Here is a 61,326-nt window from a genome sequence, read left to right as displayed (position 1 = left end):
ATTCGCCATTGGTTTATGTGTTCAAAGTTTCATTCCTGAAGCAGAAAGAAAGCAGTAAGTAAAAGTTTATCATATAACAAGTTATATTCATTGGTTGAACAGAAGAAGCAGAAGTCACTGCAGGTCTTAATTATCTACCCAGATTATGACACAAAGCAGGTTTGTGTACTTGCCCCTCTGTACTACCTTCTTGGTTACAATAACATATATGACCAATGCTTTCAAAAAAAAACTGGCTTAACGTGTGATATGTTACAAATCTTACCTAATTCGCTGATCCCAAGGTCTGCAATTTTGACATAACCTCCACCATACAGCAATTTATACTTCTCTTGGTTTTTAGAATCTCTGCCAAAATCAAATTGAAGTGCATATAAGAGATTGCGTTCAACAAAAATATGTATAATATAAAAGGTCTGAAATAAATATAAGACTTTTAATTATTACGTACCGATGGGCGAATTGTGCTCATGTGTAAGAACTGGCAGTCCGATAGAACCATACAAGCGGAGTAGAATCTGTAAAAGATTAAATAAATTATACATATAATCAGTTTTTTTAAATCAATTTCATAAATGCAAGCGTATCAATATATAGCTATGCGCAAATATGTTATTCTGAGCCCTAATATTTTAGTGGAACATGACATTTTGTTGTCTTCCAACTTCCCACAGAGCATTAAAAAACCTTGGATGCGAGCAACCTTTAATGGCATGAACCAGTAAATGGAGTTTGGGTTGTGACTTAGTGGCGAAGCCAATGTTCTTCCTATTGAGCTACCCCATAATAATAGTATGAGATATAAAAAGTGGCTAAGAATTGACATAAGGGTTTTTCCACCTTGGGTGAGCTCCCTAAAAGATAAGTAGTACTTACCGAACTCTCTCAAGTGGCATTCCAGGTTGAGCCGTGGAATTGCTGCTAAGTTTCCTTGCTTCCGGCATACTCCATAACCAGACACAAATGATTTCTTCAGCCTGAAGGAGCAGAGTAAAACTGGTAGGAACTGACATTTCTCTCGTCGATTCAAAGCCGGAGGATGCGCTGCTCTTGGGCAACCCATGGGGAAATTAAAACCGTAAAAGTTCAATTACATTGAAAAAGTCACAATTGAATTATGGCAGAAGAAAGTGACGTTGAGTTTGTTCAATGTTAACTTCATAAAGGCTAAATGATGTTCTGATTAAAATAAATTGTCAGTGATAGACATGTTAACAATTCTGAGGTCGTGCAAGGCCGGTCTTCTTATAAATGTCCAAATGCTCAAATTCTACAAATTGTAACCCCTTTGTAAATATTTATACATCTCTGAGACCCCCTCATTAGTTAGCGAAGCTGATGAATGTGCCATATGGTCTTGTAAAGCCACATTATTTTTAATATATACAGTGTTTTCTTTTACTGGAAAATCATATTTTTATAGCCTTCATAAAATCCAACTATTTGACCCATAACTTACCAATGAAATACACCTTCCTATGTTGATACTCATGCATTGCTAGTGTTTTTAATTGCCACAGGCTTTCCAGAGAGTTCTGTGTGTCCCTTGTAGCACCTCACATGAAAGAGCTCATGAGATACAAATACCAATACATATTTTGGTGCTACCGTTCTATTGGAGGTGTTTGTGATGGAAGAAAGAAAACAAACATTGAAAAGTTGGAAATTAAGCATATAAGGCCACATCTTGAAACCAGGGTCACCTTTCTTATTTTTAGCCTCTTTTACTTACATTTCATAATTACAGTATCTTAGAAACAACTGACCAGAATGAATCAGTGCAAATTCAGTGTGCTGGTCACTAAACTGGTTGCTATAACCTATTTATTTGTTTTTAGTTTAGGAGCTGCTCAAGCGTATAAAAGTCCTTTGGTGGTGTCACCAATAGTGGATGACAATCCTTTTATGTTCAGCAGTGGTTATTAGGGCACAAGTAAGTTCAAATAGAGGAACCCATTTACACTTCAAACGGTTGCCTGTTATAATTCCTTAGCCAAATGATTTTTGTATTTTCTCCTCAAGATCACCCAGAATAGATTTTGGGATTACATAAAGAGACAGAATAGCCTTACCGTTTCCAAAATGCACCCTTCGCCGATATATGACTTGGAGGCTGAAAATTCTGTAATAATGGTATTGCTTTTTGCACCAGGCCTAAAACTAAAAAACATTTATTTAATTAAACTTATTTCTTGCACATTCTTGTTATGGGCACAAACTTTCAACCAAAACTTAAACAAAATGTTGTACTTGGACACATATATATATATATATATAATATATATGCCACTATGGGTAAAGATGTCATGCAAATCTGCCATCCCCATATAAACCACTGATTAAAACAACAAACATATTTCAGAATAATTACCTTCTTTCACTGATTTTGGTCTAGAGTTTGTCAAGCTCATCAACGATCCGACAATAGTGAGTTCCTCCGCTAGAGAAGTAAATAAAATTACCATTATTCAGGTTCAAATATAGACGTATTGAGAAAAGCCTTTTTATTTTGCCATAAAACTACCTTCATCCGGTAGGAAAATCAAAAGAATGACTCTGCGTTTCTTTATAGGTACTGATAAAAAAAGAAAGGTGGTTAAGCTTACTTTGGCAAAAGCGACCATTGGGAACTGTGGGACAATATGGCTGTAGGGCCTTCTGTTTTGTGAGTGGGAATGAGTTAGTGAATTCTAAAGCGTGTTGGTCTGTGAGCTAAACTCATATCAATAAACCCCATTAATTGAGAACCATTAAAAAAGTACATCTTCAAAAAGCTTTTGAACTAGTGAACATGACCTATATTTCCATTTAAACTCCAGTACTAGGGTACTCTTGATGGGTTACTTTAGGTGGCTGGTGGTCTTGAGAGGTTAATTCCTAATTATATAACTGTTTGCTCCCCATATAATTCTACATAATTGCCCCTGTTCTGTGATTGCATTAAAACACTAGGATTAAATGCAGGACCATTGACTATAACCGATATCAAATCTAGCTGGGTGTTTGAACAGCGTTTGAAAGTTAACACCAGCAATTAGTAAAATTATATGTAAAGAAAAAAGCACCTCTACGGATCCGAACTTCTATTTCTTATTTCTAGTTCCTCCTTTGCTATTGTCTTTTGCAGTTTGTATTTTTGATCCTGATTGGCTACCTCAGGGCTTTTCCCATAATATCCTTCTGCTGCATCTGCTTCCAGGTGATGAAATATGAAGAATGGCCTTTTGGCTCTCCAGTGTCCTATAGAGATTCCAACGTAAAAAGGATGCTGTTGGAAAAACATTTTCAGAAAAAATTGAACAGCAGAAAAATCTTTGCTATCTTACTAAAGTAACTTTAAAGGATACCCATCCAAAAAATTACATTATTATTGCATTGAGGCAAAATGTTATTCCTAATAGGATTTCCAGTACACACTAAGAATGCCAAATGTATTCTAATTTTTTGCCTTGATCTGTTGCAAAAAGTCAAGAATAACATCAAAAAATTTAAAATGTATCTTTTTCTACAAAACCAGAAATTGGCAACTAAAATCTCTTCCAAAAGTTTCTATATAGTTAAAATAAAGAGATGTATAATTCTATATTTGAGCTATTGATAATTTAATTGGTTTTTCTTTAAATCAATTTTTTTAGAGTTATAGCAATCAAATCTTTTCGAATTTAAGGTGTTTTTTTTATTCATAGTTCCAGCAGTCAGGAAAATGGTTTATTAAAAAAAACTTCTTGAGGGTTTGGCGCCCACAATTGGAGTTGGGGAAAAAGTTATTTAAAATATTTACAACTGAAAGCCATTTCTTGTGACGCCTTTCCTATGCTCTTGTCAGACAACTCGCCCTAACTGGGTCTGTGCTATTTGTACAAAGACAAGAGAAGTATTGGAGATGCCTAAGGGGCTTATCATTTTCAGTGGCGATTTATACATCCCATTAAAAATAATAATCCTGAATAAAACAACCTTTCCACTTGGTTTTCTGAAACCAAAACTCACCCTTGGTCTTCTCAACAGCAGGAAACTTATCTCTTGGACTTTGCTTTGCTGGAGCTGAAGAGAAGATAAGAAATGGGAGGTTTTAAATACAACTATATTGAATAGAAGAGTTATGAGATGTTATTTAATTGCAGAAATGTACATTTTCGCAGGCCCATTCTTTATCAAAGTCCAAATTTATCTCAATATTATTTTGAACAAAAACTCTGACAAAAATCGTATGGGATTTTTTCTCGTATTTATCATACACTTTCGTGAATTTTTTTTTGTGGGCCGGAAAAAAATAATTAATTTCCCAAAAATTGTTTTGTTTTTAATATGTTATTGGATCGCCAGTTTTAGTAATAACCCCCCTTAGTGTATGATTTATTTCAATATTAATATACAGAAACAATCCAGCAAGAATTACTTCATATGAATGATATGCCTATACTGCCACCTGGCAAGGCATCTGAACTTCTTCCTCTGGAGATGTTTCTATTTCCATCTTTCCATTTCTTCGTCTTCTCCTATTTCAAACCTCTGTGGCGTTGCTTTCTTTTCCCAAAACTCAACTTTAGTTCTCAGCAGGAACCTTTCTCGGACTTTTGGCTTCGCTGGAGCTGATGAAAAAGATAAGAAAATGGAGGTTTTAAAAAATACAACTATATTAAATAGAAGAGAATTTCATATGTTATTTAAATTTTGCAGAAATGATAAGTTTTAACAGGGGGTATTTACCAAGGTCCAAATTTATTCTCAGTATCTCTAATATCGTAGCTTGGAGCAACATTGAATTCCCGAATTGGACCTTATTTATAAGAAAAAAAGGGCCCAAAAAAAATTAGAGTTGGCCAAAAAACTATGAGTTTTTCAAGTTTTTTTGCTGCGAAATACCCCGAAATTATCAGGGCAGATACTGGGACCTTCCCCATGACTTATATAGGGACCTCAAGAGCTTTTAGATGTTGGGGTTTCGATCTGAGCTTTTAGACCATCAGACTTATAAATCTCGAATAATTTCGTTAGTGTTATTTTTGCTCTTGAAAAGTGATAATTATTCGAGGTTCGCGATATTTTGTTGCTTGATAAAATAAGTCACTTTTAGGGGCAGATTTATCAAGGGGTCGAAGGATGAATTTTGAGGGAATTTTTAAGTAAAAAATTTGAAGTAATTTTTGGATACATCGACCATCGAATAGGGACAGTACGACTTCAAGGTTCAAATTGAGGTAAAATAGTTTGAAGTATTCGCCCATTCGATTAATTTCTGTCCTTTTCAAAAAACTGTGACTTCAATACTTCGCAAATTAACCTGTTCGAAGTGCTATGTTAAGCTTATGGGGGACCCTTCTTAGAGCAGTTTTTTCTAAGTTTTTGAAGTCAAAGAAATATGCTTCGATCGATCTCTGAAATCCTTTGAAATTGTTTTTGAACGATTTACTTTTGACCGCAAATGACAATTCAATGAAAAAAAATCTTCGAATTTTGATAATTCGAAGTCAAAGCAATTCAATTTCGATGGTCGAATTTTTGAAGTTATTTTTAACTTCGAAAATCGACCCTTGATAAATCTGCACGCTTAGTGTATGATTTTTGTACGATATTAATATACCGAAAACCAAATCAACAAGAATTCTCAATTTGTGAATAAAACTGCAACCTGGAACATCGAAGCTTTCGTCCTCTATTTTCTCCATTATTTTTCATTATCTTTCAGGGTCTCATTTTCCACCTCTGCAATGGTTGCTTTCTTTCTTCTCTCTCTCTCACTAATAGCTAGCTTCTTCTGCTTTGTGATAAAACTCAACCTGTGGGAGATAAGAATTCAAAGGAAATGATGAAGCAAGTATCTCAGGATTGAACTTGATGGATTTTATCATCTGTTTATGTTACAATATTACTATGGTATTTTAGGCACAATGGGACCTTTTTTTGGCTTGTTTTTTGTTTTCCTAAAATGCAGTTTCAACAGCAACAGTTCACTCACTATATATATATATATAAAGTGCCATCATGAGCTTCAATTTGTGTGAATTTTCCAAACTTTCACGAAGGGAGGACATTTCTTTACCCTTGCGTTGTAATTTCTCTGTTAGGTTCTTCTTGTTTCTTCTTTTTCTAGAAATTGTTGGTTCTTTAGTCCTCATGTGCTATCCAATCTGTGTTTGCTGTATAGCAAATCGCTGAGCTTCCTTCTACAGATCCTTTTGTTTTGAATTTTTACATTTTTCTTCATTAAGCTCATTTTGCAAATTCCTCTTCATCATTTCCTTACTTGCTTCCTCCTTGGCTTCTTTTTTCTGAATTTTTCCACTTTTCCAGAAGAAGCAAATTTCTTAAATTTGTGTTTAATATTTGTTTTTTCAGATTCTTCTTTCACTTCTTGTCTAGAATGTTGATCTTTCAGACCTTTTCATTCGCTTTCAGTCTCTCTTTCTGCTGTGTTGGCATTGTTCAGCTTTTGTCAAGAGATTACTTCTTTTAGAATTGTTTAATTGTTCCTGTTCCATCATTTCTTTTGTTCTTCTGCCTTGTGGTAATTGTTCGCTTCATTGCAGCTTTTCTCTAAGAGCTTTTCTAGCTTTGATATTCTGTGCAAGCTAGATTCCTGCAGAAATGAAATACAACACACTTAAGCACTCAAGTAAAACAAATTCTTATGAGTCTTGACAAGGCCTGGATTTGTGGAAAGGCCCACGAGGCCAGCCTAGGGCAGCAGGATTTAGGGGGGCGGCATGCTGCCCAACCACACCCACATTGGTTCAAAAACACTGGGGATGCCACCGGAGATTACAATCATTTTTTTTAATTTTCCATGCGCCAATCCCCATTGCTCTTGTCCCCCTGGAGGCGACAGGGGTGACGAAAGGGAGTGGGCCTAGGGGGTGCCCACTATGTAAAATCCGGCCCTGAGTCTTGACTGAATAGTCAGCTTTTGCTATAGAATAATAATAACAATAATATAAGACTATCCAAAATAAAAGGTCATTTTATTGTCAATGGTGTTATTTTTAGGTTATTGTTGCTCAGAGCCTTTGTAAACTGTTTGATTTAATCTTTCTTTCATGCATATATAAGGAAAAACATAGTTTCTTATAAATGTTACATTTTTGTCCCAAATGTTATGTTTTTAATAGAGCATGGCCCAGATATATTCATTTAAATTTAACTAATTTTTTATTTAGAAAAAAAACTATTTTGTTAAGTTCCCACAAATGTCACTCACTCAACATAAAATAACACTACTTTGTTCAGGTTTGAAATGGTTATATTTCTGGATAGGTGGTTACTGAGAGGGCAATATGCTTCATTTATATACTGATGAAAAAACTTACATTCTTCTGTGGGCAGTCAGAAGTTTTTTTTCAAACAAGTGCTTTTGATACCACCTGTTCTGTGGTCATTGCTTCAATGACCAGTCCTGGGACAAGATGGTGCAGTCACAGCGTACGTTGGATTGCGCGGCCATACAAGGATATATAAAAAAATTAATTGTTTGAAAGAAAATGTACATTTCCTGCCAGTGCAAATAAATAGGGCAAATCTTCAAATTTCAGTGTGAAACGCAGGACCTTCATTGCAAACTACTCATGGACCCCTTGACACTTTCATTCTGATTCTTTAGTTGATGAAGTAATGTACTCTGAGTGTCAAGGCTATTTTTCTATGCTCAAAAATAATCCCTTTAGCATGGTGTATTTTAAATGAACTATATTATACAAACAGTTACAATGAAAGCTGTTCTCATGAAGGTAAGGTACTGATACTTGAAGTCCAACATGACTGGAATAAGTTCCTAGTGAAGTTGTATAGAGCGAGAAACAGCAGGGGCCAAAAACAGAGCCTTGAGGACTCCAACAAAGTGGGAAGTAGTAAGAAGAGAGGTAGAGAAGGAAACTTTTTAAAGGAACGGTCAGACAGTTAAGATGTAAACCATGATATACAGATTAGCTGTTTTTTAGGAATTTTTGGTTTATTTTTTAGAAGCATTTCAGTGTTCCTTTAAACAACCAATTATTAGGTTTTTCTATTACCTATTATGAACAACAGGTCAAAATCTTATTACTCTGTAAAACGTACCCATTTTATTGTTGGTATTTTTCAGGGCCCCTACTATCATATGCAAAGTGAAAGCACTGCCTGATTGCTAGGGTACACTTGAGCTCTAGCAAGTAGGATTCAATTCTAAACTGGAAGAACTACTTAAACAAAATGCTGAATAAAAAAAATGTTTCATTTGCTCCTAATATTCAATATAACTCATCATTATAAACTTCATTTCAAAGGTGAAATAACCATAAAATCCAAAAACATGGAGCTTTCATAACAATGCTGATACTAATGCCCACCAGGCAGGTTTTAATACTTTAATAGCTAGATTAGATAATAGATTAATATAGATGGATAAATAGATTTAGATAATTAGATAGATAGATAGATAGATAGATAGATAGGCCACCATTAACAATAATATATATATATATATTTATATAGTGAATAAAGTACCCCCTCTTCCTAAAATATTGAAGGATATTATAAAGTTACCGAGCATGTTTCATGACCATATAAAAAACATGAGGCCGAAGCATGAGTGTTTTTTATACATGGTCATGGAACTCTGAGGTCATTTCTAATATCCTCATATTTTATTTATTATTTGATACACAAATTTCAGTGAGTCATGTAACAGAAATGACAAATCAGAACTCACCGTTTTATAAGGATATAATTTACAAGATATTCATAGCTTGTGTATTTGTATATAATATATTACCACAAAAGCCATTAATATCTTGTAAATTATATCCTTATAAAACGGTGAGTTCTGATGTCTCAGTTATAAACGGTTGAGCAGTGATGTCATTTCTGCCCACATGACTCATTGAAACATGTGTATTATCTGTCCATGACCTGTATTAAAAACAACTCAGCCTTCGGCCTCGTGTTTTATTGCGTCATGAAACTCCCTCGGTACTTTATAATATTCCTCATATTTTACAAGAGGGATACTTTATTCACTATATATATATATATATATATATATCGTTCCTGATGAATGTTGTGAATAAAACACATTTGATTTTTTCCACCAAAAATGGAAGGAGGGCGGGTCCCATTTACTGAATTATTTATGAAGTGCTTGGACCACGCACCACCCATCTATACTTTTAAATCCGAGAAAGAGGGCGCTCACCCTGGACTGACCATTATATATATATATATATATATATATAATATTAATATAATATATATATATATATATTATAATATATAGATAAACAATGAGGGCGATTTAGAACAGAGCCATGTGTTGTCTGAATATTAAAAATTAAAAAGTTTTAGCCTTACCTCATTGCGTCTAAGATGGTGTTGAACGTTTTTTGAAATTTGAATACATTGTTGTTCTTAATTCCTAAATTAGAAAATAAGTAGGTTTGGAAGCAATCATTTCTTAAAAAAACAAGTAAAACCCATCAAATTGTTTGGTTGGATAAAAAATTTAGAATCATTTCTATATGCCTTGGAAAAATATTTGGTGTGAAGGTGAATTTTACTCCATTGTTTCATCCCCCATGTTAATGCTCTGTTTCTCTAATACTGATACAACTCAATAAAAATTTTATATAAAACCGTAACTAAAGTAAATCAAATATCTCAAGTTTTATTCTATATAATATAAAAATAATAGATAGAGAGGAGGTTGCCGTATTTTACAGTTAATAAAACGGGGTTACATTGGTTTACATTTAATTTTGCTTATTAGTATTCAAACAGTCACAGGTGTGAACTCATTGGTGGCTAACCAGCAAATGCACTGACAGAAAGTAAAGTCTGAGCCTAGATAAACTAACTAGATTTTAAATAAATTTTTTCAGTTTAAAAATAAAAAAGAAATTCTATGTAACCAGTAAAAGAATAAATTCAATTGTACTTACAAATTAATCAATTGGAGTAGATCTTTGTAAACAAATTAAAAAAAAAAACTGGGGAATTTCCCATTTTAAAAAACCAAAAACAGTTACCCCAGGTTTTTTTTGGGTGGGGGCCCAAAACTTGGGGGATTTTGGGGCCAAGGCTTACCAGCAACTAGGTACAGAATTGGTCAGTGATGCTTGAAAGCCACTTGTTAACAAACAATGATGACATCACAAGGCCTTGTTTGCAAGGTAACATTTTACTTTGGAGAAACAATGATGACATCACAATGCCCTGTTCCAAGGTAAAATTTACTTGGAGTAAACAATGATGACATCACCAATGCCCTTGTTGCAAAGTAACAATTACTTGGAGTAAACAATCATGAACATCACCAATGCCCTGTTGCCAAGGTAACATTTACTTGGAGTAAAACAATGATGACATCACAATGCCTTGTTGCCAAGGTAACATTTACTTGGGAGTAAACAATGATGACATCATAATGCCCTGTTGCCAAGCGTAACGTTTACTTGCGATTAAAGAATCGCATGGGACATAACAAAGCCCCTGTTGCCACTAACAATGAGGATATTATTGGGATGTATAATTTACTGACAGATAAGGTAAATATATGGGATGAGCCTAGTTTAGTGACATATGAGATTATTGTGGGATGTATACTTTACTGAAATAGGAGGTATTATGGATGTATATTTGCCATTATCAGATTATTATGGTATGTATATTTACTGATTATATGAGATATTATGGGATGTATATATACTGATATATTAGATTATTATGTGATGTATAATTTTACTAATATATGAGGATATTATGGATGTATATTTACTGAACATATGAGATTATTATTTGATTACTGTATATTTAACTGAAATAGGAAGGTTATATTGGGTGTATATTTACTGAAATAATGGAGGATTATTAATGGTGATGTATTATTACTGACATATGCGGTATTATTATTGGGACTGTATATTACTAACATATTGAGGATATTAGGATGTTATATTTAAAAAACCTGGGGGAACAATTTTTGGGGGGGAAGATTATTATGGATGTATATTTACTGAAAATGAGATTATTATGGTATGTATATTTACTGACCATATGAGATTATTATTTATGGATGTAGATTTACTGAAATATGAGATTATTATGGATGTTTATTTACTGACCAAGAGCGATATTTATGGGATGGCATATTTACTGAATATGAGGTTATCATTAGTTGGGATGTTATTTACTGACATATGAGGTTATTATGGGGATTGATATTTACTGACAATATGGAGGTTATTATTATGGATTGATATTTACCTGACATATTGGAGGTTATTATTATGGGATGTATATTTTACGGACATAATGAGGATATTTATGGGGATGATATTTACTGACATATGAGGTTTATTATGGGATCTATAATTTACTAACATATGAGATTATTATTATAGGATCTATATTTACTTGACATATTGAGTATTATTATTATGGGATGTATATTTACTGACATATTGAGGATTATTAGGGGATGTATATTTACTGACATATGATGGATATCTTATGGATATATATTCACTGACATATGCAGATTATTTATTCTCTTATCCCAATGATTATCTTACAATTCCTTCTTGTCCGCCATGGGCCATCTCAGCATGAATAACTAATCATCAACCTGGTTTGGTATTTTTTAAATAAAAATGCATTATGAGCTTGTCTAATGGGAATTAAGAATCATTCGTTTTAATATTCTGGTACCATTTTTGAAACAATCAAGTTTGTTTCAATGTCCCCCTTCAGCAATATGTCTGTATTCTTCCTGCAGATTTTTAGCAATTTTTCAATGTAAGTGTCATACTGCAATTGAAATTTTTTCCTTTGTAAGAAAATTGTGAGCTTCAACTACCTTTTGATTCATAGTAGAAACCCGAATACACAAGTTTTAATTAAGCACAAAAAAGCTGATGCACTCAAAACATAAAAAGCTTCAAACGGAAGTGTATTTTCCACATTCTACTTAAAATTTGAGTTTTTCTAAATATTAAACATGTTTACATCTATTAAAACTTAAGAGTCATGTGTGTTGTTTTAGATTTGATGATTTGAGTAAATTTAGTTTTCCAGTTTTTAAAATTTCCCTTGTTTTCCCCCATGTTGTTATTTAACAAGCTTGGACTTGACGATGAGCCAAATAAATACAGCTTAGTTGTGAATTAAAGAATAAAAAAAGAACAAAGAATAGGAATACAGTGTATTATTGGGACACCATTCTAAGTTGTAAATTTTCAGCAATCATAATTTCACACTTTCAATAAAAAAATTGAATTGCTCAAAAAAGTTTTGCTCCTATCAGTTTATTTTCAGTCAAGTCAGTCAAGGCATTTTCAGTTATTCAAGGCATTTAGGGCACATGGACTGATGTATTTAACTTTACTATCAAAATCAGGAATCAGAAGAATTGTATAGTTATTTCATTATTTAGAAAGAGTATAGAATTGTTTAATGATACATAAACTTTTAAAGTTCATATTATTCTTATTAGAGTTCATATTACATTACAAAACCTATTGTCCTGCAAAATTCCCAAAATGAGAACATATTTTTCACAAATTAATACAAATGCGTCTATGTATTGCAGTGTTGAAAATTTGGTTCAATTTACTCATAGTTAGTATAAAATTACTTCTGCTTATAGATAGAATGCTGAATAGTTAAACTGATTGTTAGCCTAAATTAGCACTGGACTGCTGAAGTGATATGCTGTCTATTATAAACAGTTGAAAATGGCTTTACTTTGCATATAGCTGTTGTATTTGGGTTAGATCTCTAGTGGGCGCGCACTGGAGGTAGTGTGGAATAGAAGTGACATAAGTTGTAGTAATCTGCAATTTAGATTTCACATGTATAAGCGCTCACAGTTTTAAGTTTTGTTTTAGACTTAGGAAATTATTTTGGGGCTTGATTCACAAAGGATCGATATCAAGGGGTTAATTATTACCCAGGGGCATATTTACATAAAGGACCAAAGTGGCCAAATGCTGGTGACAATTGCTAGAGTTTACTACCCACGGACATTGTAATTTACTTAATGGGCAACAGGCAACCAATTGCTAGCAATAGAGATAGGCGCCATCGCTCATTCGCACTCTAATTCACTAGGTAACAATTCACTCTGGCGAACGGGACATTAGCTCCACAAATTCACTAAATGCGGAACTACTGAACGTTTACGTCTTTTCCAGACTTGCCTTTGCCAGTCAGACCAGGTGAAGCTGAACTGCATATTCTGTGAGTGGAAAAAGCATTGAAAATTCAAAAATGCTGGTGTCTTTTTTTCTTTTTCAGAGTGCAAAGTCCCTTGACATGGTTTTTTATGGGTGACCGGTTTCCCCCATACATTTTCTAAACATATGGAACATTAACTATACATGGCAAGTTGAAAAAGTCGCCAGTGTTTGGTTGCCACCGATGAAACCCCTGCATTTTTATCGTTGTCTAAGCAAATTTTTTGACGTGAAGCTGCAGTTCACTGGCGACTTTTTTTTTTTTTGGCCGGTTAGTTAATTCTGCCTCCCAAGAATCCGGGAAATGCTAAGAGAATGATAGGTGTGTAAAATCAATTACAACTCACCCTCCCAAAATGCTGTGGCCTTAAAAACAGAACCACAATTAGGATTTTAGCGCAAATAGTTCTTCTGAATCCCGGAACGATCGAAGGATTATCCCTTCGGGACTCGACTCGATTACAAATCCTTCGACGAAACGATTAAAATCCTTCGAATCGAACCCGATTACCGGAAGGATTTTAATCCAACGATCAAAGGAATATCCTTCGACAAAAAAAACTTAGGAAAGCATATGGGACCTTTCCCCACAGGCTAAACATTGGCGTTCGGTAGGTTTTAGGATTGGCGAACTAAGGGGTTCAAAGTTTTTTTCTTATTTAGGAGACAGACTTGACTATCGAATGTCAAAATAATTGAATGATTTTTAGTTCGAATCCTTCGATTCGAAGTCGAAGTCGTAGTCGAAGGTCGAAGTAGCCCCATTCCTATGTTCGAAGTAGCCCCAAAAAACACTAACGAAAATTCAAAAGTTTTTTTACTTCGAAACCTTCACTCGAAGTTAAGTGAATGTGGGGCCCCATTATATTAGACCAATATGCGCCAATTAACTCTGTACTATTCCACCCACTGTTCATCGGGCTGGCTAGAGCTCATTGATTTGTTGAGATGCAGACCTTTAATCTGGCCACGGGAATTAACCACTGTGTTTTCATCATGGTGTATATAAACCCCCCAAAGTACAAAATCTAAAGAGGCACACTGTGAGCTGTAGGAGCTATTAGTGATCTGGCAAAAACACACCTGGAGGGAGTTGATTGTTACCGGAGACTTCAACCATGTAAAATCTCAAGGTGGCTCTTCCCAAAATCTACCAACATGCTAGATTTTTGCTACGAGAGGGGAAAACACACAGGAGGTTCTAGTTTTTTTTTTTGTAAATTCTCTGTTATTGTTTTTAAACAAAAGGGAAGGAAGGTAGGGGTACAGAAAGAAAGAGGGGGGGAGGAAATGCAAGACATATATGATTATGTCACATACCAAATCATCGAGCAAGCCAAAAGACAACGAGTCATATTCTGATACAGTAAATTTCATATACATAAAGTTGTCTTATGAAAACAGAATAAAGGCCATGGTCATTCCTAAACATTAATGTTGAGAGTTCGCAAACCCTAAGCCGTTGAAAACCAGCGGTCTGCGGCATGTTCTAATGGAGTTTTTAGCAACCGAAAGTGTATAAAACTGGTACATGCAAGGATACAGAGGGAAAGGGAAAGTAGAGCTAAACTCGAATTTGACTAGTAGGGTTGGAGATCTAGTATCCAGGTGACCCCCAAACTTTTCCAATATTTAGAGCTATTTTCTGTATAATATATGTAGTTCCTCTTAACTTCCTAATCTCCTCAACCTTCTAGTGACCCATTCTTTTAAAAAGTGGGGCGGAGTTGACATCCTGCCATTTCACTGTGGTATGAGGCTTTTCGCCGCTTTGAAGAAGGTGCAATGTTAAAGGGCTGAAGAGGGGTTTTATCCACCTGATTTCTCTGGTAGGATTCAGGGAGGATCAGCAGCCGGTTTTCCAGTAAAATTTTCGCCTGCTTATTTCTATTAACCGGTTTCTAATACAGCCTTCCAGAACCTTTTTCAAAAAGAGGACAAGAAAGCCAAATGTGCAGATGTGCGACCCTACTTCGGAGTCCCATCTCCAGCACAAATCTGAGCTTGATGGAAACATTTTTTTAAGGCGTACTGGTGTATAGTGCCACCTAGTTTATCAATTTGTTACAGAGCTTCTGGTAGCCAGTGGAGGGCTTCTTTGATTAGTGATGGTACGGTTTTTTGAAATTTGAGTCCAATTTTTGTTCTGAGAGTTTCATCTGGGAATTCTTTTTCCCAGCAGCGTGGAAGACTTTTGGGTGTTTCTAGGAAGTTGTATTAAGTAGAAGCTTATAAGTTAAGGAGAGCAATTCTATGTTTATCCAAAACTAGCGTAAGTACCTTTTCCCATAAGTAAACTGTCTAGTCCAGTCCCCCGAGAGTAGAGGTTTCATGAATCCATACAATTGATTTATAGTTCAAAAGATCCCTAGGGTGTTTTTTTTAAGATCCCAGCACTTTGTATATCAGCCAGCGAAATTAATTTATTCCTTTTTGATGAAAGTCAACTCAACCTTGTTTCCCTGCCGGTCTTTATGACCACCACCTGCTAAAAGCGCCTTTTTCCATCCCCAGGAATGAACATTAGGGTGTTTTGTAGAGGGCCCACCAGATAGGGAGATTTAGCCTAAGCAGTATTTTTCTCCTATTCCTGTGCCACGTTTAAGAGGTGGGGGGGGGGGGCCTGGAAAAGGAATTTTTTTTTTTTTGTTTTTCCAAAAAAAAAATGGGATGAAATTGGGCGATGGTTCTCTAGCTGACGTCCCTATTCAGCTAGCCAAAGCGAGATTTTACTAGGGGATTAGGGGTCGTAGATTGTCCAGAGTGCACCAGGCCTTCTTATTTCATATCCTTGCGTCCAAGAATATATGCGAGTCTAGATGTGTTGCTAGGTAATAAAGATAAGGGTCTGGTAAATTCAAGGCCCACCCTTTAACTTTGGGTAAAAAGATAATAGGTTGGTTATTTTTAGCCTTGGGTCTTCCTTTCCACACAAATTTTATGATCAATGATTGTGAGTGAGGTGAAGAAGGAACTTAGGGAGTATATAGGGAGTACCTGGAAAATAGATAGAGAAGTTTAGGGAGAAAACATTTTTACAGCCTGTATCCTTTCCCAGCATTGAAAGTTGAAGCTTACCCCAATTATCTAGCCAAGGTTTTGAGAAGATTCTCAAGTAGAGGTAAATAGTTATCTTCATATGCTTTTGCCTAAATCGGCGTCGAATATTTCACTCGAGGTATTTAATAGAAGGATTGGCCCCACTTAAAAAGGAAAAACCTGTCCTTTTAGTCCCTTTGATTAAGGAGTAAGGGATGTAGCGAACGTCCGGAAAAAAAGTTCGGCGAACATATTCGCGAACCTGTTGCGCAAAAAATGCGAGCGGGTTCGCCGGAACGGGTTCGCGAACCCATAGACTTTCAATGGGAGGGCGAACTTTAACAATCTAGAAACAGACATTTCTGGCCAAGAAAAATGATTTTAAAGTTGTTTTAAAGGTGCAACGACCTGGACAGTGGCCATGCCAGAGGTTGGATCAAGGGCCAAAAATGTATTCTGGAAAAATCTGCCTGTGCTGTTGCTTGAAGAGATAGTGTTTAGGGGGAGAGTGTTTAGTGATTTCAGGGACAGATGATAGTAAGTTTGCTGGCTAGTAATCTGCTTGACTACTGCTCTGTATTGGAGGGACAGAAGTCTTGCAGGGATTTGAGAGACATTTAGCTTAGTAGCTTTGCTGGCATAATCTACTGTTCTCTTTTTAAACAACTGCCATACGTTGACCTTGTAGGGCATGTTTGCCCAGTTTTTTTTTGGACGCAGCCACTGAAGCGCACCAGTTGCCAGAAAAAATATGCCATATAAATGCTGAAAATAGTAATTTTTCGCCATTAACGTTGACCTTGTAGAACATTGTTTCCCAGTTTTTTTGGACGCAGGCACTGTGAAGCACAGTTGCCCAGAAAAAATATGCCATATAAATGCGGAAAATAGTCATTTTTTTAGCCATTACGTGACCTTCGTGTCCTTGGTAGGCATTGTTTGCCCAGTTTTTTTTGGTCGCAGCCACTGAAGCACAGATTTGCCAGAAAAAAATATGCCATATAAATGCTTGAAAATAGTCATGTTTTTTTTGCCATATACGGTTGAGTCAACGTTATGGCCAAAAAAATGACTATTTCAGCATTTATATTGGCCATATTTTTTCTGGCCTCTGTTGCTTCAGTGCTGCCGGCCAAAAAAACTGGGCAAAAACAATGCCTACAAGCGTCAAAACGTCGTTGGACCTTGGTAGCCAATTGTTTTGCCCAGTTTTTTAGGCCGCCCAGCCCTGAAGCAACAAGAGGCCAGAAAAAATATGCCATATAAATGCTGAAAATAGTCATTTTTTTTGCGTCGCAGCCACATGAAGCCACAGTTGACAGAAAAATTATGCCATATAAATGCAGAAAATATAAATTTTTTTGGTTTTGCCATGCCAATGAAGCACCAGAGGCCAGAAAAATTATGCCATATAAACTGCAGAAAATATGCATTTTTTTGGTTTGCAGCCACTGAAGCACAAGAGGCCAGAAAAATTATGCCATATAAATGCAGAAAATATGCATTTTTTTGGACCAAGCCACTGAAGCACCAGTTGCCCAGAAAAAATATGCCATATTAAATTGCTGAAAATAGTTCATTTTTTGCCATACGTTGACCTTGTTAGCGTTTGCCCAGTTGTTTTTTGCAGCCACTGAAGCACCAGAGGCCAGAAAAAATTAAACCAGTATGGGTTCACCCTAGTTTGTAACGGTGGCGCGAGGGAGGAGTGAGGACGCTAAAGCGACAGCGGTGTGTGGATCATGAGGCTTGGAAGAGAAGCGACAGCCTGCCTGCATAGAAAGTCAGAACAAGTTCTTCGGCGTGCAGGTAACCCTTCCGAGATTCCACCCCTCATTCATTCTTCAATTAAAGTCAGTAATCGACACTTTTTGTGACCTAGGCGAGTTCTCTTTCTCATGTTACAATCCCTCCTGCTTGCACTGAAGGTTCCTTTCTGAGATCACCACTTGAGGCTGGCAAGACAAGAGGTTTCATTGGCAAATTGTGACAGCTCTGGCCACAGATCAGCCGTGCGCACCCAGGGGTTCATCCCCTCAGGATGTCGATATCTAGCCAGTTAATTGCCAGGTAGTCCGCTACCTGACCCGGTCGAGGCGTTCTTTGAGGGGTGGGCATCCAGAGCGGGTTGTGCGCGCTGCCTTGGGACAGAAAAAACATTTGCATGTCTGATGTTACCAACTGGCCAAAGGGCTTTGTCCTTGCAGGTGTGCTCGTGCAGGACTTACTTGGCACCTCTGCCTGGGAAGGGTGATGGAGTTCCTGAAGTGACATCACCCTTAAAAGCATTTACAACGAGTTTTGCAGGGCCTGGTTTGTAAATGCCGCATCTTTCCGGACTTGATGGTATGGTTGGTAACATTTCTGAACACATTTATGCTTGTTTACCGAGGGTCTAGTAGCGTGCGACCCAGTACAGGTCCGGAAAAGACTTGCTAGGCATTTTACAAACCAGCCTGCAAAACATGTTGTACAATGCTTTTAAGGGTGATGTCACTTCAGGAACTCATCAACATTCCAGGGGCAGAGGTGCCAGTAATCCTGCCACGAGCACACCTGCAAGGACAAAGCCCTTTGGCCAGTCTGTAACATCAGACATGCAAATGTTTTTCTGTCCAAGGCAGCGCCACAACCCCTCTGGATCCACCCTCAAAGAACGCCTCGACCGGCAGGTAGCGGACTACCTGGCATTAACTGCAGATATCGACACTCTGAGGAGCGATGAACCCCTGGGTGCGCAGGCTTGATCTGTGGCCAGAGCTGTCACAATTTGCCATGAACCTCTTGTCTTGCCCAGCCTCAAGTGTGATCTCAGAAAGGACCTTCAGTGCAGCAGGAGGGATTGTAACTGAGAAGAGAACTCGCCTAGGTCACAAAAGTGTCGATTACCTGACCTTTATTAAAATGAATGAGGGGTGGATCTCGGAGGGTTACTGCACGCCGGAAGACTTGTTCTGACTTCTATGCAGCTGTCCTTCTCTTCAAGCCTCATGACTCCACACACAGCTGTCCTTTAGCGTCCTCCTCCTCCCTCCGCCACCGTTACAAACTAGGGTGCAAACCCTACTGGTTTAATTTTTTCTGGCCTCTGTGCTTCAGTGGCTGCAAAAAAAAAACTGGGCAAACAATGTCTACAAGGTCAACGTATGGCAAAAAATGACTATTTTCAGCATTTATATGGCATATTTTTTCTGGCAACTGTGCTTCAGTGGCTGCGTCCAAAAAAATGCATATTTTCTGCATTTATATGGCATAATTTTTCTGGCCTCTGTGCTTCAGTGGCTGCAACCAAAAAAATGCATATTTTCTGCATTTATATGGCATAATTTTTCTGGCCTCTGTGCTTCAGTGGCTGCAACCAAAAAAATTTATATTTTCTGCATTTATATGGCATAATTTTTCTGTCAACTGTGCTTCAGTGGCTGCGACCAAAAAAATGACTATTTTCAGCATTTATATGGCATATTTTTTCTGGCCTCTGTGCTTCAGTGGCTGCGGCCAAAAAAACTGGGCAAACAATGCCTACAAGGTCAACGACGTTGACCTTGTAGGCATTGTTTGCCCAGTTTTTTTGGCCGCAGCCACTGAAGCACAGAGGCCAGAAAAAATATGCCATATAAATGCTGAAAATAGTCATTTTTTGCCATACGTTGACTCAACGTATATGGCAAAAAATGACTATTTTCAGCATTTATATGGCATATTTTTTCTGGCAACTGTGCTTCAGTGGCTGCGACCAAAAAAAACTGGGCAAACAATGCCTACAAGGTCAACGTATGGCAAAAAATGACTATTTTCAGCATTTATATGGCATATTTTTTCTGGCAACTGTGCTTCAGTGGCTGCGTCCAAAAAAACTGGGCAAACAATGTCTACAAGGTCAACGTATGGCGAAAAATTACTATTTTCAGCATTTATATGGCATATTTTTTCTGGCAACTGTGCTTCAGTGGCTGCGTCCAAAAAAACTGGGCAAACAATGCCTACAAGGTCAACGTATGGCAGTTGTTTAAAGAGAACAGTAGATTACTAGCCAGCAAAGCTACCTAAGCTAAAATGTCCCTCAAATCCCTGCAGACTTCTGTCCCTCCAATACAGAGCAGTATCAAGCAGATTACTAGCCAGCAAACTTACTATCATCTGTCCCTGAAATCACTAACAGCTCTCCCCCTACACTATCTCTTCCAAGCACACACAGGCAGATTTTTCAGATACATTTTTGCCCTTGATCCCCCTCTGGCATGCCACTGTCCAGGTCGTTGCACCCTTTAAACAACTTTAAAATCATTTTTCTGGCCAGAAATGTCTTTTCTAGATGTTAAAGTTCGCCTTCCCATTGAAGTCTATGGGGTTCGCGAACCGTTCGCGAACCGCTCGCATTTTTGCGCAAGTTCGCGAATATGTTCGCGAACTTTTTTTCCGACGTTCGCTACATCCCTACTCCCTTAATCAAAGGACTAAAGGACAGTTTTCCTTTTAAGTGGGCCAATCCTTCTATTAAATACCTCGGAGTGAATATTCGAGCCGATTTAGGCAAAGCATATGAAGATAACTATTTACCTCTACTGAGATCTCTCAAAACCTTGCTAGATAATTGGGGTAAGCTTCAACTTTCAATGCTGGGAAGGATACAGGCTGTAAAAATGATTTTCCTCCCTAAACTTCTCTATCTATTCCAGGTACTCCCTATATACCTCCCTAGTTCCTTCTTCACCTCACTCAAATCATTGATCATAAAATTTGTGTGGAAAGGGAAGAACCCAAGGCTAAAATACAACCTACTTATCTTACCCAAAGATAAAGGTGGCCTGAATTTACCAGACCCTTATCTTTATTACCTAGCAACACATCTAACTCGCATATATTCTTGGACCAAGGATATGAATAAGAAGGCCTGGTGCACTCTGGAACAATCTACGACCCCTATCCCCCTAGTAAATCTCCTTTGGCTAGCTGATAGGGACGTCACTAGAGACATCCCCAATCATCCATTGATCTCAGCCACTCTTAAAACGTGGCACAGGAATAGAGAAAAATACTGCTTAGCTAAATCTCCCTATCTGTTGGCCCCTCTACAAAACAACCCTATGTTCATTCCTGGGATGGAAAAAGGCGCTTTTAGCAGGTGGGGTCATAAAGACGGCAGGGAAACAAGGTTGAGTGACTTCATCAAAAGGAATAAATTAATTCCGCTGGCTGATATACAAAAGTGCTGGGGATCTCACCCTAGGGATCTTTGGAACTATAATCAATTGTATGGATTCATGAAACCTCTACTCTCGGGGGACTGGACTAGACAGTTTACTTCATGGGAAAAGGTACTTACAGCTAGTTTGGATAAACCTAGAATGCTCTCCTTAACTTATAAGCTTCTACTTAATACACTTCCTAGAACCACCCAAGTCTTCCACGCTGGCTGGGAAAAAGAATTCCAGATGAAACTCTCAGAACAAAATTGGACTCAAATTTTCAAAACCGTACATAACTAATCAAGAGCCTCCACTGCTACCGAAGCTCTGTACAAATTGATAACTAGGTGGCACTATACACCAGTACGCCTTAAAAAAATGTTTCCATCAAGCTCAGATTTGTGCTGGAGATGGACTCCGAAGTAGGGTCGCACTCTCACATTTGGCTTTCTTGTCCTCTTTTGAAAAGGTTCTGGAAGGCTGTATTAGAAACGGTTAATAGAATAACAGGAGAAAAAATTTTACTGGAAAACCGGCTGCTGATCCTCCTGAATCTACCAGAGAATCAGGTGGATAAACCTCTCAGCCCTTTAACATTGCACCTTCTTCAAGCGGCGAAAGCCCTCATACCAGTGAAATGGAAGGATGTCACTCCCCCCACTTTTAAAGAATGGGTCACTAGAGTTGAGGAGATTAGGAAGTTAGAGGAACTAACATATATTATACAGAATAATAGCTCTAAATATTGGAAAGTTTGGTCACCCTGGATACTAGATCTCAACCTACTAGTCAAATCGAGTTAGCTCTACTTTCCCTTTCCTCTGTATCCTTGCATGTACAGTTTGATACCCTTTCGGTTGCTAAACTCCATTAGACGATGCCCCAGACCCTGGTTCACGGCTTAGGGTTTGCGAACTCTCACATTAATGTTTAGGAATGACCATGCCTTTATTCCTGTTTCATAGACAACTTATGTATATGAAATTACTGTATCAGATATGACTCGTTGTCTTTGCTTGCTCGATGATTCTGTATGTGACATAATCATATATGCTTGCATTTCCCTCCCCCCCTCTTCTTTCTGTACCCCTACCTTCCTTCCCTTTGTTTGAAAAACAATAAACAGAGAATTTACAAAAAAAAAACTAGATCCTGTGTGTTTTCCCCTCTCGTAGCAAAATCTACATGTTGGTAGAATTTTGGAAGAGCCACCTTGAGATTTACATGGTTGAAGTCTCCGGTAACAATAAACAATCCCTCCAGGTGTGTTTTGCAGATCACTAATAGCTCCGTACAGCTCACAGTGTGCCTCTTTAGCATTTGTACTTGGGGGGTTATATACACCAATGATGAACACAGTGGTTAATTCCCGTGGCAGATTAAAAGGTCTGCATCTCACAATCATGAGCTCTACCAGCGATGAGCAGTGGGTGGAAACTAGTACAGAGTTATTGGCCATATTGGTCTAATATATGGGGCCAATTCACTAACTTCGAGTGAAGGTTTCGAAGTAAAAAAACTTTGAATTTCGAAGTGTTTTTTGGGCTACTTCGACCATCGAATGGGCTACTTCGACCTTCGACTACGACTTCGACTTCGAATCGAAGGATTCGAACTAAAAATCATTCAATTATTTGACCATTCGATAGTCAAAGTACTGTCTCTATAAGAAAAAACTTTGACCCCCTAGTTCGCCATCTAAAACCTACCGAACGCAATGTTAGCCTGTGGGGAAGGTCCCCATATGCTTTCCTAAGTTTTTTTGATCGAAGGATATTCCTTTGATCGTTGGATTAAAATCCTTCGAATCGTTCGATTCGAAGGATTTAATCGTTCGATCGAAGGATTTAATCGGTCGATCGAAGGAATAATCCTTCGATCGTTCGATCAAACTATTTGCGCTAAAATCCTATGTGTTCTGTTTTAAGGCCAAGCATTTGGAGGGTGAGTTGTAATTGATTTTACACACCATATCATTCTCTTAGCATTTCCCGGATTCTTGGGAGCAGATTAACTAACCGGCCAAAAAAAAAAAAGTCGCCAGTGACCACTTCACGTCAAAATTTGCTTAGACAACGATAAAATGCAGGGTTTCATCGTGGGCACCAAACACTGGCGACTTTTCACTTGCCCACTGTATAGTTAATGTTCCATATGTTAGAAAATGTATGGGGGAAACCGGTCACCCATAAAAAAAATGTCAAGGACTTTGCACTCTGAAAAAAGAAAAAGACACCAGCATTTTTGAATTTCAATGCTTTTTCCACTCACAGAATATGCAGTTCACTTCACCTGGTCTGACTGGCAAAGGCAAGTCTGGCAAAAGACGTAACGTTCAGTAAAGTCCGCATTTTAGTGAATTTGTGGAGCAATGTCCGTTCGCCAGAGTGAATTGTTACCTAGTGATAGAGTGCGAATGAGCGATGGCGCCTATCTCTATTGCTAGCAAATTGGTGCCTGTGCCCATTAGTAAATTACCAATGTCCCTGTGGGTAGTAACTCTAGCAAATTGTCACCAGCATTTGCCACTTTGTCCTTTAGTAAATATGCCCCCTGGTATAATTAACCCTTGATATTCGATCCTTTGTGAATCAGCCCCAAAATATTTCCTAAGTCTAAAACAAAACTTAAAACTGTGAGCCTATACATGTGAAATCTAAATTGCAGATTACTACAACTTATGTCATTATATTCCACACTATAAGTGGGCTAGAGATCTAACCCAAATACAACAGCTATATGAAAGTAAGCCATTTTCACTGTTTAATAATAGACAGCATATCACTTCACAGTCCAGTGCTAATTAGCTAACAATCAGTTTAACTATTCAGCAATTCTATCTATAACAGAAGTAATTTTATACTACACTATGAGTAAATTGGAACCAAATTTCAACACCTGCAATACATAAACCATTTGTATTATTTGATGAAAAAATATGTTCTCATTTTGGAAATTGCAGACCAATAGGTTTGTAATGTAATTATGAACTCATAATAAGAATAATATGAACTTTAAAGTTTATGTAATCATTAACAATTCTATACTCTTTCTAAAATAATGAAATAACTATACAATTCTTCTGATTCTGATTTTGATAGTAAAGTTAAATACATCAGTCCATGTGCCCTATGCCTTGATAACTGAAAATGCCTTGACTGACTGACTGAAAATAACTGATAGGAGCATAACTTTTTTGAGCATATTCAATTTTTTTATTGAAAGTGTGAAATTTATGATTGCTGAAAATTTTACACTTAAATGGTGTCACCAATAATACACTGTATTCTATTCTGTTCTTTTTATTCTTTTATTCACACTAAGCTGTATTTATTTGGCTCATCGTCAAGTCAAGCTTGTTAAAAAACATGGGGAAACAAGGGAATTTTAAAAACTGGAAAACTAAATTTACTCAAAATCATCAAATCTAAAACACACATGACTCTTAAGTTTTAATAAGATGTAAAATGTTTAAATTATTTAGAAAAACTCAAATTTTAAGATAGAATGTGGAAATACACCTTCCGTTTGAGCTTTTATGTTTGAGTCATCAGCTTTTTTGTGCTTAATAAAACTTGTGTATTCGGGGTTTCTAGACTATGAATCAAAAGTAGTTGAGCTCACAATTTTCTTACCAGGAAAAATTTCAATTGCAGTAGACACTTACATTGAAAAATTGCTAAATCTGCAGGAAGATACAGACATATTGCTGAGAGGGGGACATTGAAAACAAACTTGATTGTTTCAAAAATGGTACAGAATATTAAACGAATGATTCTTAATTCCATTAGACAAAGCTCATAATGAATTTTTATTTTAAAAATACCAAACAGGTTGATGATTAGTTATTCATGCTGAATGCCCATGGCGACAAGGAAGGAATTGTAAGATAATCATTGGGGATAAGAGAATAATAATCTCATATGTCAGTGAATATATATCCCATAATATCCTCATATGTCAGTAAATATACATCCCCTAATATCCTCATATGTCAGTAAATATACATCCCATAATAATAATCTCATATGTCAGTAAATATAGATCCCATAATAATAATCTCATATGTTAGTAAATATAGATCCCATAATAACCTCATATGTCAGTAAATATACATCCCATAATATCCTCATATGTCAGTAAATATACATCCCATAATAATAACCTCATATGTCAGTAAATATCAATCCCATAATAATAACCTCATATGTCAGTAAATATCAATCCCATAATAACCTCATATGTCAGTAAATATACATCCCATAATGATAACCTCATATGTCAGTAAATATGCATCCCATAATATCCTCATATGTCAGTAAATAAACATCCCATAATAATCTCATATTTCAGTAAATATACATCCCATAATAATAATCTCATATGTCAGTAAATATACATACCATAATAATCTCATATTTCAGTAAATATACATCCCATAATAATCTCATGTCAGTAAATATACATCCCATAATATCCTCATATGTTAGTAAATATACATCCCATAATAATAACCGCATATGTCAGTAAATATACATCCCATAATAATCTCATATTTCAGTAAATATACATCCCATAATAACCTCCTATTTCAGTAAATATACAGTACATCAAATAATAATCTCATATGTCAGTAAATATACATCCCATAATATCCTCATATATTAGTAAATATACATCACATAATAATCTAATATATCAGTATATATACATCCCATAATATCCTCATATATCAGTAAATATACATACCATAATAATCTGATATGGCAAATATACATCCCATAATAACCTCCTATTTCAGTAAATATACATCCCACAATAATCTCATATGTCACTAAACATGCATCCCATAATAACCTTATCTGTCAGTAAATATACATCCCATAATATCCTCATATGTTAGTGGCAACAGGGCTTTGTTATGTCATCATTCTTTAATCCAAGTAAACGTTACCTTGGCAACAGGGCATTATGATGTCATCATTGTTTACTCCAAGTAAATGTTACCTTGGCAACAAGGCATTGTGATGTCATCATTGTTTACTCCAAGTAAATGTTACCTTGGCAACAGGGCATTGTGATGTCATGATTGTTTACTCCAAGTAAATGTTACCTTGGCAACAGGGCATTGTGATGTCATCATTGTTTACTCCAAGTAAATTTTACCTTGGCAACAGGGCATTGTGATGTCATCATTGTTTACTCCAAGTAAATGTTACCTTGGCAACAAGGCATTGTGATGTCATCATTGTTTAGTTAACAAGTAGGCTTTCAACATCACTGACAATTCTGTACTAGTTGCTGGTTAGCTGCCAATCAGTGCACACTGGTACTGTTTGGTACTGATCAGTAATTTGTTTACAAAGATCTACTCCAATTGGATTATTTGTAAGTACAATTGAATTATTCTTTAATGGTACATAGAATTTATTTTTTATTTTTAAAACTGAAAAAATTTATTTAAAATCTAGTAGTTTATCTAGGCTCAGGACTTTACTTTCATGTCAGTGCATTTGCTGGTTAGCCACCAATGAGTTCACACTGTGACTGTTTGATACTAATAAGCAAATTCATGTAAACCCAATGTAACCCAGTTTTATTAACTGTAAATACGCAACCTCTCTCTATCTATTATTTTATATTATATAGAATAAAACTTGAGATATTTGATTTACTTAGTTACTGGTTTTATATTACAATTTTTATTGAGTTGTATCAGTATTAGAGAAACAGAGCATTAACATGGGGGGAATGAAACAAATGAGTAAAATTCACCTTTCAACCAAATTTTTTCCAAGGCAATATAGAAAATTGATTCTAAAATTTTTTATCAACAAAACAATTTGATGGTTTACTTGTTTTTTTAAGAAATGATTGCTTCAACTACTTATTTTCTAATTTAGGAATAAGAACAACAATGTATTCAAAATTTCAAAAAACGTTCAACACCATCTTTAGAACGAACAATGAGGTAAGGCTAAAACTTTTATTTTTAATATTCAGACAACACATGGCTCTGTTCTATCCTATTGTTTATCTATATATATATATATATATATATATATATATATATATATATATATATATATATATATATATATAATGTCAGTCCAGTGAGCGCACTCTTTCCGGATTTAAAGTATAGATGGTGGTGCGTTGGTCAAGACTTCATAATACATTTCAGTAAATGGACCCGCACTCCTTCATTTTGGTGGAAAAAATCAATGTGTTTTATTCACAAATTCATCAGGAGATATATATATATATATATATATATATAGTGAATAAAGTACCCCCTCTTGTAACAAATGAGGATATTATAAGTTACCGAGGAGTTTCATGACCATATAAAAACACGAGGCCGAAGGCTGAGTGTTTTTATACAGGTCATGGACAGAATACACATGTTTCAATGAGTCATGTGACAGAAATGACATCACTGCTCACCGTTTATAACTGATGACATCAGAACTCACCGTTTATAAGGATATAATTTACAAGATATTAATGGCTTTTGTGTAATATATATATAAAATACACAAAAGCTATGAATATCTTGTAAATTATATCCTTATAAACGGTGAGTTCTGATGTCATTTCTGTTACATGACTCACTGAAATTTGTGTATCATAATAAATAAAATATGAGGATATTAGAAATGACCTCAGAGTTCCATGACCTGTATAAAAACACTCATCCTTCGGCCTCATGTTTTTATATGGTCATGAAACTCCTCGGTAACTTATAATATCCTTATATTTTAGAAGAGGGGGTACTTTATTCACTATATATATATTATTGTTTAATGGTGGCCTATCTATCTATCTATCTATCTATCTATCTATCTATCTATCTATTTATCCATCTATATTAATCTATTATCTATCTAGCTATTAAAGTATTAAAACCTGCCTGGTGGGCATTAGTATCAGCATTGTTATGAAAGCTCCATGTTTTTGGATTTTATGGTTATTTCACCTTTGAATGAAGTTTAGTATGATGGAGATATTGATATTTAGAGCAATGAACATTTTTTTTATTCAGCATTTTGTTTAGTAGTTCTCCAGTTTAGAATTGAATCTACTTGCTAGAGCTCAGTGTACCCTAGCAATCAGGCAGTGCTTTCACTTGCATATGAATAGTAGAGGCCCTGAAAAATACAACAATAAAATGGTAGTTTTACAGAGTAATAGATTTTTGCCTGTTGTCATAATAGGTAATAGAAAAACTATAATTGTTGTTTAAAGGAACAACTGAAATGCTTCTAAAAATAAACCAAAATTCTAAAAAAGCTAATCTGTATATCATGGTTTACATCTTAACTGTCTGACCGTTCCTTTAAAGTTTCCTTCTCTACCTCTACTTCTACTACTTTCCCACTCTCTGTTGGAGTTCCTCAAGGCTCTGTTCTTGGCCCCCTGCTGTTCTCGCTCTATACAACTTCACTAGGAAAACTTATTCAGTCATTTGGACTTCAGTATCAGTACCTTACCTTCATGAGAAACAGCTTTCTATTGTAACTGTTGTATGAATATAGTTCATTTAATACACCATGCTAAAGGGATTATTTTTGAGCATAGAAAAATAGCCTTGACACTCAGAGTAAGATTACTCATCACTAAGAATCAGAATGAAAAGTGTCAGGAGGTCATGAGTAGTTTGCAATGAAGGTCTGCGTTTCACACTGAAATTTGAGATTTGCCCTATTATATTGCACTGCAGGAATGTACATTTTCTTTCAAACAATTAATTTTTTTATATATCCTTTGTATAGGACCGCAATCAACGTACGACTGTGACTGCACCATCTTGTCCCCAGGAACTGGTCATTGAAGCAATGACCACAGAACAGGTGGTATCAAAAGCACTTGTTGAAAAACTTCTGACTCCACAGAAGAATGTAAGTTTTTTCATCAGTATATAAATGAGCATATGTTGCCTCTCAGTAACCACCTATCCAGAAATATAACCATTTCAACTGAAAAAAGTGTTATTTTATGTTGAGTGAGTGAAATTTGTGACTTAACAAAATAGTTTTTCTAAATAAAAATTAGTTAAATTTAAATGAATATATCTGGCCATGCCTCTATTAAAACAATACATTTGGACAAAAATGTAACATTTTATAAGAAACTATGTTTTTTCCTTAAATATATGCCATGAAAGAGATTAAATCAAAACAAGTTACAAAGGCTCTGAGTCAAAATAAAACTAAAAATAACACCATTGACAATAAAATGACCTTTTATTTTGGATAGTCTTATATTATTGTTATTATTATTCTATAGCAAAAGCTGACTATTCAGTCAAGACTCAGGGCCGGATTTACATAGTGGGCACCCCTAGGCCCACTCCCTTTCGTCACCCCTGTCCCCTCCAGGGGGACAAGAGCAATGGGGATTGGCGCATGGGAAAATTAAAAAAAATGATTGTATCTCCGGTGCATCCCCAGTGTTTTTGAACCAATGTGGGTGTGGTTGGGCAGCATGCCGCCCCCCTAAAATCCTGCTGCCCTAGGCCTGGGCCTAGGTGGCCTTTCCACAAATCCAGGCCTGTCAAGACTCATAAGAATTTGTTTTACTTGAGTGCTTAAGTGTGTGTATTTCATTTCTGCAGGAATCTAGCTGCAAGAATATCAAAGCTAGAAAAGCTCTTGAGAGAAAAGCTCAAGATGAAGCCGAACAATACACAAGGCAGAAGAACAAAAGAATGATGGAACAGGAACAAATTAAACAAATTCTAAAAGAAGAATCTCTTGACAAAGCTGAACAATTTGCAACACAGCAGAAAGAGAGACTGAAAGCGAATGAAAGTCTGAAGATCAACATTCTAGACAAAGAAGTGCAAGAAGAATCTGAAAAACAAATATTAAAACACAAATTAAGAAATTTGCTTCTTCTGGAAAAGTGGAAAATTCAAGAAAAAGAAGACCAGGAGGAAGCAAGTAAGGAAATGATGAAGAGGAATTTGCAAAATGAGCTTATGAAAGAAAATGTAAAAATTCAAAAACAAAAGGAATCTGTAGAGGAAGCTCAGCGATTTGCTATACAGCAAAAACACAGATTGATAGCAAATGAGAGACTAAAGACCAACATTCTAGAAAAAGAAGAACAAGAAGAACCTAACAGAGAAATACAACGCAAGGTAAGAAATGTCCTCCTTCGTGAAAGTTGGAAAATTCAAAAAAATGAAGCTCATGATGCACTTTATATATATATATATAGTGAGTGTAACCTGTTGCTGTTGAAACTGCATTTTAGGAAAACAAAACAAGCAAAAAAGTCCCATTGTGCAATACATAGTAATATTGTAACATAACAGATGATAAAATCCATCAAGTTCAATCCTGAGATACTTGCTTCATCATTTTCCCTTTGAATTCTATCTCCACAGGTTGAGTTTATCAACAAGCAAGAAGAGCTAGCTATTAGTGAGAGAGAGGAGAAGAAAGAAAGCAACATTGCAGAGGTGGAAATAGAGACACCTGAAGAAATGAAAAATATGGAAATAGAGGACGAAGCTCAGATGTTTCCAGGTGCAGTTTTATATCAATCAAATTGAGAATTCTTGTTGATTGGTTTCGGTATATTATATCGTACAAAATCATACACTAAGCGGCAGATTTATCAAGGGTCGATTTTCGAAGTTAAAAATACTTCAAAATTCGACCATCGAATTGAATTGCTTTGACTTCGAATATCAAATTCGAAGATTTTTTTCATTGAATTTGGTCATTTGCGGTCAAAGTAAAATCGTTCAAACAATTCAAAGGATTTCAGAGATCGATCGAACAATATTTCTTTGACTTCAAAAAACTTAGAAAACTGCTCTAGAAGGTCCCCATAAGCTAACATAGCACTTCGACAGGTTTAATTTGGCGAAGTATTGAAGTCACAGTTTTTTGAAAGAGACAGATTATCGAATGGGCGAATATTCAAACTATTTTACCTCAAATTGAAATTGAAGTCGTACTGTCCTATTCGATGGTCGATGTATCCAAAAAATTACTTCAAATTTTTTTACTTAAAAAATTCCCTCAAATTCACTTCGACCCTTGATAAATCTGCCCCTAAGTGACTTATTTATCAAGCACAAAATATCCGAACCTCGAATAATTATCACTTTTCAGAGCAAAAAAATAACACTACGAATTATTCGAGATTTATTAAGTCTGATGGTCTAAAAGCTCAGAATCGGAAACCCCAGCATCTAAAAGCTCTTGAGGTCCTATATAAGTCAATGGGGAAGGTCCCAGTATCTGCCCTGATAATTTCGGGTATTCGCAGCAAAAAAACTTGAAAAACTCATAGTTTTGCCCAACTCTATTTTTTCGGGCTTTTTTCTTCATAAATAAGGTCCATTCGGGAATTCAATGTTGCTCCAAGCTAGATATTAGAGATACTGAGATAAATTTGGACCTTGGTAAATAACCCCTTAAAACTTACATTTCTGCAAATTAAATAACATATGAATTCTCTTCTATTTAATATAGTTGTATTTAAACCTCCATTTCTTATCTTTTCATCAGCTCCAGCGAAGCAAAGTCCCGAGAAAGTTCCTGCTGAGGAACTAAAGGTGAGTATTGGAAAGAAAAGCAACGCCACAGAGGTTGAAATAGAGAAAACAGAAGAAATGAAAAAGATGGAAATAGAAACATCTCCAGAGGAAGAAGTTCAGATGCTTCCAGGTGCAGTATAGCATATCATTCATATTGAGTATTCTTGCTGATTGTTTTCTGTATATTATATTGAATAAAATCATACACTAAGGGGGTTATTTACTAAACTGCGAATCCAATAACATTTAAAACAAAAACAATTTTTGGGAATTAATTATTTTTTCCCCCACAAAAAAAAATTCACGAAAGTGTATTGATAAATACAGAGAAAAAATCCCATACGGATTTTGTCAGAGTTTTTGTTCAAATAATATTGAGATAAATTTGGACTTTGATAAATGGGCCTCAGAAATGTACATTTCTGCAAATTAAATAACATCTCAATACTCTTCTATTCAATATAGTTGTATTTAAACCTCCATTTCTTATCTTCTCTTCAGCTCCAGCAAAGCAAAGTCCAGAGAAAGTTCCTGCTGAGAGACCAAAGGTGAGTTTTGGTTTCAGGAAAACAGAGTGGAGGTTGTTTTATTCAGGATTATTATTTTTATGGGATGTAAATAAAATCCCACTGAAAATGATAAGCCCCTTAGGCATCTACATACTTCTCTTGTCTTTGTACAAATAGCACAGACCACAGTTAGCGAGTTAGTCTGACAAGAGAATAGGAAAGGCGTCACAGAAATGGCTTTCAGTTGTAATATTTTAAATAACTTTTTACCCCAAACTCAATTGTGCCAAACCCCTCAAGAAGTTTTTTTTTAATAAACAATTTTCCTGACTGCTGGACTATGAATAAAAAAACACCTAAATTCGAAAGATTTGATTGCTATAACTCTAAAAAAATTGATTTAAAGAAAAACCCTTAAATTATAAAATAGCTCAAATATAGATATACATCTCTTATTTAACTTATATAGAATTTTGAGAGATTTTAGTTGCCAATTTTGTTTTGTAGAAAAATACATTTTAAATTTTTTGATGTTATTCTTGACTTTTTGCCACAGATCAAGGCAAAAATTAGAATACATTTGCTTCTTAGTGTGTACTGGAAATCTATTAGGAATAACATTTTGCCTCAATGCAAAACTAATGTAATTTTTTTGGATGGGTATCCCTTTAAAGTTACTTTTAGTAAGATAGCAAAGATTTTTCTCTGTTCAATTTTTTCTGAAAATGTTTTTCATCACATCCTTTTTACGTTGGATCTCTATAGGACACTGGGAGCCAAAAGGCATCTCTTCATATTTCATCACCTGAAGCAGATGCACAGAAGGATATTAGGGAAAAGCCTGAGGTAGCCAATCAGGATCAAAATACAAACCTGCAAAAGACAATAGCAAAGGAGGAACCTAGAAATAAGAATAGAGTTCGGATCCGTAGAGGTGCTTTTTCTTTACATATATTTTACTAATTGCTGTTTAACTTCAAACCTGTTCACAACACCCAGCTAGATTGATATCGGTTATAGTCAATGTCTGCATTTAATCCTAGTGTTTACATGCATATCACAGACAGGGCAATTGATGTAGAATTATATGGGGAGCACAGTTATATATTAGGAATTACCTCTCAAAGACACCAGCCACTAAGTACCCATCAAGAGTACCCCTAGTACTGAAGTTAATGGAAATATAGTCATGTTCACTAGTTCAAAAGCTTTTGAAGATGTACTTTAATGGTTCTCATTATGGGGTTATTGATATAGAGTTACTCAGACCAACAGCTTTAGAATTAACTAACTCATTCCCACTCACAAACAGAAGGCCCTACAGCCATATTGTCCCACAGTTCCCAATGGTACTTTTTGCAAAGTAGCTTAACCAACCTTTTCTTTTTTTATCAGTACCTATAAAGAAACCAGAGTCATTCTTTGATTTTCCTGACCGGATGAAGGTAAGTTTTAATGGCAAAATAAAAAGGCTTTTCTCATACGTGCTATATTGAACCTGAATTAATGGTATTTATTTTACTTCTCTAGCGGAGAACTCACTATTGTCGGATCGTTGATGAGCTTGACAAAACTCTAGACCAAAATCAGGTGGAAAGAAGGTAATTATTCTGAAATATGTTTGTTGTTTTATCAGTGGTTTATATGGGATGGCAGATTGCATGACATCTTACCCATAGTGCATATATATATATATATATATATATGTGTCCAAGTACAACATTTGTTTAAGTTTGGGTTGAAAGTTTGGCCCATAACAAAGAATGTGCAAGAAATAAGTTTAATTAAATAAATGTTTTTTATTTTAGGCTGGTGCAAAAAGCAATACCATCTATTACAGATTTCCAGCTCCAATCATATATCGGCGAGGGTGCATTTGGAAAGGTAAGCTATTCTGTCTCTTTATGATAAATCAAAATCTATTCTGGGTGACTTGAGGAGAAAATACATAAATCATTTGGCTAGGAATTATACAGCACGTTGAAGTGTATGGTTCCTCTATTTGAACTACTTGTGCCTATAACCACTGCTGAACATAAAAGATTGTCATCCACTCATTGGTGACACCACAAGGACTTTTATACCTTGAGCAGCTCTAACTAAAAACAAATAAATAGGTTATAGCAACCAGTTAGTGACCAGCAACTGATTTGCACTGATTCATTCTGTCAGTTGTATTCTAAAGATACTGTAAGTTATGATGTAAGTAAAAGAGCTAAAAATAAAGAAGGTGACCCTGGTTTCAAGATGTGGCCTTATCATGCTTAATTTCCACTTTTCAATGTGTTTTTTCTCCATCACAAACACCTAAATAGAACGGTAGCACCAAATATGTATTGTATTGTATCTCATGAAGCTCTTTCATTGCAGGTCTACAAGGGACAACACAGAACCTCTGGAAAGACTGTGGCAATTAAAACCATAGAAATGCATGATATCAACAATAGAGGTGTATTTCATTGGTAAGTTATGGGTCAAATAGTGATTTTATGAAGCTATAAAAATATAGATTTTCCATAAAAGAAACACTGTATATATTAAAAATAATGTGGCTTTACAAGACATATGCACATTCATCAGCTTCCTAACTAATGAGGGGGGTGCTCAGAGATGTATAATATTAACAAGGGGTTACAATTATGTAGAATTTGAGCATTTGGACATTTATAAGAGACCGGCCTTGCACGAACCTCAGATTGTAACATGTCTATACTGACAAATTTATTTTAATCAGAAATCATTTTAGACCTTTATGAAAGAACATTTGAACCACTCACTCACTATCTCTGCCATAATTCAATGTGACGTTTTCATGTATTGACTTTTAACGGTTTTAATTTCCCAGTGTTGCCCAAGAGCAGCGCATCCTCCGGCTGATCGACGAGGAGAAATGTCAGTTCCTTACCAGTTTACTCTGCTCCTTCCAGACTGAAGATCATTTGTGTCTGGTTATGGAGTATGCGGAAGCAGGAAACTTAGCAGCATTCACGGCTCAACCTGGAATGCCACTTGAGAGAGTTCGGTAAGTACTACTTATCTTTTAGGGAGCTCAACCCAAGGTGAAAAACCCTTATGTCATTCTTACCACTTTTTATATCTAATACTATTATTATTGGGTACTCAATAGGAAGAACATTGGCTTCCCACTAGTCACACCAAACCATTTACTGGTTCATGCCATTAAAGGTTGCTCCATCCAAGTTTTAATGCTCTGTGGGAAGTTGAGACAACAAAATGTCATGTTCCACTAAATATTAGGGCTCAGGAATAACATATTTGCCATAGCTATATATTGATACGCTTGCATTTATGAAATTGATTTAAAAAAATGATATATGTATAATTTATTTTAATCTTTACAGATTCTACTCCGCTTGTATGGTTCTAGGACTGCAGTTCTTACATGAGCACAATATCGCCCATCGGTAAGTAATAATTAAGTCTTATATTTATTTCAGACCTTTTATATTATACATATTTTTGTTGAACCAATATCTTATAATGCACTTCAATTTGATTTGCAGAGATCTAAAACCAGAGAATATATTGCTGTATGGTGATGGTTATGTCAAAATTGCAGACTTTGGGATCAGCGAATTAGGTAAGATTTGTAACATATACACGGTTAAGCAGTTGAGCATTGGTCATATATGTTATTGTAACCAGAGGTAGACAGAGGGGCACAGTACAACAACCTGCTTTGTGTCATATACTGGGTAGATAATTAAAGACCTGCAGTGACTTCTGCTCTTCTGTTCAACCAATGAATATAACTTTTATATGGATAAACTTTTTAACTTACTGCTTTCTTTCTGCTTCAGGAATGAACTTTGACACCATAACCAATGGCGAATGTGGAACCATCTTCTATAAGGCCCCAGAATTATTCCGTGGTCAATACACAAGATCAGTAGACTGGTGGGCACTGGGAGTGACCATTTATGAACTGCTCACTGGAATCGTAAGTATCTATTTAGAGTACAAAGTGGGCAATCACTGATAGAGTTTTCACATATCCATTTTTAACTACATTTAGTAGTTCTGACTTCTGCTCTGTGTTCTGAATGTACTGACAGGCATGGTATCACCATAATCAGCTCCATGCACTGATAGGCCAATGATACACCAGAGATTTTAGCCTGAGCAGAAATCAGAGGCTCAGCCTTTTTTTTCAGCCTGTTTGTTTACAACTGCCAAAAAAAATGCCTATTGCACCACAGGCCTTAGGGTGAAAATGATCCTCTCAGAGTATTTTGGAAACCTATTTTTATGTTGCCACTTATTGTATAGAGGAAATTCAGAAAAATCTACAAATGGATCATTAACACCCTCATAACATGGGAAACCTTGACATGGTTTTCAGCTTGAAATTTAAAAATGTATTTACTACTAAATTTCCAATCAGTAAAGGATATGATGCTGATGCAGGTGTTAGCTTCTCGAACAAATTAAAATTGCCTTCAGGCATCAGAGCAGATTAGCAAACAAAATCACATAAATTTAAAGAAAATAAAAAAAACATAATTTGCAGGAAAAAAACATAATTTTTTTTTATTTTAAAAGGGCCTATAAAGGACACACACTCAACAATAATAAAAAACATAAAATGTACATGGTGAAAGTGTAATGATTAGGAGTTCATTTTTAAAAGATACTATTAAATATCAAACAAATACAGGTATGGGATCCATTACCCGGAAGCCCGTTATCCAGAAGGTTCCTAATTAAAGAAAGGCTGTCTCCCATTGACTCCATTATCATAAATGAATCCAAATTTTTAAGAATTATTTTCTTTTTCTCTGTAATAACAAAACAGTAGCTTCCAAACTAAGATAGAATTAATCCTTATTGGAGGCAAACCAGCCTATAGGGTTTATTTAATGTTTATCTGATTTTCTAGTAAACTTAAGGTATGAAGATCCAAATTACAGAAAGATCTGTTGTCCGGAAAACACAGGTCCTACGCATTCTGGATAACAGGTCCCATACCTGTACCTTCTTTGTTGGCTGCTTGGTTGGGAAAAAACTCCTATAGAACTTACAAGTTATAGACCTTGTTCATTATTGTAGGTTACTTTTATCCAAACTCAACTTTCTGGGTTTTGTTGTTTTTTCAGGTACCATTTAATGGAACAACTACACTTGAAATTTATGTAATCATCAAAAGTGAGGAGCCAAAATATCCAGAAGATATAACTGAGGATACGCTCAGTATATTAGTAAATGTAAGTTCCAAGCATGATATCAGTATGTTGGATTGGTATGAGAGTTCTGCACAAAAGTAAAGCCTTTCCATTATTACTTACCCTATGCTTATATTTGTCCTAACTACTATTCTATAAAAACTAAAGTACCACTCCTGTGCTAGTGGCTTTACAAAATCATAACTGTTTCTTCGTGATTAGGGTATTGTGTTGAACTATAAGCTGTTGTCTAATAACAATTTGTTTTGCAGCTCTTAAAGAAAGATGCACAGCTTCGCCTTGGGACAGGTGAACATGGTACAGAGGACGTGAAGAAGAGTCCATTCTTTGAGGTATGTTATTCTGGTATCCTGCATGCCAGATTCACTTATTTTTGCTCATACCCACTATGAGCTAATATCTTTATTGCAAATCTGCATACTTTGAATAGATTAATAATGTACATTCTATTTCTCCTGTTTTTATAGGGATTAGACTGGGTGGCTCTTGAAAATAAAGAAATCCAGCCCCCATTTATTCCTGAAAGAAGACCACATGAACAACCAGAAGCAGAACTCGAATTAAAAACGGAGGTTAAAGCAAAACTGTGGGAAGACACCCAATGGGGATTAGATGACCTGAAATACCCCATGGGTTCATCTTCTGATAGCGAAACATAAACCTACGTGGGCTGCTTTTTACTCCCAGCCCTGGTGCATAGGCAGCACAAGCTATACATTTGTTAAAAATGTATATATGTCTATTTTTATTTGTATATTGCTCACAAACCCCAGTCAATCACTGGAAGCGACACGGAATATAACCAAATCTCTTATTATAAACTCAACATCAACAAAACCCAAGGATTACCCCTAAGAACCCCAGCAAACCAACTAACCCAACTGAAACAGAAATGGATGGATCTACAAAGAACACAAAGCAATCCACCCACTCACACTACAGAAAATGATGTGGGCTAGTAAAATTCAAGAACCTCCAACAACAGCGAATCCCTACCATACTACAACAACTGCTCTGAGGAAGTCTTGTTAAGGGATCACATTCAAAATTTTGTCCTAATGAATGGCATTATGAGCAACAATCAGCATGGCTTTATGAAGGATAGGTCATGTCAGACGAATTTGATTGCATTTTATGATGAGGTAAGTAAGATGCTGGACAGTGGGGGGGCAGTAGATGTGATCTATTTGGATTTTGCCAAAGCGTTTGATACTGTGCCCCACAAACGACTGCTTTCTAAACTAAGGTCTGTTGGGCTAAATGAAGTCGTTTGCACATGGATAGGAAACTGGCTACAGGATCGGGTACAGAGGGTGGTTGTTAATGGGACAATCTCTACTTGGAGTAAGGTTCTTAGTGGGGTCCCCCAGGGCTCAGTATTGGGTCCACTTTTATTTAACTTGTTCATGAATGACTTAGGGGAGGGTGTTGTAAGTAATGTATCAGTGTTTGCAGATGACACAAAACTATCAGCCCAATTAATTCCATCCAGGATGTGGCATCTTTGCAACAGGAGCTTGTCAAACTGGCAAGTGGCAAATGAGATTCAATGTTGATAAATGTAAGGTCATGCACATGGGATGTAAAAATATCCACTTATACCCTTAATGGGACTGCACTAAGCAAATCCATTATGGAAAAGGACCTTGGAGTCCTTGTAGATGATAAACTTGTCTGTAGCAAGCAATGCCAGTCAGCAGCATCAAGGGCAAATAAGGTCTTGAGCTGTATTAAATGGGGCATAGAGTCAAGGGAGGTGGGGGTCATTCTTCCACTGTATAGAGCACTTGTAAGGCCCCATCTAGAATATGCCGTACAGTTTTGGTCTCCATCACTCAAACAGGACATTATTGTATTAGAGAGGGTACAGAGAAGGGAAACTAAGCTGGTAAAAGGTATTGAAAATCTTAGCTATGAGGAAAGACTGGCCAAAATTGGGGATGTTCACGCTGGAGAAGAGGCGCTTAAGGGGTGATATGATAACTAAGTATAAATATATAAGGGGATCATATAATAATCTCTCTAATGCTTTATTTACCAGTAGATCTTTCCAGCTGACACGAGGTCACCCATTCTGATTGAAGAAAAGAGGTTCCCGCCTAAATATTCAGAAGGGGTCTTTTACAGTGAGAGCTGTGAAGATGTGGAATTCTCTCCCTGAATCAGTTGTACAGGCTGATACATTAGATAGCTTTAAGAAGGGGGTTGGATAGCTTTTTAGCAAGTGAGGGAATACAGGGTTATGGGAAATAGCTCATAGAACAAGTTGATCCAGGGACTAGTCCGATTGCCATTTTGGAGTCAGGAAGGAATTTTTCCCCCTCTGAGGCAAATTGGAGAGGCTTCAGATGGGGTTTTTTTTGCCTTCCTCTGGATCAACTGGCAGATTCAACCTTACTTACTATGTTACTATGTTACTATGATCTGGAATTGCAGACAACAAAGAACTGGAACCTAAATGGACTAGAAACAATTGGACAACTATCTAGGATTGCCTAGAAAAGATAGGAAAGGGGACAATGAGGGTGAAATAGACAGTCTATGATGTGCTGCTTGCCAGGCTCTAATTGTGGTATTTAGCAGTAGATTTTCCTTAATTGTCTGTGGTATTTGTCCCTCCTTTAAATGCAAAAGAGAGGCCAGGGAGGTATTTGGTATGAAAGCCTGTTCTAGAGAAGACAATGCACAAAACTCTCTATTGTTGAGCCAGTCTGCCGCATCATGTAAATTACAAAAATAGTGGGAGCATTTGCAAAAAATACAACAAACGAGGGAACCATATCATCTTAATTAATTGACATTTAATTCACTGGTACTTTGGACCATGCATTAAGTTCTCGGGTCAGTTTGGTCATCAAGGGGGAGATATTTAAATTATATAATGTGTGGATTTGTGGGGATCCGCAACCTTTTTAACCTGTGAGCCACATTCAAATGTAAGAACAAGTTGGAGAGCAATATAAGCATGCTGGGGTGCCAAATATGGGCTGTAATTGACTGATGGTAGCCCCTAAGGGGACTGGAAGACTAAAGGAGGAGCTGTTTGGCAGTACACCTGGTTTTTATGCAACTAAAACTTCCTTCCAAGCCTGGAATTCAAAAATAAGCTCCTGCTTTCTGGCCACTGGGAGCAACATCCAAGGGGTTGGAGAGCAACATTTTGCTCACGAGCCACTGGTTGGGGACCACTGATCTAGAATTTATAGTATAATAACCAGTCACCCATCAACTGAGAAGATACAGTATATCACCAAATGGAACAAGACCTACAAATTACAACATCATTACCACTCCTCCAATGGATACAAGCGGCAAATCTCCCCTCAAATACTCCAAGTGCACCAACCACATGGAAAACCAAAAGAAAATCTTCTACAGATGGTACAAAACACCCACAGCCCTGCATCAAATGTTCCCATTGATCCCATCCATGAAGGCATGGATTTGCCAATACTGTAAAAACTTGAAATAAACTTTTCAATAAATGAAAAACATTGTGTGTTGTCATATATTTTCTTCTATTATAAGTATTTTGTTTTCTTCAAAGAAAAATACAAAAAATTGATTGTAAGGCCATTTTCCCTAGACAATAGATAAAAATACTTATAGAACAAATTGTTAGCAAGTCCATTAAATTCTTCCCATGTACCTTATGCTTAATGTTTAAGTGTTCCTGTATTAATATAACACTAGACCTTTCTAGATGAACTACACATGGAGTGGAGGGGAATTTAAATAATAATTTTATGGTTCAAAGTGTGTGTGAAAAAAATATTTTCATTTTCCATTGTTATTTCTCAGTATAATACACAGGAGCCATGAATATCCTGTAGATTATAATTTTATAAATGGTGCTTGGTTATGTCATCCGTTATGTTATAATCAGTGCTTTGTGATGTAATTCCTGTCACATGAGTCACTGACAGGAACTTGTGCATAACCAAGTCAGCATCAATGACTGCAATCAACCCTCCCCCCCCCACCCACAGAATGGAATTCCTTGGTGACATATCATATAATTATATCTTACAATATGGGGTACATTATTTACTATATAAACGTTGCTTGTTGATCTGTTATAATGGCTGCACAGTTTATTATGTCATGACACACTGAAATGTATGTTATAATATGCGGATATTAAACGTGACCTTGGAGTTCTATAAAGTTAGCAACTTTGGTCGATGGGAGTGCCAAATTAATTAGCATCCCCTCATATGTTCTACATTATTGGTCATTTAGTTTACTTCTAAGAGGCCCCTAGATCAAGATTTATTTACCTGTCCAGATCACTAAACAAGCAAACCTTGGTCAACCATATCAAGTCAATCAAGTGGATTTTATTGCCATTTCAGCCCTATACAGTAAATACAGTACATAGTAAAAACGAAATGGCGTTCTTCCAGAACCCCCCGGTGCTATACAACAACTCTAGTACACGGTCATGATGTGATTGGATCCATGACTTGCCCCACAGTCATGAGTCAGCAGTATGAACAGCAGTGGACTAAGCACACAACCTTGGGGAGCTCCCATGCTCAGTGTGATGGTACTGGAGATGTTTTTTCCCATTCAGACTACCTGAGGTCTCTTGGTCAGGAAGTCCAGGATCCAGTTGCAGATAGAGATGTTCAGGCCCAGCATGCTCAGCTTACAGGAATGATTGTATTGAATGCTGAGCTGAAGTCTATGAACAGCATACATACATATGTGTCTTTATTGTCTAGGTGGCTAAGGGAAAAGTGCAGGGTAGTGGTGATGGCATCGTCCGCTGAGCGATTGGAACGGTAGGCAAATTGCAGTGGATACAGAGTTGGCAAGAGGAGGCCTTTGATGTGTCTCATGACCAGCCTCTCAAAGCACTTCATTATGGTGGATGTTAGTGCAATAGGATGACAGTCATTTAGGCAGGACATGTGGGACTTCTTTGGCACAGGAATGATGATGGACTCCTTGAAGAACCTGGGAACAACAGCAGTGCTCAGGGAGATGTTGAAGATGTTGGTGAGAACATCTGCCAGCCGGTCTGCACATTCTCTAAGCACTAAGCATATCTGGAATGGAGGCATCATCATCACAGACTGGTGTTGTCATCCTGTAGTTGGTGATAGCCAAAATGCCTTGCCACATGCGCCTGGTGTTCCCGCTATCTTGAAATTGGCTATGTATCCTATGACTATATGCACATTTGGCTGCTTTGATGGCCTTGGACAGTTTTGCCCTTGCCGTTCTGAGAGCTGCCTTATCACCTGATCTGAAGGCTCCGAGATCTCAGCAGTTCACGTACCTAAGCAGACAACCACGGTTTCTGATTGGGATGTATAGTGATGGTCTTGTAAATAGTGACATCATCTATGCACTTGGTGATGTAGCACATCACAGTTGATGTGAACTCTTCCAAATTTGTATTATCCTCAACAGCCGCAGCCTCTTCGAATATGTTCCAGTCGGTGTACTCAGAACAGTCCTGAAGAGCAGGGATAGCATCTGCTGGCCAGGTTCTCACCTTCCTTGGAACTGGTTTGGACCGTCTGACAATCGGTCTATGGGCAGGTATTAACATAGTTACATAGTTACATAGTTAAATTGGGTTGAAAAAAGACAAAGTCCATCAAGTTCAACCCCTCCAAATGAAAACCCAGCATCCATAAATACACCCCTCTCTACTTTTAATTAAATTCTATATACCCATACCTATACTAACTATAGAGCTTAGTATCACAATAGCCTTTGATATTATGTCTGTCCAAAAAATCATCCAAGCCACTCTTAAAGGCATTAACTGAATCAGCATCACAACATCACCCGGCAGTGCATTCCACAACCTCACTGACCTGACTGTGAAGAACCCCCTACGTTGCTTCAAATGAAAGTTCTTTTCTTCTAGTCTAAAGGAGTGGCCTCTGGTACGGTGATCCACTTTATGGGTAAAAAGGTCCCCTGCCATTTGTCTATAATGTCCTCTAATGTACTTGTAAAGTGTAATCATGTCCCCACGCAAGCGCCTTTTTCCCAGAGATAACAACCCCAACCTTGACAGTCTACCCTCATAATTAAAGTCTTCCGTCCCTCTAACCAATTTAGTTGCACGTCTCTGCACTCTCTCCAGCTCATTTATATCCCTCTTAAGGACTGGAGTCCAAAACTGCACTGCATACTCCAGATGAGGCCTTACCAGGGACCTATAAAGAGGCATAATTATGTTTTCATCCCTTGAGTAAATGCCCTTTTTTATGCAAGACAGAACTTTATTTGCTTTAGTAGCCACAGAATGCCACTGCCCAGAATTAGACAACGTGTTATCTACAAAGACCCCTAGATCCTTCTCATTTAAGGAAACTCCCAACACACTGCCATTTAGTGTATAAGTTCTGCACAATTTAGTATCATCTGCAAAAATAGAAACCGTACTTTCAATGCCCACCTCCTGGTCATTAATAAACAAGTTGAAAAGCAAGGGACCTAGTACAGAGCCCTGCGGTACTCCACTAACAACACTGGTCCAATTAGAAAATGTTCCATTTACCACCACTCTTTGTCGTCTATCTTTTAGCCAGTTCTCTATCCAGGTGCAAATACTATGTTCCAGGCCAACATTCCTTAATTTAACCAGTAACCTTTTGTGTGGCACTGTATCAAATGCTTTAGCAAAATCTAAGTAAATAACATCCACTGCCATCCCAGAATCGAGGTCTCTACTTACATTCTCATAAAAAGAAATTAAGTTAGTCTGGCAAGATCTATTACGCATAAAACCATGCTGGCACAAACTCATAGTATTATGATTTGCTATGAAGTCCAGTATCTTATCCTTTATTAACCCTTTGAAAAGCTTTCCTACCACTGGCGTCAGACTAACTGGCCTATAGTTTTGAGGCTGAGAACGGGATCCTTTTTTGAATAGAGGCACCACATTAGCAATTTGCCAGTCTCTCGGCACTATGCCAGATCTCAATGAATCCTGAAAAATTAAGTAAAGAGGTTTGGCAATCACAGAGCTAAGCTCGCTAATTACCCTGGGATGAATACCATCTGGCCCTGGACCTTTGTTAATCTTAACATGTTCTAGTCTCTTCTGAATTTCTTCATAAGAGAAATGTGATCTGATTATCCCAGGTGGGGGTGGGGCTCTGCCCGGTATGTGCCAGGACTGTTTGTGTAAACTAGATCCTGTGTGTTTTCCCCTCTCGTAGCAAAATCTACATGTTGGTAGAATTTTGGAAGAGCCACCTTGAGATTTACATGGTTGAAGTCTCCGGTAACAATAAACAATCCCTCCGGGTGTGTTTTGCAGATCACTAATAGCTCCGTACAGCTCACAGTGTGCCTCTTTAGCATTTTCACTTGGGGGGTTATATACCCCAATGATGAACACAGTGGTTAATTCCCGTGGCAGATTAAAAGGTCTGCATCTCACAATCATGAGCTCTACCAGCGATGAGCAGTGGGTGGAAACTAGTACAGAGTTATTGGCCATATTGGTCTAATATATGGGGCCAATTCACTAACTTCGAGTGAAGGTTTCGAAGTAAAAAAACTTTGAATTTCGAAGTGTTTTTTGGGCTACTTCGACCATCGAATGGGCTACTTCGACCTTCGACTACGACTTCGACTTCGAATCGAAGGATTCGAACTAAAAATCATTCAATTATTTGACCATTCGATAGTCAAAGTACTGTCTCTATAAGAAAAAACTTTGACCCCCTAGTTCGCCATCTAAAACCTACCGAACGCAATGTTAGTCTGTGGGGAAGGTCCCCATATGCTTTCCTAAGTTTTTTTGATCGAAGGATATTCCTTTGATCGTTGGATTAAAATCCTTCGAATCGTTCGATTCGAAGGATTTAATCGTTCGATCGAAGGATTTAATCGTTCGATCGAAGAAATAATCCTTCGATCGTTCGATCAAACTATTTGCGCTAAAATCCTATGTGTTCTGTTTTAAGGCCAAGCATTTGGAGGGTGAGTTGTAATTGATTTTACACACCATATCATTCTCTTAGCATTTCCCGGATTCTTGGGAGCAGATTAACTAACCGGCCAAAAAAAAAAAAGTCGCCAGTGACCGCTTCACGTCAAAATTTGCTTAGACAACGATAAAATGCAGAGTTTCATCGTGGGCACCAAACACTGGCGACTTTTCACTTGCCCACTGTATAGTTAATGTTCCATATGTTAGAAAATGTATGGGGGAAACCGGTCACCCATAAAAAAAATGTCAAGGACTTTGCAGGCTATCACTCTGAAAAAAGAAAAAGACACCAGCATTTTTGAACTTCAATGCTTTTTCCACTCACAGAATATGCAGTTCACTTCACCTGGTCTGACTGGCAAAGGCAAGTCTGGCAAAAGACGTAACGTTCAGTAAAGTCCGCATTTTAGTGAATTTGTGGAGCAATGTCCGTTCGCCAGAGTGAATTGTTACCTAGTGATAGAGTGCGAATGAGCGATAGCGCCTATCTCTATTGCTAGCAAATTGGCGCCTGTGCCCATTAGTAAATTGGCAATGTCCCTGTGGGTAGTAACTCTAGCAAATTGTCACCAGCATTTGCCACTTTGTCCTTTAGTAAATATGCCCCCTGGTATAATTAACCCTCGATATTCGATCCTTTGTGAATCAGCCCCAAAATGTTTCCTAAGTCTAAAACAAAACTTAAAACTGTGAGCCTATACATGTGAAATCTAAATTGCAGATTACTACAACTTATGTCATTATATTCCACACTATAAGTGGGCTAGAGATCTAACCCAAATACAACAGCTATATGAAAGTAAGCCATTTTCACTGTTTAATAATAGACAGCATATTACTTCACAGTCCAGTGCTAATTAGCTAACAATCAGTTTAACTATTCAGCAATTCTATCTATAACAGAAGTAATTTTATACTACACTATGAGTAAATTGGAACCAAATTTCAACACCTGCAATACATAAACCATTTGTATTATTTGATGAAAAAATATGTTCTCATTTTGGAAATTGCAGACCAATAGATTTTGTAATGTAATTATGAACTCATAATAAGAATAATATGAACTTTAAAGTTTATGTAATCATTAACAATTCTATACTCTTTCTAAAATAATGAAATAACTATACAATTCTTCTGATTCTGATTTTGATAGTAAAGTTAAATGCATCAGTCCATGTGCCCTATGCCTTGATAACTGAAAATGCCTTGACTGACTGACTGAAAATAACTGATAGGAGCATAACTTTTTTGAGCATATTCAATTTTTTTATTGAAAGTGTGAAATTTATGATTGCTGAAAATTTTACACTTAAATGGTGTCACCAATAATACACTGTATTCTATTCTGTTCTTTTTATTCTTTTATTCACACTAAGCTGTATTTATTTGGCTCATCGTCAAGTCAAGCTTGTTAAAAAACATGGGGAAACAAGGGAATTTTAAAAACTGGAAAACTAAATTTACTCAAAATCATCATCAAATCTAAAACACACATGACTCTTAAGTTTTAATAAGATGTAAAATGTTTAAATTATTTAGAAAAACTCAAATTTTAAGATAGAATGTGGAAATACACCTTCCGTTTGAGCTTTTATGTTTGAGTCATCAGCTTTTTTGTGCTTAATAAAACTTGTGTATTCGAGGTTTCTAGACTATGAATCAAAAGTAGTTGAGTTCACAATTTTCTTACCAGGAAAAATTTCAATTGCAGTAGACACTTACATTGAAAAATTGCTAAATCTGCAGGAAGATACAGACATATTGCTGAGAGGGGGATATTGAAAACAAACTTGATTGTTTCAAAAATGGTACAGAATATTAAACGAATGATTCTTAATTCCATTAGACAAAGGTCATAATGAATTTTTATTTTAACAATACCAAACAGGTTGATGATTAGTTATTCATGCTGTATGCCCATGGCAACAAGGAAGGAATTGTAAGATAATCATTGGGGATAAGTGAATAATAATCTCAAATGTAAGTAAATATACATCCCATAATATCCTCATATGTCAGTAAATATACAGCCCCTAATATCCTCATATGTCAGTAAATATACATCCCATAATATCCTCATATGTCAGTAAATATACATCCCATAATATTCTCATATGTCAGTAAATATACATCCCATAATATCCTCATATATCAGTAAATATACATCCCATAATATTCTCATATGTCAGTAAATATACATCCCATAATAATAACCTCATATGTCAGTAAATATACGTCCCATAATAATATCCTCATATGTCAGCAAATATACATCCCATAATAATAACCTCATATGTCAGTAAATATACATCCCATAATATCCTCATATGTCAGTAAATATACATCCCATACTAATCTCATATTTCAGTAAATATACATCCCATAATATCCTCATATATCAGTAAATATACATCACATAATAATCTCATATATCAATATATATACATCCCATAATATCCTCATATATCAGTAAATATACATACCATAATAATCTCATATGGCAGTAAATATACATCCCATAATAACCTCCTATTTCAGTAAATATACACCCCATAATAATCTCATATGTCACTAAACATGCATCCCATAATAACCTTATCTGTCAGTAAATATACATCCCATAATATCCTCATATGTTAGTGGCAACAGGGCTTTGTTATGTCATCATTCTTTAATCCAAGTAAACGTTACCTTGGCAACAGGGCATTATGATGTCATCATTGTTTACTCCAAGTAAATGTTACCTTGGCAACAAGGCATTGTGATATCATCATTGTTTACTCCAAGTAAATGTTACCTTGGCAACAGGGCATTGTGATGTCATGATTGTTTACTCCAAGTAAATGTTACCTTGGCAACAGGGCATTGTGATGTCATCATTGTTTACTCCGAGTAAATGTTACCTTGGCAACAGGGCATTGTGATGTCATCATTGTTTACTCCAAGTAAATGTTACCTTGGCAACAAGGCATTGTGATGTCATCATTGTTTACTCCAAGTAAACTTGTTACCTTGGCAACCAGGCATTTTAGTTAACAAGTAGGCTTTCAACATCACAATTCTGTACTAGTTGCTGGTTAGCTGCCAATCAGTGCACACTGGTACTGTTTGGTACTGATCAGTAATTTGTTTACAAAGATCTACTCCAATTGGATTATTTGTAAGTACAATTGAATTATTCTTTAATGGTACATAGAATTTATTTTTTATTTTTAAAACTGAAAAAATTAATTTAAAATCTAGTAGTTTATCTAGGCTCAGGACTTTACTTTCATGTCAGTGCATATGCTGGTTAGCCACCAATGAGTTCACACTGTGACTGTTTGATACTAATAAGCAAATTCATGTAAACCCAATGTAACCCAGTTTTATTAACTGTAAATACGCAACCTCTCTATCTATTATTTTATATCATATAGAATAAAACTTGAGATATTTGATTTACTTAGTTACTGGTTTTATATTACAATTTTTATTGAGTTGTATCAGTATTAGAGAAACAGAGCATTAACATGGGGGGAATGAAACAAATGAGTAAAATTCACCTTTCAACCAAATTTTTTCCAAGGCAATATAGAAAATTGATTCTAAAATGTTGTATCAACAACAACAATTTTATGGTTTACTTGTTTTTTTAAGAAATGATTGCTTCAACTACTTATTTTCTAATTTAGGAATAAGAACAACAATGTATTCAAAATTTCAAAAAACGTTCAACACCATCTTTAGAACGAACAATGAGGTAAGGCTAAAACTTTTATCTTTAATATTCAGACAACACATGGCTCTGTTCTATCCTATTGTTTATCTATCTATATATATATATATATATATATATATATATATATATATATACCAGCATTGTTATGAAAGCTCCATGTTTTTGGATTTTATGGTTATTTCACCTTTGAATGAAGATTAGTATGATGGAGATATTGATATTTAGAGCAATGAACATTTTTTTTTATTCAGCATTTTGTTTAGTAGTTCTCCAGTTTAGAATTGAATCTACTTGCTAGAGCTCAGTGTACCCTAGCAACCAGGCAGTGCTTTCACTTGCATATGAATAGTAGAGGCCCTGAACAATATAACAATAAAATGGTAGTTTTACAGAGTAATAGATTTTTGCCTGTTGTCATAATAGGTAATAGAAAAACTATAATTGTTGTTTAAAGGAACAACTGAAATGCTTCTAAAAATAAACCAAAATTCTAAAAAAGATAATCTGTATATCATGGTTTACATCTTATCTGTCTGACCGTTCCTTTAAAGTTTCCTTCTCTAACTCTACTTCTACTACTTTCCCACTCTCTGTTGGAGTTCCTCAAGGCTCTGTTCTTGGCCCCCTGCTGTTCTCGCTCTATACAACTTCACTAGGAAAACTTATTCAGTCATTTGGACTTCAGTATCACCTTTATGCTGATGACACCCAACTCTACTTGTCTACTTCTGATCTTTCTAATTCTTTCCTTTCCCAAGTCACAGACTGCCTCTCTGCTGTCTCCTCCTGTCACAGCGCCACCTGAAACTGAACCTTTCTAAAACAGAACTCATTATATTTCCTCCAAGATCTTCCCCTGTCCCTCAGATATCACTCACAGTAAACAACACCACCTTTCATTCCACCACACAGGCACGCTGCCTAGGAGTCATCTTAGACTCGCATCTGTCTTTTTCACCTCACATTCAATCACTTGCAAAATCTTGCCGTATTCAACTGCGCAACATTGCTCGAATACGACCCTATCTCAGTTCAGAATCAACTGAAACACTAATTCAGTCTCTCATCATCTCCCGCCTTGATTACTGTAACCTACTCCTCACAGGTATTCCATCAAAGTCATCTTTCACAACACCAATCTGTTCTAAATGCGGCTGCTAGAGTCATTCATCTATCTCGCTGCTCAACATCAGCTGCTCCCATATGCATGTCCCTTCACTGGCTCCCAATCTCTTCTAGAATCAAATTCAAATTACTTACACTCACATTCAAGGCCCTTAATAATGAAACCCCTCCCTATATTTCATCTCTAATCTCCAAATACTCTCCTTCACGAAACCTTCACTCTGCTTCTGATCTTCACCTCACTTCTCCTCTGATCACTTCTGCCCATTCTCGTCTACAAGACTTCTCTCGGGCTTCTGCTTTCCTCTGGGACTCTCTGCCTCGAGCTGCCAGACTTTCTCCTTCTTTCCTAACTTTCAAGCGCTCCTTAAAGACCCACCTGTTTAAAGAGGCTTATTCGATGTACCTTAATTAATCATTGCTGTATCAAAAATGACAAAGTATTTATATAATCCTAATGTCTCAATTGTACCCTAACCTTTTAGTTTGTAAACTCTAATCTCTAGGTCCTTCTAACCTTTTGTACTCTGTAATCCTTATGATACCATTAGTATATATTGTGTCCCATGTAAATATTGTATATTTTATGACCCCCCCCAACCACCAAGTGCTACACCCAGAATTACATGGGCATCTACTCATATTAACTCAAATTATTACAGTACTGGAACATGAGAGGGAAGCCGCCAATTCATATGACATCCTTACCTTCATGAGGAACAGCTTTCTATTGTAACTGTTGTATGAATATAGTTCATTTAATACACCATGCTAAAGGGATTATTTTTGAGCATAGAAAAATAGCCTTGACACTTAGAGTAAGATTACTCATCACTAAGAATGTGAATGAAAAGTTTGTGTCAGGAGGTCATGAGAAGTTTGCAATGAAGGTCTGCGTTTCACACTGAAATTTTGAGATTTGCCCTATTATATTGCACTGCAGGAATGTACATTTTCTTCAAAACAATTAATTTTTGTATGTATCCTTTGTATAGGACCACAATCAACGTACGACTGTGACTGCACCATCTTGTCCCCAGGAACTGGTCATTGAAGCAAAGATCACAGAACAGGTGGTATCAAAAGCACTTGTTGAAAAACTTCTGACTCCACAGAAGAATGTAAGTTTTCTCATCAGTATATAAATGAGCATATGTTGCCTCTCAGTAACCACTTATCCAGAAATATAACCATTTCAACTGAAAAAAGTGTTATTTTATGTTGAGTGAGTGAAACTTGTGACTTAACAAAATAGTTTTTCTGAGTAAATATTAGTTAAATTTAAATGAATATATCTGGCCATGCCCCTATTAAAACAATACATTTGGACAAAAAAGATTTTATAAGAAACTATGCTTTTTCCTTAAATATATGCCATGAAAGAGATTAAATCAAAACAAGTTACAAAGGCACTGAGTAAAAATAAAATTTCAGATGACTAAAAATAACCCCATTGACAATAAAATGACCTTTTATTTTGGATAGTCTTATATTATTGTTATTATTATTCAATAGTAAAAGCTGACTATTCAGTCAAGACTCAGGGCCGGATTTACATAGTGGGCACCCCTAGGCCTACTCCCTTTCGTCACCCCTGTCCCCTCCAGGGGGACAAGAGCAATGGGGATTGGCGCATGGGAAAATTAAAAAAAATGATTGTATCTCCGGCGCATCCCCAGTGTTTTTGAACCAATGTGGGTGTGGTTGGGCAGCATGCCGCCCCCCTAAAATCCTGCTGCCCTAGGCCTGGGCCTAGGTGGCCTTTCCACAAATCCGGGCCTGTCAAGACTCATAGGAATTTGTTTTACTTGAGTGCTTAAGTGTGTGTATTTCATTTCTGCAGGAATCTAGCTGCAAGAATATCAAAGCTAGAAAAGCTCTTGAGAGAAAAGCTCAAGATGAAGCCGAACAATACACAAGGCAGAAGAACAAAAGAATGAGGGAACAGGAACAAATTAAACAAATTCTAAAAGAAGAATCACTTGAGAAAGCTGAACAATTTGCAACACAGCAGAAAGAGAGACTGAAAGCAAATGAAAGTCTGAAGATCAACATTCTAGACAAAGAAGTGCAAGAAGAATATAAAAAACAAATATTAAAACGCAAATTAAGAAATGTGCTTCTTCTGGAAAAGTGGAAAATTCAAGAAAAAGAAGACCAGGAGGAAGCAAGTAGGGAAATGATGAAGAGGAATTTGCAAAATGAGCTTATGAAAGAAAATGTAAAAATTCAAAAACAAAAGGAATCTGTAGAGGAAGCTCAGAGATTTGCTATACAGCAAAAACACAGATTGATAGCAAATGAGAGACTAAAGACCAACATTCTAGAAAAAGAAGAACAAGAAGAACCTAACAGAGAAATACAACGCAAGGTAAGAAATGTCCTCCTTCTTGAAAGTTGGATAATTCAAAAAAATGAAGCTCATGATGCACTATATATATATATAGTGAGTGTAACCTGCTGCTGTTGAAACTGCATTTTAGGAAAACAAAACAAGCAAAAAAGTCCCATTGTGAAATACATAGTAATATTGTAACATAACAGATGATAAAATCCATCAAGTTCAATCCTGAGATACTTGCTTTATCATTTTCCCTTTGAATTCTATCTCCACAGGTTGAGTTTATAAACCAGGAAGAAGAGCTAGCTATTAGTGAGAGAGAGGAGAAGAAAGAAAGCAACATTGCAGAGGTGGAAATAGAGACACCAGAAGAAATGAAAAATATGGAAATAGAGGAAGAAGCTCAGATGCTTCCAGGTGCAGTTTTATATCAATCAAATTGAGTATTCTTGTTGATTGGTTTCTGTATACTATATCGTACAAAATCATACACTAAGCGCCAGATTTATCAATAGTCGATTTTCGCAGTTAAAAATACTTCAAAATTCGACCATCGAATTGAATTGCTTTGACTTTGAATATCAAATTCGAAGATTTTTTTCATTGAATTTGGTCATTTGCGGTCAAAGTAAAATCATTCAAACGATTCAATGGATTTCAGAGATCGATCGAACAATTTTTCTTTGACTTTAAAAAACTTGCTCTAGAAGGTCCCCATAAGCTAACATAGCACTTCGGCAGGTTTAATTTGGTGAAGTATTGAAGTCAAAGTTTTTTTTAAAGAGACAGTTTATGGACAGATTATCGAATGGTTGAATATTCAAACTATTTTACTTCGAATTGAATTCGAAGTCAAAGTCATACTGTCCTATTCGATGGTCGATCCAAAAAATTACTTCAAAGTTTTTTTACTTAAAAAATTCCCTTGAATTCACTTCGACCCTTGATAAATCTGCCCCTAAGTGGCTTATTTATCAAGCACAAAATATCCGAACCTTGAATAATTATCAGTTTTCAGAGCAAAAAAATAAAACTACAAATTATTCGAGATTTATTAAGTCTGATGGTCTAAAAGCTCAGCCAGCATCTAAAAGCTCTTGAGGTCCTATATAAGTCAATGGGGAAGGTCCCAGTATCTGCGCTGATAATTTCGGGGATTCGCAGCAAAAAAAAACTCAGAGGGAATTCAGAGTTGCTCCAAGCTAGATATTAGAGATACTGAGATAAATTTGGACCTTGATAAATAACCCCTTAAAACTTACATTTCTGCAAATTATATAACATATGAATTCTCTTCTATTTAATATAGTTGTATTTAAACCTCCATTTCTTATCTTTTCATCAGCTCCAGCGAAGCAAAGTCCCAAGAAAGTTTCTGCTGAGAAACTGAGGGTGAGTTTTGGAAAGAAAAGCAACGCCACAGAGGTTGAAATAGAGAAAACAGAAGACATGAAAAAGATGGAAATAGAAACATCTCCAGAGGAAGAAGCTCAGATGCTTCCAGGTGCAGTATAGCATTCATATTGAGTATTCTTGCTGATTGGTTTCTGTATATTATATTGTATAAAATCATACACTTAGGGGGTTATTTACTAAACTGCGAATCCAATAAAATTAAAAAAAAAACAATTTTTGTGAATTAATTCTTTTTTCCCCACAAAAAAAAATTCACAAAAGTGTATTGATAAATACAGGTGAAAAATCCCATACGGATTTTGTCAGAGTTTTTGTTCAAATAATATTGAGCTAAATTTGGACTTTGATAAATGGGCCTCACAAATGTACATTTCTGCAAATTAAATAACATCTCAATACCCTTCTATTCAATATAGTTGTATTTAAACCTCCATTTCTTATCTTCTCTTCAGCTCCAGCAAAGAAAAGTCCAGAGAAAGTTCCTGCTGAGAGACCAAAGGTGAGTTTTGGTTTCAGGAAAACAGAGTGGAGGTTGTTTTATTCAGGATTATTAGTTTTTATGGGATGTAAATAAAATCCCACTGAAAATGATAGGCCCCTTAGGCATCTACATACTTCTCTTGTCTTTGTACAAATGGCACAGGCCAGAGTTAGTGAGTTAGTCTGACAAGAGAATAGGAAAGGCCTCACAGAAAGGGCTTTCAGTTGTAATATTTTAAATAACTTTTTACCCCAAACTCAATCGTGCAAAACCCCTCAAGAAGTTTTTTTTTAATAAACAATTTTCCTGACTGCTGGACTATGAATAAAAAAACACCTAAATTAGAATATTGATTTAAAAATTGATTTAAAGAAAAACCCTTAAAATAGCTTAAATATATATATACATCTCTTATTTAACTTATATAGAATTTTGAGAGATTTTAGTTGCCAATTTTGTTTTGTAGAAAAATACATTTTAAAATTTTTGATGTTATTCATGACTTTTTGCCACAAGTTTCACAGATCAAGACAAAAATTAGAATAAATTTGCTTCTTAGTGTGTACTGGAAATCTATTAGGAATAACATTTTGCCTCAATGCAAAGCGAATGTAATTTTTTTAGATGGGTATCCCTTTAAAGTTACTTTTAGTAAGATAGCAAAGATTTTTCTCTGTTCAATTTTTTCTGAAAATGTTTTTCATCACATCCTTTTTACGTTGGATCTCTATAGGACACTGGGAGCCAAAAGGCATCTCTTCACATTTCATCACCTGAAGCAGATGCACAGAAGGATGTTAGGGAAAAGCCTGAGGTAGCCAATCAGGATAAAAATACAAACCTGCAAAAGACAATAGCAAAGGAAGAAACTAGAAATAAGAATAGAGTTCGGATCCGTAGAGGTGCTTTTTCTTTACATATATTTTACTAATTGCTGTTTAACTTCACAACTCCCAGCTAGATTAATATCTGTTATAGTCAATGTTTGCATTTAATCCTAGTGTTTACATGCATATCACAGACAGGGCAATTGATGTAGAATTATATGGGGAGCACAGTTATATATTAGGAATTACCTCTCAAAGACACCAGCCACTAAGTACCCATCAAGAGTACCACTAGTACTGAAGTTAATGGAAATATAGTCATGTTCACTAGTTCAAAAGCTTTTGAAGATGTACTTTAATGGTTCTTATTACGGGGTTATTGATATAGAGTTACTCAGACCAACAGCTTTAGAATTAACTAACTCATTCCCACTCACAAACAGAAGGCCCTACAGCCATATTGTCCCACAGTTCCCAATGGTACTTTTTGCAATGTAGCTTAACCAAACTTTTCTTTTTTTTATCAGTACCTATAAAGAAACCAGAGTCGTTCTTTGATTTTCCTGACCGGATGAAGGTAAGTATTAATGGCAAAATAAATAGACTTTTCTCATACGTGCTATATTGAACCTGAATTAATGGTATTTATTTTACTTCTCTAGCGGAGAACTCACTATTGTCGGATCGTTGATGATCTTGACAAAACTCTAGACCAAAATCAGGTGGAAAGAAGGTAATTATTCTGAAATATGTTTGTTGTTTTATCAGAGGTTTATATGAGATGGCAGATTGCATGACATCTTACCCATAGTGCATATATATATATATATATATGTGTCCAAGTACAACAACTGTTTAAGTTTGGGTTGAAAGTTTGGCCCATAACAAAGAATGTGCATGAAATAATTTTAATTAAATAAATGTTTTTTATTTTAGGCTGGTGCAAAAAGCAATACCATCTATTACAGATTTCCAGCTCCAATCATATATCGGCGAGGGTGCATTTGGAAAGGTAAGCTATTCTGTCTCATAATGATAAATCAAAATCTATTCTGGATGACTTGAGGAGAAAACACATAAATCATTTGGCTAGGAATTACACAGCACGAAAAAGTGGATGGTTCCTCTATTTGAACTACTTGTGCCTATAACCACTGCTGAACATAAAAGATTGTCATCCACTCATTGGTGACACCACAAGGACTTTTATACCTTGAGCAGCTCTAACTAAAAACAAATAAATAGATTATAGCAACCAGTTAGTGACCAGCAACTGATTTGCACTGATTCATTCTGTCAGTTGTATTCTAAAGATACTGTAAGTTATGATGTAAGTAAAAGAGCTAAAAATAAAGAAGGTGACCCTGGTTTCAAGATGTGGCCTTATCATGCTTAATTTCCACTTTTCAATGTGTTTTTTCTCCATCACAAACACCTAAATAGAACGGTGGTACCAAATATGTATTGTATTGTATCTCATGAAGCTCTTTCATTGCAGGTCTACAAGGGACAACACAGAACCTCTGGAAAGACTGTGGCAATTAAAACCATAGAAATGCACGATATCAACAATAGAGGTGTATTTCATTGGTAAGTTATGGGTCAAATAGTGATTTTATGAAGCTATAAAAATATAGATTTTCCATAAAAGAAACACTGTATATATTAAAAATAATGTGGCTTTACAAGACATTTGCACATTAATCAGCTTCCTAACTAATGAGGGGGGTGCTCAGAGATGTATAATATTAACAAGGGGTTACAATTATGTAGAATTAGAGCATTTGGACATTTATAAGAGACAGGCCTTGCACAAACCTCAGATTGTAACATGTCTATACTGACAAATTTATTTTAATCAGAAATCATTTTAGACCTTTATGAAAGAACATTTGAACCACTCACTCACTATCTCTGCCATAATTCAATGTGAAGTTTTCATGTATTGACTTTTAACGGTTTTAATTTCCCAGTGTTGCCCAAGAGCAGCGCATCCTCCGGCTGATCGACGAGGAGAAATGTCAGTTCCTTACCAGTTTACTCTGCTCCTTCCAGACTGAAGATCATTTGTGTCTGGTTATGGAGTATGCGGAAGCAGGAAACTTAGCAGCATTCACGGCTCAACCTGGAATGCCACTTGAGAGAGTTCGGTAAGTACTACTTATCTTTTAGGGAGCTCAACCCAAGGTGAAAAACCCTTATGTCATTCTTACCACTTTTTATATCTAATACTATTATTATTGGGTACTCAATAGGAAGAACATTGGCTTCCCACTAGTCACACCAAACCATTTACTGGTTCATGCCATTAAAGGTTGCTCCATCCAAGTTTTAATGCTCTGTGGGAAGTTGAGACAACAAAATGTCATGTTCCACTAAATATTAGGCCTCAGGAATAACATATTTGCCATAGCTATATATTGATACGCTTGCATTTATGAAATTGATTTAAAAAACTGATATATGTATAATTTATTTTAATCTTTACAGATTCTACTCCGCTTGCATGGTTCTAGGACTGCAGTTCTTACATGAGCACAATATCGCCCATCGGTAAGTAATAATTAAGTCTTATATTTATTTCAGACCTTTTATATTATACATATTTTTGTTGAACCAATATCTTATAATGCACTTCAATTTGATTTGCAGAGATCTAAAACCAGAGAACATATTGCTGTATGGTGATGGTTATGTCAAAATTGCAGACTTTGGGATCAGCGAATTAGGTAAGATTTGTAACATATACACGGTTAAGCAGTTGAGCATTGGTCATATATGTTATTGTAACCAGAGGTAGACAGAGGGGCACAGTACAACAACCTGCTTTGTGTCATATACTGGGTAGATAATTAAAGACCTGCAGTGACTTCTGCTCTTCTGTTCAACCAATCAATATAACTTTTATATGGATAAACTTTTTAACTTACTGCTTTCTTTCTGCTTCAGGAATGAACTTTGACACCATAACCAATGGCGAATGTGGAACCATCTTCTATAAGGCCCCAGAATTATTCCGTGGTCAATACACAAGATCAGTAGACTGGTGGGCACTGGGAGTGACCATTTATGAACTGCTCACTGGAATCGTAAGTATCTATTTAGAGTACAAAGTGGGCAATCACTGATAGAGTTTTCACATATCCATTTTTAACTACATTTAGTAGTTATGACTTCTGCTCTGTGTTCTGAATGTACTGACAGGCATGGTATCACCATAATCAGTTCCATGCACTGATAGGCCAATGATACACCAGAGATTTTAGCCTGAGCAGAAATCAGAGGCTCAGCCTTTTTTTTCAGCCTGTTTGTTTACAACTGCCAAAAAAATGCCTATTGCACCACAGGCCTTAGGGTGAAAATGATCCTCTCAGAGTATTTTGGAAACCTATTTTTATGTTGCCACTTATTGTATAGAGGAAATTCAGAAAAATCTACAAATGGATCATTAACACCCTCATAACATGGGAAACCTTGACATGGTTTTCAGCTTGAAATTTAAAAATGTATTTACTACTAAATTTCCAATCAGTAAAGGATATGATGCTGATGCGGGTGTTAGCTTCTCGAACAAATTAAAATTGCCTTCAGGCATCAGAGCAGATTAGCAAACAAAATCACATAAATTTAAAGAAAATAAAAAAAACATAATTTGCAGGAAAAAAACAAATTTTTTTTTTATTTTAAAAGGGCCTATAAAGGACACACACTCAACAATAATAAAAAACATAAAATGTACATGGTGAAAGTGTAATGATTAGGAGTTCATTTTTAAAAGATACTATTAAATATCAAACAAATACAGGTATGGGATCCATTACCCGGAAGCCCGTTATCCAGAAGGTTCCTAATTAAAGAAAGGCTGTCTCCCATTGACTCCATTATCATAAATGAATCCAAATTTTTAAGAATTATTTTCTTTTTCTCTGTAATAACAAAACAGTAGCTTCCAAACTAAGATAGAATTAATCCTTATTGGAGGCAAACCAGCCTATAGGGTTTATTTAATGTTTATCTGATTTTCTAGTAAACTTAAGGTATGAAGATCCAAATTACAGAAAGATCTGTTGTCCGGAAAACACAGGTCCTACGCATTCTGGATAACAGGTCCCATACCTGTACCTTCTTTGTTGGCTGCTTGGTTGGGAAAAAACTCCTATAGAACTTACAAGTTATAGACCTTGTTCATTATTGTAGGTTACTTTTATCCAAACTCAACTTTCTGGGTTTTGTTGTTTTTTCAGGTACCATTTAATGGAACAACTACACTTGAAATTTATGTAATCATCAAAAGTGAGGAGCCAAAATATCCAGAAGATATAACTGAGGATACGCTCAGTATATTAGTAAATGTAAGTTCCAAGCATGATATCAGTATGTTGGATTGGTATGAGAGTTCTGCACAAAAGTAAAGCCTTTCCATTATTACTTACCCTATGCTTATATTTGTCCTAACTACTATTCTATAAAAACTTAAGTACCACTCCTGTGCTAGTGGCTTTACAAAATCATAACTGTTTCTTTGTGATTAGGGTATTGTGTTGAACTATAAGCTTCTGTCTAATAACAATTTGTTTTGCAGCTCTTAAAGAAAGATGCACAGCTTCGCCTTGGGACAGGTGAACATGGTACAGAGGACGTGAAGAAGAGTCCATTCTTTGAGGTATGTTATTCTGGTATCCTGCATGCCAGATTCACTTATTTCTGCTCATACCCACTATGAGCTAATGTCTTTATTGCAAATCTGCATACTTTGAATAGATTAATAATGTACATTCTATTTCTCCTGTTTTTATAGGGATTAGACTGGGTGGCTCTTGAAAATAAAGAAATCCAGCCCCCATTTATCCCTGAAAGAAGACCACACGAACAACCAGAAACAGAACTGGAATTAAAAACGGAGGTTAAAGCAAAACTGTGGGAAGACACCCAATGGGGATTAGATGACCTGAAATACCCCATGGGTTCATCTTTTGATAGCGAAACATAAACCTACGTGGGCTGCTTTTTACTCCCAGCCCTGGTGCATAGGCAGCACAAGCTATATATTTGTTAAAAATGTATATATGTCTATTTTTATTTGTATATTGCTCACAAACCCCAGTCAATCACTGGAAGTGACACGGAATATAACCAAATCTCTTATTATAAACTCAACATCAACAAAACCCAAGGATTACCCCTAAGAACCCCAGCAAACCAACTAACCCAACTGAAACAGAAATGGATGGATCTACAAAGAACACAAAGCAATCCACCCACTCACACTACAGAAAATGATGTGGGCTAGTAAAATTCAAGAACCTCCAACAACAGCGAATCCCTACCATACTACAACAACTGCTCTGAGGAAGTCTTGTTAAGGGATCACATTCAAAATTTTGTCCTAATGAATGGCATTATGAGCAACAATCAGCATGGCTTTATGAAGGATAGGTCATGTCAGACGAATTTGATTGCATTTTATGATGAGGTAAGTAAGATGCTGGACAGTGGGGGTGCAGTAGATGTGATCTATTTGGATTTTGCCAAAGCGTTTGATACTGTGGCCCACAAATGACTGCTTTCTAAACTAAGGTCTGTTGGGCTAAATGAAGTCGTTTGCACATGGATAGGAAACTGGCTACAGGATCAGGTACAGAGGGTGGTTGTTAATGGGACAATCTCTACTTGGAGTAAGGTTCTTAGTGGGGTCCCCCAGGGCTCAGTATTGGGTCCACTTTTATTTAACTTGTTCAT

The 61,326-nt window shown here is 36.2% G+C and overlaps 3 protein-coding genes across 3 annotated transcripts; all 3 read left to right on the top strand.

Annotated features, from left to right (window-relative positions):
• Positions 1-35,874: 35,874 nt before the first annotated feature.
• On the top strand, positions 35,875-38,226 carry LOC121398982 (serine/threonine-protein kinase YPK1-like). The gene is made up of 3 exons (XM_041578692.1): positions 35,875-36,458; positions 37,615-37,722; positions 37,953-38,226. Exons 1-3 carry the CDS (start codon positions 36,261-36,263, stop codon positions 38,091-38,093), a joined length of 447 nt encoding a protein of 148 aa, XP_041434626.1. The 5' UTR covers positions 35,875-36,260; the 3' UTR covers positions 38,094-38,226.
• A 4,675-nt stretch (positions 38,227-42,901) lies between these two features.
• On the top strand, positions 42,902-58,387 carry LOC121398807 (protein kinase C-like 1). The gene is made up of 17 exons (XM_041578121.1): positions 42,902-43,020; positions 43,123-43,254; positions 44,895-44,959; positions 49,351-49,418; positions 51,518-51,643; positions 52,366-52,893; positions 53,139-53,175; positions 54,209-54,367; positions 54,732-54,778; positions 55,494-55,662; positions 56,115-56,164; positions 56,250-56,320; positions 56,524-56,599; positions 57,086-57,177; positions 57,561-57,737; positions 58,078-58,140; positions 58,240-58,387. Exons 1-17 carry the CDS (start codon positions 42,902-42,904, stop codon positions 58,385-58,387), a joined length of 2,127 nt encoding a protein of 708 aa, XP_041434055.1.
• A 120-nt stretch (positions 58,388-58,507) lies between these two features.
• LOC121398806 (serine/threonine-protein kinase N2-like) lies at positions 58,508-60,577 on the top strand. The gene is made up of 4 exons (XM_041578120.1): positions 58,508-58,676; positions 59,832-59,939; positions 60,170-60,250; positions 60,386-60,577. The coding sequence occupies exons 1-4, from the start codon at positions 58,539-58,541 to the stop codon at positions 60,575-60,577; spliced, it is 519 nt and encodes a 172-aa protein (XP_041434054.1). The 5' UTR covers positions 58,508-58,538.
• The last annotated feature ends 749 nt before the right edge of the window (positions 60,578-61,326 follow it).

This window comes from Xenopus laevis, chromosome 9_10S (assembly GCF_017654675.1).
Source record: "Xenopus laevis strain J_2021 chromosome 9_10S, Xenopus_laevis_v10.1, whole genome shotgun sequence".
Lineage (NCBI taxonomy): Eukaryota > Metazoa > Chordata > Amphibia > Anura > Pipidae > Xenopus > Xenopus laevis.
Note: the sequence above shows the minus strand (reverse complement) of the source record. Positions and strands in the feature narration are given on the sequence as shown.

Bases quoted from the DNA above. Each gene is read 5' to 3' on its own strand.
- LOC121398982 (XM_041578692.1), top strand. From the start codon at position 36,261: ATGAATATAACTTTTATATGGATAAACTTTTTAACTTACTGCTTTCTT. The intron at 36,459-37,614 runs GTAAGTATCTAT...TTGTTTTTTCAG, and splicing joins ATGAACTGCTCACTGGAATC to GTACCATTTAATGGAACAAC. The intron at 37,723-37,952 runs GTAAGTTCCAAG...TTTGTTTTGCAG, and splicing joins CGCTCAGTATATTAGTAAAT to CTCTTAAAGAAAGATGCACA.
- LOC121398807 (XM_041578121.1), top strand. From the start codon at position 42,902: ATGGCCTTGGACAGTTTTGCCCTTGCCGTTCTGAGAGCTGCCTTATCA. The intron at 43,021-43,122 runs GTATAGTGATGG...TATCCTCAACAG, and splicing joins CCACGGTTTCTGATTGGGAT to CCGCAGCCTCTTCGAATATG. The intron at 55,663-56,114 runs GTGCTTTTTCTT...TTTTTTTATCAG, and splicing joins TAGAGTTCGGATCCGTAGAG to TACCTATAAAGAAACCAGAG.
- LOC121398806 (XM_041578120.1), top strand. From the start codon at position 58,539: ATGAACTTTGACACCATAACCAATGGCGAATGTGGAACCATCTTCTAT. The intron at 58,677-59,831 runs GTAAGTATCTAT...TTGTTTTTTCAG, and splicing joins ATGAACTGCTCACTGGAATC to GTACCATTTAATGGAACAAC. The intron at 60,251-60,385 runs GTATGTTATTCT...CTGTTTTTATAG, and splicing joins AGAAGAGTCCATTCTTTGAG to GGATTAGACTGGGTGGCTCT.